This window comes from Nymphaea colorata, chromosome 3 (assembly GCF_008831285.2).
Source record: "Nymphaea colorata isolate Beijing-Zhang1983 chromosome 3, ASM883128v2, whole genome shotgun sequence".
Lineage (NCBI taxonomy): Eukaryota > Viridiplantae > Streptophyta > Magnoliopsida > Nymphaeales > Nymphaeaceae > Nymphaea > Nymphaea colorata.
This window is the reverse complement of record NC_045140.1, coordinates 9,602,314-9,674,402: the sequence shown is the minus strand read 5'-3', so window position 1 is coordinate 9,674,402 and position 72,089 is coordinate 9,602,314. Positions and strand designations below refer to the sequence as shown.

At 36.5% G+C, this 72,089-nt stretch overlaps 4 protein-coding genes across 16 annotated transcripts; all 4 read left to right on the top strand.

The window, feature by feature from the left end:
• Nucleotides 1-20,189: 20,189 nt before the first annotated feature.
• Nucleotides 20,190-24,064, top strand: LOC116251245 (uncharacterized). Of its 3 annotated transcripts, none has more exons than XM_031625401.2 (2): nucleotides 20,190-20,511; nucleotides 21,125-24,064. In XM_031625401.2, the coding sequence occupies exon 1, from the start codon at nucleotides 20,366-20,368 to the stop codon at nucleotides 20,507-20,509; it is 144 nt and encodes a 47-aa protein (XP_031481261.1). In that variant the 5' UTR covers nucleotides 20,190-20,365; the 3' UTR covers nucleotides 20,510-20,511; nucleotides 21,125-24,064. The 3 variants fall into 3 exon arrangements, with proteins under 3 accessions (XP_031481261.1, XP_031481260.1, XP_031481262.1); XM_031625400.2 differs by having other exon boundaries at nucleotides 20,191-20,511; nucleotides 21,122-24,064; XM_031625402.2 differs by having other exon boundaries at nucleotides 20,197-20,511; nucleotides 23,626-24,064.
• Nucleotides 24,065-29,803: 5,739 nt separating this feature from the next.
• On the top strand, nucleotides 29,804-35,320 carry LOC116249812 (disease resistance protein RPM1-like). 10 transcript variants are annotated; one of them, XR_007572772.1, is made up of 3 exons: nucleotides 29,805-33,396; nucleotides 33,954-34,049; nucleotides 34,281-34,664. XR_007572772.1 is itself a non-coding variant. In XM_031623093.2 (2 exons), the coding sequence occupies exons 1-2, from the start codon at nucleotides 30,589-30,591 to the stop codon at nucleotides 33,361-33,363; spliced, it is 2,640 nt and encodes an 879-aa protein (XP_031478953.1). In that variant the 5' UTR covers nucleotides 29,804-30,588; the 3' UTR covers nucleotides 33,364-34,664. The 10 variants fall into 10 exon arrangements, 7 of the variants coding, with proteins under 7 accessions (XP_031478953.1, XP_031478950.1, XP_031478949.1 ...); XR_004171256.2 differs by having other exon boundaries at nucleotides 33,939-34,049; XM_031623093.2 differs by having other exon boundaries at nucleotides 29,804-31,843; nucleotides 31,979-34,664.
• Nucleotides 35,321-36,469: 1,149 nt separating this feature from the next.
• LOC116249813 (ruBisCO large subunit-binding protein subunit beta, chloroplastic-like) lies at nucleotides 36,470-43,653 on the top strand. 2 transcript variants are annotated; one of them, XM_031623094.2, is made up of 14 exons: nucleotides 36,470-36,779; nucleotides 36,890-37,015; nucleotides 37,239-37,376; nucleotides 37,669-37,764; nucleotides 38,103-38,345; nucleotides 38,486-38,720; nucleotides 38,838-39,007; nucleotides 41,612-41,689; nucleotides 41,770-41,841; nucleotides 41,935-42,039; nucleotides 42,408-42,500; nucleotides 42,597-42,689; nucleotides 42,933-43,107; nucleotides 43,395-43,653. In XM_031623094.2, exons 1-14 carry the CDS (start codon nucleotides 36,606-36,608, stop codon nucleotides 43,406-43,408), a joined length of 1,812 nt encoding a protein of 603 aa, XP_031478954.1. In that variant the 5' UTR covers nucleotides 36,470-36,605; the 3' UTR covers nucleotides 43,409-43,653. The 2 variants fall into 2 exon arrangements, 1 of the variants encoding a protein (XP_031478954.1); XR_004171257.2 differs by lacking the exon at nucleotides 43,395-43,653 and having other exon boundaries at nucleotides 42,408-42,480; nucleotides 42,933-43,071.
• A 20,047-nt stretch (nucleotides 43,654-63,700) lies between these two features.
• On the top strand, nucleotides 63,701-66,782 carry LOC116250052 (pentatricopeptide repeat-containing protein At3g02330, mitochondrial). The gene has a single exon (XM_050076629.1). It carries the CDS (start codon nucleotides 63,975-63,977, stop codon nucleotides 66,576-66,578), a length of 2,604 nt encoding a protein of 867 aa, XP_049932586.1. The 5' UTR covers nucleotides 63,701-63,974; the 3' UTR covers nucleotides 66,579-66,782.
• The last annotated feature ends 5,307 nt before the right edge of the window (nucleotides 66,783-72,089 follow it).

Here is a 72,089-nt window from a genome sequence, read left to right as displayed (position 1 = left end):
AAACTATGATACAGAATACAAAAATATTCTCGTAATTAGCAGTACTGCTAATGAATATATATATATATATATATATATATATATATATATATATATATATATATATATATATATATATATATATATTTGTGTATGTGTGGGGGGGGGAGCCATAATTTTTTAGTGAGGAAGGCCAAATTGGTTTCAAAATTTTGACAGGAGCTAAAATATCATCTTTCAAAATTTTTATATAAGTTACATGCAATTTTTAAAAATTTACATACAAATTAAAAAAAAAAAATTGAGGGGAGACCAAGCGCCTTTGGCCTGCTGACCCTCCCTTGTGTTTGTGTGTGTCTTTGTGATTAAAATGTTTTACTGATAGTAGGAAATATTTTCTTAGAATAAAATGTTTTACTGATAGTAGGAAAGATTTTCTTAGAAACTATAAAGGAGAAACTCTCTCTCTCTTATTTATATATATATATGAGAGTGAAATTGAGAAATATATATGACTTTTTTTATGATTGGAAGCGAGGTTTGGGACCTTTGTTAAAATATTATGCCACAATTAAGAGTATCAATTGCTTGAACTCTCCAGGTTTAATAATTAGTCTAATCCGCTGTTATCTGGATTTTATTCATCATGACAACTAGCAAAGACATAACACATTAAAAAAACTATAAAACAATGTAAACACGTCATTAATAAAATACAACTTTTGAAACTAATTATATAAATGTTAGTGGTCACTTCGGCATAATCTGGTAAGCATCTGCCTAACCTCGGGTTGCCAATAAGGAACAGAAAAGTTTACACCTGCACTGAAATCTTGACATGCACATTGAAAATGGATCGACAAATTTTCTTTGGCCTAGATCTTCTAAAGGAAAGCACAAGAGAATAATAGCAATTTTAATTGGCAGTGCCAAACTGTGACAGAACCCTCACTGATAGTTTGTTGCTTTAGCACTATTGCAAATTTTGGTTTTGGATTTCATACGCCAGTGAAACATTTACGGATGCTTTGCTCATCTTTACTGATGTTCATTGTGCACGAAGGAACACCTGATCACTTGGTAGTGACTACAAAAGATGAACTTAATAAGTCGCTCAGTTTTGGGGTGCGAAGAGATCGTTTCATGCATTTTGTTCGATGTGGGCTTTGAATTCATTAGGTCACTCTTGGATGATGTAAAGCTGGTTCATTTTTTATATGAAAGTATTCACTCGATTACCCTACTAATACCGGCTCCCAAATCTAATATCTCTTATCTCGATGTTACAATAGATTAGATGTGAACTTTCCAAATTTGTCACATTAGAAAATGACCATTTTGCCCCTGAACTTTCCATTTTATTGCGTTTCTGGAAATGATTTTCAACCTGCTTTCACTCAGTTTGATCCTTAACATGAGAGTAGGGTCAAACTAGCCCATTTCACCTAGTTAGGATCTTCAACACTTCAAACCTAGAAAAGCCATAGTTCATTGACCCAATCCTAGGTCATTTTTAGCATTTTACCTCTATATAGCATGTTTTCCAGCCACTCTGACCTTTGACCTAGGACTAGTGTTAGACTATCTTATTTCACCCCTCAATAGGCTTTTATTATTTGAGAGAGCCCAGTTTACTAGGTCAACCACTAGTTCATTTTATTATTTTGCCAATGAACCTTAGGAAAACCCTAGAAACTAGGATCTTGAATCAATTTAATGCTGGCACCGCTAGCAATAGATTCCATTGGATCCCAAAGACATCATTTCTGGTTTGCAAGTGTGCAGTCAAATTTAACTTAGTTCATTTTAGCTAAACTAAGTCCGATGAGCCCCGTTCTTCTTGATACTCCATTCATTTATTTTAATTTTGGTGGCCCATAAAGTACAATTCAAGAATTTTAGTTCCATGAAGTTTGGAGCCAGTCACCTACTACCATTTTGACGGATTGAGCTCAATTTTAGGCAAACTAGGTGGAATCAACCAAGTCCGTATATATATATATATATTTGTCTCAGATTGAGTTTTCTTTAGTTCCCACAGTGTTTGACTGTCAATCCATCTTTAGAGTACAAGCCCCATTCGATCTCGCAGTGGCAGGTCCTGCCGAGTGGGGAATAGCTTCTTCACAAGTGGCTCTATCTTCCCCTAGCTCGATTTGACTAAAGTGTTCTCGATGAAGCACAATTTCAATTTTACATATTTGCTCATCATGTCCACTTCACTCAGTCACTTCATTCTTATTCATGTCTAGAGCTTGATTTTGTTTATTTTCATCAAAATTTCTTGATTTCTTGACCGGTAACAGTTCATGAGTCACTCAATTGGGCACCTCTATCTCCCAAAACTCCACCCAAAACATGTCAAACAAGCCTTTTTCCCCGGCTTATTCTTTTTTAAGAATGTTGCAATTTCTGGATAAACCGAGAACTTTTTTCTAGTTCCATCGGAACCACGACCTAGCTAGCCTAGAGTCCCATGGCCTAACTGGCTCACCCAAACCTGATAAATTTCTAAAACCTTCATCAAGGTTAACTTGGTCAACTTTTTTCTGCATATTTCTACATTTTTCTAAATTTGATACTACATACTTTTTTAGCATGAGGGTCCTCCCAGCCGCAGTAGGGCCCATGACAGGTTATGCCTGAGCCAATTTGTCTGGGAGGTATCAAACTCTAGACCTGATCAAGAGTCTGCATGATTTGCTAAAACTAAAATCAGTTTCAATGCACTTAGCCCAATTTCTTGAAACCTGGTCGACTTGGACCAATTAAACCTAGTCAAATATAGGTTCGAACCCATTTCACTCCAAGCACAATTCTGACTCATTCCTGATTCAACCTCAGGTCAGTAGGCTCGAGCCTGCAGGACCCACCTTTGCAAACCAGTCCCAATTTGATCATACTCCCTAGACTTAGTGAATTGGACCCAGCCCAAACTCACTTGGCTCAATGAGACCCAGTACGGATGCCCCTTCATATTTTAGATCAGTCATTTTAAATCCAATATATGGATCTATAAACTACAATCTGACATTAGTATAATCCAAATCTTCAATCCAGATCTTAATTTATATTTTCAATCCAATCTCTTTATTTGGAATTTAATCCAAATCCTAGTTTCAAACCTAGATTTTAATACAAATCTATGTTTAAATTCCATATTGCATGTTCGGAATCACCAGACCATGCCACATGCACCTGATCGATCCTTGATCATTCAAATTAGTGTTTATCACTTTTTTTTTTGCAAACGGAATTCATGCATAACTAGGAGACTTAGGACTTGCCGCCTCTTCACATTTTTCTTTCAAAAATGCTCCCGTGCAACATTATATATAGAAGTTCAGGATGGGGACATCCCCATGCCTTCTACTAAGTCAATTTTCTAGCGAGATTTCTCTTCTCTCTCTCTCTCTCTCTCTCTCTCTCTCTTTTGCTTATCTTTAAGATTCCTTCTAACTTAAGTCAATTTTCTAGAATTTTCTAGAATCTCACCAGCAGATAACATGTATATGCACATTCTTTTGGACAAAGGAAAAAAGTTAGAGTCTACAAGCATCAAGCAGAAGTCGACCCCCGTTTTCCTTGTTTAGTTTTGAACTAAAATTAAGCATGTTTCTGTTATTTGCATTAACTTGGATTCATGTTCATAGTAGTTCCGACTGTGCTATAAGGAACACTTGGCATGATGTTACCTTCTCTTTTGATCTTCCCATGGACCATCTCATTTCCTTGAACATGCAGTATTTGCAGAAAAATTTTATTTCGTTTGTTTCTTATGAATGGACTTCCTGGTCCTCGGCACCACTTTGGTGTCTGTTGTCAATTTCTGCTTGGCCTTGTATTCAATATGAAGTAACAAAGTTGGCCAAAGGAGAAATAGGCTCCCAAGGATCTGTGGGGTTTCAAATAGAACATGCAGCTAATGGAAGCCTCTTGGCTTTCTACGTCATTCGGATGATGGAAAAGACTGAAGTTCCCTTGCTACTGAGTATGTTACTGGTCAGGCTCCAAATTTCTAACAGTCAGGCCTAGTGGAGGTTTTATATCTTCCTGTCCTTACTCGTAAATGGCAACGTAAGAGCTCGTTTGAATGCAGCAAGACACCATCGAACAGACAGAACATGTTTCACTCTTAAACAGCCAACACGAACAACAGACACATCACATGCAGAACGGACAGGACACTGAACGGGTGGTATAAAAAGACAACCCGGTCCGCGACGTTCCATGGTTAACCACAGAACACAGCGCTGAACACTTCCCTCGATTCGAATCGAAACCCAGCAAAAAGAAAGTCGAAACCCTCGCCTCTCTCTCTCCTCCCAGTCTATCCCGCTCTCCCCGGTAGTCTTTTCTCCAGCACTCCTCCTTTTGCTGGCGCTCGGATTTTTCCATAGAACTTCTGCTCTTACAAGTGTCCCCGCTCACTCTCTCTGGCCGACGCTCTGTGTCAGCCATGGGCAACACATTTTTCACATTGTTAATCTCCTGGTGTCCCTGTTAGAGTGTGAGATAGTAAGAACTCTGGTTGTATTTAAAAACTGTTACAAGAAGTGCAACAGCGAACTCTGGTTGTATTTAAAAACTGGTACAAGAAGTGCAACAGCTCACCCTCCTAACAAATTATACACCTACAGTGTAACAGAATTGTGTATAAATAGTTTGATGTAAAGAAAAAACAAAAGGTGAATAAGAATAGAATTGAAAGTTTTCTCCAACTCTGTTACTCGGTTGTGCATCTACCCCTTGTCTTGTGCAGATTTCTGCAATTCCTCATAGCCTCATAGGTGCTCTAGTTTGACATGGTACCAGAGCCAACAAGATAGTGCTGAAGGAAACGGAGCCAACAATTGACAAGTAATGAATCAACACAAGACCATCGTTCAAGATCCTAACCTCTCCTTGAATATCACAATAATTCCCTTGAATGGGTCAAATTACATCACCTGGTCCAAGTCTGCTAGCTTATTCCTATGCGAAAAATCAAAGATGGGCTATGTCACAGGTAGAATTCCACAACCTGAAAAAACAGACCCTTTGTTTGTTGAATGGTAGGCTAACGACAGACTTGTCATGGCTTGGTTGCTTAAGTCTATGGAGCTAATCATAGCCAAGGGGTTAATATTTCTTGACTCCTCTGAAATTTGGGATGCGCTAAATGAGATTTATGGAGAAACACACAATGTAACTCATGTGTATCAACTACAACAAGAAGTTACCAAAGGAATCGAAGGTAACAAACCATTCCACTTGTATCTGAATGGCCTTCACGGTATGTGGGATGAACTTTCCCAATACTGACCAATAACAACAAATATAGATACTCTGTGGCGGTGCCTAAAGGAAGACAAAATCTTTAAAATTTTGGCTGGACTTGGCCAAGATTTTGACAACCTACGAAGCTAGGTGCTAATGAGTGACCCACTACATCTTTGAACATGGTATGTGCCATGATACAAAGATAGGAAACTCGTCAAAAAGTGATGAATTTTGAAGATTCAGGAGGCATGGAAGAAAGGCAAGAATCGGTGGCCTTGAGGACTCAAAGACAAGTTGCTGAGCCTTCTTCCTCAAACAAATTCCGATCAAGGTTCAAATGCACACATTGTAAGAAGAATGACCATACTAGAGATAGATGCTGGCACCTGCATGGGGAGCAACAAAAAGGCAAGAATCAGGGACAAGTTTCAAGAAATTTGAACTCTCAACAACATTTGTCAGAACTTTCTTGTCTGCTGCGTCATGTAGCTCAATCTAACATTCCCATGAATGCTACATCTTCCACACTTGGCGAACCCTCTGAAATATTAGGTGAGGCTCTTGCTCTCACTATTAAATTAAATTCTGATTCTTGGGTGGTGCTACTAAACATATTATGGGTGATCTCAACAAAATAATTGATGTTACATATGTTAGTAACACCAAATTACAGAAGGCTAAATAGTCTTTTATCTAGCAAGCTAACAAGAGATCTTAATTGGATATTATTTTTTCCAAGAAGACAGTAACTCTGCTGGACCCAACATCCTGAAGGAAGATTGGTGAAGGGTACGAGAATGATGGGATATACTTCATTGATTTGAATAAGAACAAAGCTCATTTTACAACAAAGAATAGTGAATCGTCCCACCTGTGGCATTGTAGATTGGGTCATCTGTCAAATGGAATACTTCGTCTTAGTTTTTGATTTTTCTATCTGTGAAGCATGCAAATTTGCTAAGATGTCAAGGCTACCTTTCCCTCAATATGAAACAAACAGTGAAGGGATTTTTTATTTGATTCATGACAATGTATGGGGATAAGCTCCCACACTCTCAAATCTTCAATTTAAATACTTTAATTGATGATAAGTCGCACATGAATTAGACAACATTTCCTGATCATCTATGTGAGTTTGGCACTACTTGCTTTGTATACATACAAGATCATAAAAGAAATAAAATTCAAAAAACATGTTGTCAAGTGTGTCTTTCTTGGTTACTCTCCCTCAAAAAGGGGATACAAGTACTTTGATTCAAACTCTCAAAAATTCTATATTTCAAGAGATGTCAAAGTGGTAGAAAATTTGCCATGTTTTACAAATGTGCATAGTTTGACTCAGGGGGAGTGGATGGAGAAATGGAATGCTCATCAACCGTCACTACCTACCTGTGTTATCAGTAATGGCAGAAACATAAGTTTACACAAAGACAGAGGTACCACTGGGCGGATCTATAGGTAGTAAGACTGGTGGTACTAACAACAACAGAGAGAGTGGCAACACTAGTTCTCATGAATCCCAATACCAAGCCAGAAGATCTACAAGAATAAGTAGGCTGCCAGCAAAGTTCGATGATTTTTATAGCTGCTACACGCAAGGACAAAATCGCTACTCTGTGTTAAATGACGTGAGGCTGGAAAATTACTCCGATTTGTACCAAAGTTATCTAACCACCCAAAAGGAGCCCACTAATTTTGCTGAAACTTGCCAATCTCCAAGTTGGTGTGCAACAATTCAAGAAGAGTTGAGTGTCTTAAAAAAAAAAAACATGGGATATAGTAACTTAATCAAATGGAAAAAAAGATAGTAGGATGTAAGTGGACATTTAAAATTAAGTACAAAAGCAGTGGATAAATATAAAGGTTTAAAGCCAAACATGTAGGAAAGGGTTACACTTAGAACGAAGGGGTCGACTTTCATGACCCTTGTGGCGAAAATGAACACCATAAGAGTGGTTTTATTAGTGGCTGCAGTAAAAAAAATGGAGTTTACATCAACTTGACATGAAAACTGCTTTTCTCAATGGTGATTTTGACGAGGAAATATATATGGATCTACCACAAGGTGTTAATGTAGCTCAGTTGTTAAGGTAGTGTGCAAAATGAGAAAATATCTTTGTGGACTGTAGCAGTCCCTCAGAGTGTGGGATGCCAAACTCAGTAAAAAATTAGAAGAACAGAACTATATACAAAGTGCTTCGAACCAAGGAAGAACCAGTGTGGTTACTCAGAGCATGGGATCACTCATTGTTCACTCACATTTCGAACCAAGGAAGAACCCGTGTGGTTATAGTGTATGTTGATGACATACTACTAGCAGGTGATGATGAAAGGTTTAAGGAATCCACAAAAATGCTATCAACAGTCAGTTTGAGATCAACAATTTAGGAAGCTTGTGTTATTTTCTAGGAATAGAAGTAGCTCAATCATCTAAGGGAATGTTTATGTGTCAACACAAATATCTACTTGACTTACTAAAAGAAAGAGGGATGTTAAGTGCAAAAAAAGTAGACACCAATGCAAATGAACATAAAACTAATGAAGGATGAAGGAGAGCTAGTTAAAGACGCAGAGAGTTTTCAGCGACTTATTGGAAAAGTCATCTATCTAATGGCCACAAGGCCTGATATTCTTTATGCTGTAAACACCTTGAGCCAGTTCATGCACTATAAAAAAAAAACAACATTTAGAGGCGCTACATAAAAAATTCTTATGAGAAGACATGGAGGTCTAAATGTTACAAGTTATTCAGATGCCGATTGGGCTAGAGACTCTAGTGACAGAAAATCAATCGCTGGATATTGCAGCTTCATAGGAAAAAACTTAGTAACCTTGAAAAGTAAGAAACAACAAGTTGTAGCTAGGTCAAGTGCAGTGGCCGAGTATAGGGCCATGTCATTAGCTACGTGTGAATGGTTGTAGATCAAATATGTCCTTACTGATCTTGGTGTCAAGGTGGATGAAGTAATGGAGCTCAAGTACAACAACAAAGCTGCCATGTACATATGTGTTAATCCAGCATTTCACGAAAGAACAAAATATATAGAAGTAGACTATCATTTCATCAGAGAGAAAGTCTAGAAAAGCAAATAAAACCTATGTTCATTAGAAGTGGAGAGCAACTAGCTGATGTATTTACAAAACCACTATGCAAGGACAACTTTAATAGAATTATAAACAAGTTGGCAATTTTAGAATTAGGATCCTCAACTTGAGGGGGAGTGTTAGAGTGTGATATAGTTAGAACTCTAGTTGTGTTTAAAGTCTGTTACAACAAGAGTAACAACTCACCCTCCTAACGAATCATATTGATGTAATGTAACAAAATTGTGTCATTTGTGTATAAATAGCTTGATGTAAGGAAAAAAAACAAAAGGTGAATAAGAATAAAATTGAAAGTTTTCTCTTAACTTTGTTACTCGATTGAGCATCTACCCCTTGTCTTCTACAGAATTATGCAATTCCTCACAGGTGCTCTGGTTTGACAGTTCCCTCCTTCTTTCTCTTTTCTGCAAGTAGGTTTCTCTAGTGGAAGGGATTCTCACATAGGTATTGGAGAGGGCTCTTGTATAGGTATGCTTCTCTCTTGGTTGTCTCACACTCTCTATTTCCTTAATCATAAGTTTTTTGGTTGTCTCACATAGGTACACTTGGCTCTATGCTAGGGTATTTTTTTTCTCATCCTTCCTCTCTTTGTCCCTCTATTAAGCTTCAAAGGGAAGGAGAGTCTCTTCCGAAGGTCCTATTTTTGGGTTTTGGGAAGAAACTTGCAACAGATTTTGAAGAAACAATAGAAAATATTGTAGGTTTTTGAGCATTCAACTTTTTTTAGTTATCTCTTTTGAAAATATTGTAGGTCTTTGCTGGTCCTACCCCAAAAAAGAAAGGTTTCTTCCAAGAGTTCCATCCCGAGGTTTAGAGAGAAGCTACAACTAAGCCTAGGCATCGGGCCAGCCTGACCCGGCCCGACATCTAAAACTTGGGCCCGGGCTCAGCCCGACTCGAAAAGCCTGAGCCCGGCCCAGGGTTGGCCTGATTACATTAAAAAAATATTTTTAATATAAAATAATACATAAAAATAATTAATTGTAATAAAATATTATTAATATATATAAAAATTAACAAAAAATTTAAAAAATTCATTATTGGGCCTGAACCAGGCTTATCAGGCCCACCCAGGCCGGCCCGATAACGAGTCAGGCCAGCCCGAGTCTCATTTTTTCGGGCCCGGGCCCGAGTCAGGCCAGGTACCGGTACCCGGCGGCTGCCCGGCCTGGTTCCCAGGCTTAGCTACAACTGCCCTTGAACAGAATGGGAAGTGGTGCAATTGTGGATATGCATGAAATTTTACAGTAAAATTTAATCCATGTTCACATATGTAAAATTAAACAACCTGTTGGAATACAAAGTGAAACTATGCACCAATTATACTTTTACTTGATTTCATAAGTGGTGAGTTTGAGTAGAACTTTGGGGACAACAATTAAATACCATGACTTGTATACTTAAGACATGCCAAATTTAAGAATCATCAAGATAGAACAAGTACAAAATTACCCAATTGAAGTACTTATATTATACAAAATTAAAAGTCCACAAGATAATTCAATGCTCAATGCCATTGCATGGACTCGTTCCAACTAGCACACAAATGTCCATAAAATACCAGAAAATTCTAATACAAGAAATTAAAATAAAAAATCTAAAAAAATGGTGGCTCTCTTGAAGATCTTCAATGGCGCCTCCAATCTCTAACAAGGACAGTTCTTCATCCTTCTTGATGTGTCTTGCGTTCCTTTTGACATAGTTGTAGGATGCAAGAAATAATATTCAACTGTATAATAAGTTAGAACACAAAATGACAGCAATACAAGACTACCAAAACATAAAAATAAGACATCTCATGTATATGCATGTAAGTGTGTGCTAACCGGTTGTTAACGCAAAATACAACTGGCTTTTAATGTCTTTTATGTCAAAAGCGTTAGACATAGGTAATGCTGGCTAACCCAAGTCTAGAATAGTTCGATAGCATTTTATAAGTAAACTCAAAATTGTGCAACCCTCTAACATAGTTTGCTAGAATACAAAAATAATCTTAAAGCTAACAACTAAAGACTATGAACTAGAATTTCAAAGCACACTTCTAAACTACCAAACTAGACCGAGAAATGCACCAAAATAACAGACATTTAAGCAAACACGCAATTTCTCTTTCTAGATAAAAACTAGGTGTATCTACTAATTAACAACTAATTTTCATTTAAAACTATTTTTTCACAAATACTAGGTGTATCTACTAATTAACAACTAATTTTCATTTAAAACTATTTTTTCACAAATATAACTATTTTTCCTACTAAACTACATTATAAACTACATAAAATACAGTCAAAATCAACACATAACACAAAATTAAGGACTTTCTCTTTGTAGAACGTAGAAAATAATGAAAAACAATCCACATCTTTAAATTAACTACAACTTGCTACTAACATATATGCACCTAAAAACGATTTTAAAGGCAAGATAGCTATCTACTACAACTATAAAATACAATTTTAAAATAAATGCCACAACTAACGGTTGCAAATTAAGACCCTACTAACCTACAGACCTCTAGACCACTGTAAATAGAAAAATGTCCAAATCTAAATGGCTACCTTAACTAAAATACAACTACATAATTGAAACAAATATAAATACTAACTTTAACATGAGACTACTGTACAAATCAGCAAATTTAGTAAGTTAATTATATCAACTATGAAACGACAACAAAAACTACCTTAGTCTTAATGAACAATGAAGGAGATTATACTGTGAATCTGAACTTGCAGTAAGGAATAGTCTACAAGCCAAAATTGAGCATTTCTAATGATTTACAACTAACTTTTTGCTTAAAAACTAATCTAAATAACAAATAATTATCTAATTTATGGACCTATAACAGAAATTGAAGTAAAATATTATAAGAAACATGATAAAATACACATGCACAATACTTAGTCCATAAAATACAAAACACAATAATTCAAGGTATTAGACTAGCTACAAATAATAATTAACAACTATATTGCCATCTAAAACTAACATAATTGAAAGATAGCTTTTTAACCTACCATTCTACAATAGAAATTGCAGTCAAAGTACAATAAGCAACAAACTGATATACATACACACTAATCTAAATTTAGAAAATGCAGTAAGTAATAACACACACAATTAAATTGAGCATACATCCTTACATCTAACTACGATACATCTAAAAATGAATCAAAATGCAAGATAACTAATTCATACAATTACAAAAGACAAAAGCTTGAAGTAAACATAACAGTAAACTATTAGAAATTAATTCTATACTAATTAGAATCTTATAAAAGTGACTAGTGAACAACTATTTAACATAAAGTAAATGCCATTAACACCTAAATTCTATCGACTTTAACTGGTTGAACAATTCTATAGCTATAGTTTGTACCTAAGACATGCTAAGAGACACTAAATTCATGTTTGAGAATTCGAAATTAAAAGAAACTATATCACAAGAGCTGCTATCCTTGACCAACAAGCTCCACCTAGCTAAAGAGGCTATCAGTGACTCCAAAAAACAACTCCTATGTCTAACAACCACTTTGTAGATAGAGACTCACTAATTCTTAACAAAACAAAGTATACATACATGTTTTATATCTACTGCAACAGAAAATAGCTAAAAACTAAAGTCTATTGGAAAACACAAAAAATGGGCAGTGCATGATGGAAAAACAACAACTACAATGTATAGTTCTAAGTAACTTGACCCCTTTGCTGAAAAATGCATATGAATCACTAAAATACCCCATGCATACACGATCTAGAAAATCCAAACATTGATTTAATAGAAAAATAACTAAGAACAAATATTCATTTGCTGCAAAAACTGAAATTCTAAAGCTCTATGGCTGAAAATCAAGAAAAATGGTCTAATCTATGATATATCAAACAAGAAATCATGAAGACCTACCTAAAACAAGTTTTGAGCTCCTTGAATCCTGGATTTGGCACACCATCCATCTTCTAGAATCCTTTGTTGGCATCAATCCTTCACCCCACTGAGCTTTCACATTTGCCCTTGTCACGACCACCCGTGCATGAAAAATCGCAACTCCTTCCTCCTCCCTATGCACAACCGACTTCTAGGCTTCAATTATGCAGCAACGAAGAGCAAATTCGCCTTCGTAGCAACGTCTTTCAAGAGCTTCTCCTCCATTGCAAGGACATGTATGACATTACTCTCCCTCTCTCTCTTGGTCGAATGGTCATATGGTGAATGTTTGAACTGAAGATTGGGCTTCCGGCACAAGGGTAGCATCCATCGGCAAGCCCATTATGTAGGAAAGGCGGTGGGTATCCTCCCCCTCTTTCCATGTCAGGGGGTAACCTTTTGATGGGCTGACTATGACATTGGATATTAAAATCTTCTACCATTGAAATCGATTACTACAATTGAAACTAACTACTACAAGGAGCCACTTGAATCCCCTACCCTCTGATGTCCCACATCCATCATCTTCATCTCCAGTCCCTCTGCCTGGCCTCGGGCTTGCGTTGTTTTCCTATTCATCTATTGCTTTTTTTTCTTATTTTTATTATTGGTGGTTCTGATTATGTTTCTCCATTGCTTCCCTCTTCATGCAGGCTTTTGTGTATTGAGAGTCATGCAAATCAAATTAGTACAAGTGATTGTCATCATTTTCCCCCTTCATACAACCTTCATTGCTCAAGCAATATAGACTCTATGTGCAAATATTTTTAAAGGTACATGTGTTGCCCTATCTTTCTGCCAGCTTACCTAATGTAAGAATGTTTGTTTGTCTAAATGACTCATCTATGAAGATGAGTAGTCTGCATGAACAAGGGCTATTCATATACGACCTTAATTCTGCTCCATTGCCCTTGATTGCTGCATTTTTATTCCTAATTGTTTGTATCACCCTTTGATATTCATTTCATTTTTCTTTGCAACTTTACTTGAACTGCAATCCCATGCATGCATTTACTATAATTTGGATTTAAGTTAATGTCCACTTGTGCTGGACCTTTTTTTGATAAGCAAGTTGTGGGGATGTAAACTGAAGCCAGTTCCTCATGTTTAGAAAGTTACCCAAGTCTATAGTGTAGCCAAATTTTACTTCAACTATATCCTAGTTTGATCTATAGTTTAAAAGACTATATCAGGACAAATGTTATTCATAGTTTCAATTGATTGTCATCTTTTGTTTTTCTATATATATTGATGCTGCTAAATCAAGAACACAAGTCTTGGCATGGTGCAGTTTCCTATAATATTGTTGTTAGTAACTCTTGTATAAGAGCCCTACCTAGAAAGTAGCCATTATAAAAAGTTTAATTAGGATTAATACATAATATATGACATAAAAGTAGATATAAATAAAAGGTGATGTAGCTATTTTAAATTTCCCATTAAATGAAAAAGTAAACTGCCCATTAAATAAATCATGCTTAAGAAGTAGCTATTTTAACTTTCTTTTGTTTATTTTTTCTTTCTATCATTGTTAATTTTTGCTTGTGTCATTTTTGTTTGATTACCAAGTACTAGTTAATCGTTTAAAATAATGTAATGCTACCAATGGTAGGTGTCATTGTATAATATTATTTTAATTCTTCAATAGAAAACATGAGACATCTCAACAAAAGAGCTCTAACAACATGGATGACATTTGAAGATGAATTGAGAGCTCATGCACAGGCTGCAACCCTAATTTTAGGTTATATTGTTTATTATTTCATTTGTCGAAGGCATCAACAGAGAACACATGTGCACCAATCGATTCAAATATCATATGAAGAGAGACAAAAGATTATAGATCCAATCATATATAACCTAAAAAAAGATATACAATAATATGATAACATGACACGTTGGGAACAACAACTTTCGAAGAATTATGTAACATTCTTCAAAGTGATGGTGGACAACACAATACCTCATACTACAAAGTTGAAGAGCAAGTTGTATTCTTTTTTATGATGTTATCACATGCTTAAAAATATTGTTCAATTTAATTTTGGTCTCGCCGGTCTACAGAGACAATATCTCGGCATTTCCAAAAGAGTTTTGAGATCTATAATTTCACTAGAAGAAAAGTTCATAGAACAATACGATGGATCAAGTGTGCTAAATGAAATTTTATGCAATAATCCATACTTTCAGGTAAAAAAATTTAAGTTTTTATATTTGTTAATCTTGTAAACATGTCATTTATATTCATATGTGATTTAGAATTGTATTGGTGCAATTGATGGAACACATATTCATGTTAAAGTATCTTTCAATGATGCACCAAGATATCATGGTAGGAAAGACCGACCAACTCAAAATGTATTAGTTGCATGTTCTTTCAATATAAAGTTTACCAATATATTAGCTGGATGGAAAGGAATGGCTTCTGATTCATGAATAATAAAATTGCATTGATAAGCATGATAAATTAAGAATTCCTGAAGGTAAATTATCATTTCAAAGTTATATATAATAGTATTGTTGTGAATATTGACTCAACAATGTCACTTCTTTTGAATTTTTTAGGTAATTGTCTTGTTGATGTTGGCTTTCTCTTAAAGAGTGGACTTATTATTCCTTTCAGAGGTATAAAATATCATTTAAAAGAATATTCCAAAAGAGGCCCACATAATGTAAAGGCGTTGTTTAATTATCGACATGCTGTATACACAATGTCATAGAAAGATCTTTTGGCATTTTAAAAAAGACATTTTTTATTACAACTAGTTCAACCGAGCCGTTATACTCCGACGAATAGACATATCATTTATCATGTTGTATTTTATATAATTATCTCATGGGTGTATAGAATTATTGATGAAGTTGATGCGAAACTTTTAAATCAGCCTAATGACGATTACTCTTCTCAAGTAAATAAAGATAAAGACCACGAAACTGGAAAAATTACACAATAGATCATATTCTCATCTATGTGGGAAGACTATCAACTGCAAGCTCCAACAAACTGACTCGCTATATGAATATGACATGTTCATATATTCATTTTTTTTAATGCTTGTCTGGTATATGTTTTTTGGTTATATGCGAATCTAAAAACATGAATTTTGCTTATTGATATGTGCCCTATTTGTTCAATCATTTTTTTTGCTTAGTTTGAAATATTTTGTTTTGTATCGATTTAGATAATATTGATCAATGAGGGCAAAGAATGTCAACATACAATAGAGTTCATTTATGGATGAAACACTTATCGATGCTCTATTGCTCCAACATGTGATCGGTAATAGAGTAAATGACATTTTTACAACTACTGCATATAATAATATTGTGGCGAAGGTAAATGACAAACTTGGCAAGTCGCTAACAAAGGATCACATCAAGAATCTTATGAAGACATTGAAATGTAACTTCAGCAAGTGCCATAATATTTTCAAAAATGGCTTAAGTGGATTCTTCATTGATCCAATGTAAAATATGTGAATTGCTGAGCTTGAAGTGTGGAAAGCATTAATAGAGGTAATGGATTTTGTGTCAACTATTTAATGGAATCATGTTTGTGTAAATTCTTTGTACTATGTATTATTGAGTTTTTTTTTCATTTTATTATAGGCAAATCCACAGGTGGAGAAATAAAGATCTACACATTTACCAGGTAATTATGACAAACTAGTAACTTTATTTGGGCAAGATAAAGAATGGGAAAAGGATCTATGACTGCAAAAGAAAGGTTGCATCGAAAGTCTTCAACAAATTCAAGTAATGGAACTTATGGAGATGCTATCCGACATACTGATGAGATGATTTCTCATAATTAAGTAATGCTAGAACCTTTTGATGATTGTGAAGTGCATGAATTTGATCTTACTCCAAGTTCATCATCAAAACATACAAAGGAGAGAGCTAGAAATGGAAGAGAACTTTAAAAAAGTGGAGTTATCAAAGATGTGATTGAATCAGTTGCTGCTGCAATTAGAGAAAGTAGTACAACATCTAAAGAAAATATTATCAATCAAGTTCAAATTGAGTATGCAGTTTCATAACAGAATTTAAATTTGAGTCTGACATTTAGTTAGAATAAGAAAAAACTGAAAGCCCTCATGATGCTTGAACATGAGATATAATGCTGATCAGAATGAGATTCAGTTTTATACATCAGCTGTTGCACGCTTATGCCATGGACAAACTATAAAGCCTGTCGGTCTGAAACAATTTTCACCAAAGAAGAATTCAAAAAAAAAAAATCTTTTTCAAGAAGTTGATCAGCATTTGAAGGTCTTTGCCATTAGGAGAAAAATAAGGCAGTGATGGTTTGTTGATGAGATCCTTTAAACAAAAGAAATCTTAAACGCAAGAGAATTCATAAATATTTTTAAATGAATGAAGACGTGATTAAAATTTTCTGCTTTATGCGGTATACATATTGACCACAAAAACTAGGAAAATGTTATCTAAGGCAATCAACATCTGCATGACATCGATAGACCTACTCAACCCTCAACATTTAGTAAGCTTTCCTCTCATATGGAGCTTTTTGTGGGCTAGTCGAGATAAAAAGAAGAAAGGGAGAGAAAAAGCAAATGAGAGAGAGAGAACTACTACAATTACAGTGGAAGGAGTGTTAAGGGTATTCTTGTCAAGTTAAATGATTTCCTTTCCTTTCCTTTACACAACTAAAAAAACATGATTTCTTTTATTTTTTTCAAACTAGCATCACCCTCATTCACCCGAAGAGAAGAACCAACAACTACTGTAAGTCTTAATAAGGGGATAAGAGCTCCCAAGATTCTTGTTTCTAAAGCCAAACCTTTTAGACGAAAAGAAGTTCGATGTGCTTGGTTGAATTTCTGCCACTTTTGTTTGCACATGCAGATTTACAAAAACGGATCTCTCTGTCTTTATAACGATTATCACTTTCTGTCTTAGAGATTTTCTACTTGGACATCAGACAAAAATTATGACTGACAGCAGACTGGATCAGGAGGATATTAGCCTCATTTTCATGCATCCTTAAAGAAGATTGTGCTCAATCATCTTTTGGTTGTTGCAGAGTGGTTCTGATATTGTCGAAACGGCATTGGCCTATCCTACAAAATTTATCTTAAAAAATACAAGCATAAATGGTAATGTTGTTATAGAGAAGGTTTATGAAAAAATTTGCGCCTCTCCCTTGTTTCCTTCATGCAGTCGGTTGTTATGTTGACAATCGTCCCACATTCCTAAACTGTTGTCGCTGCAGTTCTAGCAGTTGATGACATTAGGTATTGGCTACAATGCTACAAAAGACCAATTTGAGGATTTGATGTTGGACGTTTTCTGGGATTATTTATCCATCAATGATACAGTTGTCCATCATGTAGTAGCTACACCAGAATATCATTATTTGGAAAAGATGTTGCTAGAAAACTTGCAACTATACGTTGAATGGTAAAGGTTGCTATTCTGTTCATATTGTTTTGCCATGGCCATCAGCTTGAGAGAATAAGAGGAGAGTGTAGCTGCAGTATCTTGACTACGGGTGTTGATTCATTGAGAGAGAGAGAGAGAGAGAGAGAGAGAGAGAGAGAGAGAGAGAGAAAGAGAGAGAGAGAGAGAGAAGAGAGAGCATGTTTTGGTAACTTATAACGATGGTTGTTGATTTTTCATGTATTGTAGGTTGTGTGGTTCTGTTTGAACTTTGGAGTATGCCGCTTCTGTTGCAAAGGTCATTCTATTCTTACCTCTGATGTATGTTGCTGCTGAAAGCAAAGATATATAGCTGATTCCTATGAGAAGATTGATGCCAAAAAGGCCATCAAAACTGGTGCTGCCATTTCCCATGAAATAGCCAATGAAAGTTTCAGGTAGAGGACAATGCAAATTATTTTAACCCTAGAATCATGTTCTTAAATTTTTATGGATTACTCTGAAATCTTAGATTTTCTTTGGTGGAGTGGTCCTTTTCGTAATTTCCACGTGCGTGGATGCACAGTGTATCCATATACATATACACACACGCATGCGTTTATGAACCATTTCTGTCATGCTTGAGAAAAATCAATTTCTTGTCCTTTCGGTGTTCCAAAAACAGGCAGATGCCTGAATAAGTATCTTGAATTGGAACTTTATGAAGTTTATTATTCCCTTGGCAAGAATTTTAATTAGCATTGGAACATACCAGATACAATATTGTGGTGGTACGGAATGAATTCAGTATTTTGAAGAGGAAGCATAAAGGGTAAGTTCTATAGTTTGACGAGCAAATTTTGAGGGCAATAATTGAAGACGCTCTTTGAGTGCACTTCGGCTATTCCAAAGACTTGAAAATCTCACGTTGGTATTCCTCCTGAGACCACTCAGATGGTTAGGCCTGCGCATATATAGGAGAACATACGCCACATATGGAACACAGTTGTTGCACGTACGAGTTTGAATCTGTATGACATATATTCCATTACTTTCATGGAAAAATTAATGAATAAGTGTAAGGTGTTTGGAGTTGGCATTTCAGACGTTACAACAAAAAAGTACATCTTAAAAAGGGAAGTTTAGGACACATTATATTTATGCATACTACAAGCATTTTAAAATTTTAAGGAAAATTTCACGAAAACACGCTAAACATCAGCACACAACACAAACAAGCTAGAATTTCCATGCTAAGGCCTGTTTTAGTGGCTTAGTAGCTTAACATAATTACAATCAGTGCCGTGTAACAGTAGGTAGCAAAGAACAGTTTAATTCCATATGAAGGTACCACTTTTCTCAGAAAAGTAGTAAATGTTAATGTTAAAGACACCATTCAGTAAAAAAAAAAAAAAAAAAAAAATCAAAGCTAGAGTTCTAATTGTTTTTCCCATCGGGAGGAAGGCTTCCCTTCTAATGATCAGATTGAAATGCCGAACCCTTGCTTACTAAAGGTTACCCATACCACTATCAAAGAATGAATTAGCACTTTGATTTCGAACCAATGCTTCACAAAAGAAAAAAATAACTGCAGACGTCAAACATGATGATCAATGGCAATTTCGGAGTCTGTGTATGTCAGATCGCCATTGTCTACAATAGTCTCACAGCTGGTTTTGCAAGAAGGCATCCTCTAAACCTAAACCTCCATCACTGTCACAGAAGACGGACAGCCAGAAGGCCAAAATCCTACGCAACATTGGGCCTCAAAATTGTAGTTCCATCCATATGTTCTCCTAATTCTCGAGTAAAACAGAGAAACAACCAGAGGAGGGATTAGAGAAACTAATTCGACGCTAATATCTCTGGAACGACGCAGAAAGAAGGCTTCGATCGGCAGGGATAAGTTAGGACTAACAGTAGGGTTCTTTGTTGGGCAGCAGGTTGGACGGAAGCTAGGTTGTTTTGGATGCTGTTAGGGGAGAATGCGGGAGCTTGGGCTTCTTGTGGTCGCTTGGAGTCTTGCACTGGAAAGGAATCTCAATTCATTTGTACTGCAATAAAATAAGGTTCTGAATCCGTTGGTGGTAACAGAGGGACGGAGCCATGCACAAACAAGGTATATGACCAAAATATTATTTTTAATTTTTTTTTATAAAATAAGTAAAATTTTTTAAAATTTATATATAAATTAAAAAAAAAATTTGAGATGAGGCCTACCCCTTCATGCAACCAACACCACTAATAATAGTAATGTAATTATAGGAGTTCCAAAAAACTTTAGCATGCGAATTTTTTCATAAAAAGAAGGTGTCATTGTGCTGTTTTTTTATCATTGAGCACCTGAGGCACTTATCCGCTAAAAGATGCTTTGATTTAGGAACAGGATATGAAGAGCATTTTGGCCATTTTATTTTATTTAAAGTGATAACTTTATTTAAGGGTGGTAACCAAAAGAGGCTGTTCGAAACGTAGTTTAAAACGTTAACCAGTTACTTGGAATAGTAATTTCCTTGCGGGTACTTGTGAAATTCTTAAGGCGGACGTGTTGTTTCAGCTGTTCGTCTCGTTCCATTTTTTTCTGACAAATCTCAATATTAAGCTGCTCAACATGACACCTCACGAGCTCCTTAGGGCATGACACCTTTAGGGCCAAACACGGATCGAAGATCACCGCACGAACTCAGCTCTCTTCCTGTGTGAAGGGTAAAGATGTTGGGTGGGTCTGCTTTGCAATCTGCAGCCGACATCATGGTCGCCGGCATTTCCTTGTTCGTTTGTTTGTGGGTATTCGTGCTGGTCGCTGCCGTCCTCTGCTCCGCAGCCTTTCTGCAGAACGCCAAGAGCGTTTCCTGAAGGTAGGTCCTCCTATGCTTCCTCTTTCGTGCCCTTCGCTAATCGAGTGCCTCCATTCATCACTTGGTTTCTGTTTGTTTGGTGGCTGCGTTCACTCCGAGATGGAAGGGTGAACAGCCTGATGGTATCAGGAATATATGAAAGACGAATTGGAAATTGGCCGTGTCCGATTTCCTTAACAGCTTCTGGCATGAGGCATAGAACTGTCTCTGCATAAGAAATTCTTGTGAAGCGTAAAAGGGTCATCATTTACTCTGTAAGAATAGCGATTCGTCCATGAACAAGCGATAGCCATTCACTCAAAAGGGTAATTACATTATTCGTGCCACAGTGATATCCTTGCATAGGCGTGGTAATTTACTCTTTTAACAGACCAAAGTTTGCTCTGAAACTTACCAATCTCTCTGTGCAAACCAACATGGGAAAGCCACATATTCAGCTTTAAAAATTAGTCGATATGAAGACCAGATCATTGTGCGGCTCTATAAATCATTGATCTAACTTTAGTTACTTGGACAAACATCTGTTCCGCGACTGTTTGCATTATTTCTTTTGGCAAGATAGAAATGCATCATTCATCTGGATGAACATGTCCGTTTTATCCTTCTCTAGCAGAAGGATGTCATTTGCAAATCCTGGTTATTTGATTGCGGGGAAACAGGGAAGGGGTACAAAAAATGTCTTCCTGCTCAAGTGCCGCGTTCTAGATCAGTAAAGCTCGGTGTCCGAAGAACAGGTATTCCCCTTTTGTCAAAGAAGGGTGTTGACTCTGCTTCAGGCAAACACAGATTGAGATTGAGATTCGCATGTGGTATGCACCTTCCTGAAATGCCAAGCACCTTTCCTAACGTATTCACAAACTCGTAACAACCTTGCGAGCGAGATACAAACGATCAGCAAAAGGATCAATGACATCTCAAGAAGAAGAAATGTACCATTTCCATAGGACCGTTGAAGCCACAAGTTCTAGTACACTATTGCAGCAAGGCAGCATGATGGTCAACAGGCACGAGAAGTGCCTTTTACAGAAGAAGTTGATACCATGGGTTTTGATGAAGAAATAAAAATTGTAATGAAACAACCGACAAAAGACAAGAAGCGGAGAGGTCAGTCCTAGTGGTAGGCATTGGTGGTTCATGTGAAAAAACACTTCGATTGTTTTGCGCGGGTTTTTTTTTCCTTATCTTTCGTCCAATTGATATTCTAAGACGTATGTCAAAAAGGTTTCTTTAAAGAGAGAAAGGAGATTGGGGGTAGACCATGTGAGAGAGTTTGACAAACGAGCTTGGAGAAAAACTTTTCAACTACCTACGAAAGAAATGGTTCATAATCGTGCTGGATGACGTTTGGAGAAGAAATGCATGGGACACATTGCTGCCTAGGAATCTTAAAGGAATCATAATCGTGATAACAACTCGAATTCAAGGCATATCTTTCCCACTGGAAGCAGATGGGCTCACATGCTTTCTGCGCCAAGTGAATCCTTTACCTGCAAAAGCTGCAATTGAACACTATTATGTAGAAATGCATTCAGATGGATACGTGATCACAAAGCTTGTCCTCACGAGCTGACAGAACTGTGCAAAAATCTAGTTGACAAAACAGGTGTCACCACTTGCAATTGTATCTCTAGGAAAACTAATGTCTACCAAGCAAAGGACGAAGCTGGTGTGGAAAAAGACTTTAGATAATCTGAGCTGCAAGGAATTGTCTCCTTATCTTAAACCATACTTCCTCTATTGTAGTGTCTTTACTGAAGTTTATCAAATTGAAAAGGAAAGGCTGATCAGTCTATGGATCGCAGAGGGGCTTACAAAAGTAAGGGTCTCCCTATTCAAGAACTAATTAGCGGGGACATGTTACCAGTTGTGAAGACCAACCATGATGGCGGAGTAAGTAGATGTTCACTTCATGATCCGGTAAGGGAACTTGCAATCAATCAGCCAGAGGGTTAAGATTTTTGCACGATTTTAGAAAGAGAAACCACAAATACCAGGGGAAGATCTCAACATTTGTCTATTCTAAGCAAGCAGAAGCTCCACCAAGTACAGTAGATTTGCAACGCTTGCATTCACTCTTTGTTTCTTATGACACTATCGCATAACCTTGTCTGGTGAGGATGCTGTCAAGTTTAAAATTAGTGAGAGTTCTAGTTATACAAGGGGCTAAAACTCAAGAGCTTACACGCAATATTGGTGATCTGCTGTATTTGAAGTACTTGAATTTAAGAGGAACCATGGTCCGGAAACTCCCGAAGACATTTTCGAAGCTAATCTACCTGCAGTCTCTTGGCATACGGCTTGCATTCACTCTTTGTTTTTTTTGGCACTATCATACAACCTTGTCTGGTGAGGATGCTGACCAGTTTAAAACTAGTGAGAGTTCTAGATATGCAAGGAGCTAAAATTCAGGAGCTTCCAAGCAGGGTTGGGAAGCTGCTGCATTTAAGGTACCTGAATTGAAGAGGAACCATGGTCCGGAGACTGTCAAAGACCTTTTACAAGCTCGTCGCCTGTAGACTTTTGACATACGGCGGACTCCAGTTGAAGTATTAACCAACGGGATTCAAAAGATGATGAATTTGCGCCGTTTGTATGACTGAATAACTTACAAGGAGCACATGTCAAAACAACTATCTAGTGGGTTGGGGAACTTAAGCTACCTCCAAACGCTGTTTGCCTTGACAGGTAACAAGAGAGAAACGCTCACAGATTTGGAGAACTTGACCGGCCTCAAATGGCTAGCGATATATCAAATTTGCAAGGACGACGTCTGTGAACTTCGTGCGTCTATCCAAGAGAAGAACGACCTCTACAGTCTATTGATTCATTGTCTGAGACGCTTGAGTTCATCCGCTATTCTTACTCCTCTACCTCAATTGAGACTCCTGTGCTTGTACAGTCAATTGGAAAGGATGCAACCTCTCCGTGGATCCCTCAACAACCTCTCATTGTTAACTTTATTCAAGTCTAGTTGCGAGATGATCCATTCCCATTTCTTTCGTTGTTGCCTAATATGCAATTTCTTAACCTTTCTGCCTCTTACGAAGGACGTCAATTAGGATGTGAAGCCAAGGGGGTTTCCTAAGCTGGTCTTCTTGTTCCTCTTGAGTTTAGGATCTCTTGAAACGGTGATATTTGAGGAAGGCTCGATGCAAAACATCAAGACGCTTGGGATCCATGGATGCTTGAAGCTGGAACCAGTGCCTCAAGGCATTCATCAGTTGATGAACCTCTTCACTGAGATGACTCCTGAGTTCATTAGGAGGCTGAAGAAGGATGGAGTGAGGATTGCCCACTTGTTCAACGTGTTCCCAAACTTTCAATGTGTTCCCAAACTCTTGCTTCTGCGGTACGATGATAGAGAAGGATACCAAAGTCTAGTTTTTGTCCATTGCACGACAAAGACAAGATGCAGTAAGTCCCTTCCCTTCTTCTTCCCTTTACATTAAATTTCAATCTGTAGTCACAACAGCAGGTTGCGAATCCTCTTTGTTTTTTCTAAATTATTTTCAGATGCGCTGCTCTACTAAGTACGCATTTTTCTTTCTGTGAATCAGCCTTGCATGCTTGGTCAATTGTGTAAGATGTCAACAGCTATTAAAGATCATGAACAATTAGCTAACTAAATGAAAGCACAAGTTTTTTTTTCCCAAAGAGAAATTTTCATTTTCCACTTGTCATTCTTTCAATATTTCAGAAGGAAGACTACTTTCTTGTTTAAAAAGCCGCACTTTTTTTTTATATAAAAATCGGCAAATAAGATCATGGAGGAAATTTCTTTTTCTTTTAACTTAAAAGGAAAATAAGCGTCAGAATGTCAGTGAAGATAGAGCGAACATTCGTGATGCAAGGCAAACGCCACTGAAAACCTAAACTTTTTGCTCACACGGGATTTTGTCATCAGATAACAAAGCTTTACGCCTTTGCACCAATAGAGAAAAGCCTTACTGACATCCATTTTGCGTACGGATGACTTTCTCCATCGTTGTATCATCGATCAGTAACAAAGAAAATTGAAATCACTAACATGGTGACTTTGCCATCGCAATATTGTTGATTGTTTCAACAAAAGTAAAGCAAAATTACGGAAAACTTTACATGTCAAAACTGCATATCAAACTTCGAAATTGATACAATTTAATTTATCAAACATAAACGTACTTAACTTTTAAAGAACTAAGCTAATAGAATTAATACAAAAAATAATGTGCAAACATAAAAGTGATCACCAACTTATTTGTTACGTTGTTTCTTCAATTTTTCAAATTTATCGAGCTGCACATAAATAATTATATGTGCATCATTATGGATAGGATAACCTTGGTTAGATGACCGAGTGATTTTGAGATAGCTAGTCATCATTTAATTTTCCTCTTTTTTTTTTGTCTCTCTCTCTATATATAACAAGCATTTCTTTGTCAAATTGGCAGCTGATTTGAGCCATCCGATCTTTAGATTGGATGGTTCAGATGTGTATTTTTTTTTTTATTATTTTTCATAATCTCTCTCCCTGATCCTCTTTCTCGCTCGACTCTTCCCTCTCCTTTTGGTGAGTTCCCCTTCCCTCACCCTCCCTCCCATCCGCTAGCACCAGCGGTTGCCGGGGCGCCTTTCCCCGATGCTGGCAGCCACCTCCCTCTCTTCTCTAAATCCCTCTTTCTTTCGTGTGACTTTAGATGGGTGGATTATTCCATGCATCTTCTCCCTCCCTCTCATCACTATCCCAAACAAAAGGATGCTGCCGACGGCATCCCCCGATCGATGCCAGCGGCCCGCCGGTGGTGGGGATGCTCCAAGAGGGAAGGACGGAGGCTAGGTAAGGGAGAGAGAAAAATCTAAAAAATAATAAAAGTAACCAAAAAAATACAGCATCTAGAGATGGAATAGATCAATCAGCTGTCAATTTGACTTGACAAAAAAAATGTTGGAGTTTTGTTTTTAAATAAACAAATATTATATATGTATATATATAAGAGGAAGGGAGAAAGAGATGGTAGAGAGAAAAGGAGAGGTTTCTCTTCTCAAAAAACAAGATGACACCTTTACTGGCACAAAGAAAGAGTCAGTAATGTCGAAAATATGGATGGGAAGGGAAGAGAGAGTGGGAAATTGAAAAGTTCAACCTTTACCAATGAGAAAGTTCCAATCACTAATGACTATTTTTAAAATTCAAAGAAAAATAAAAAGTAAAATGTTCCACCTTCACTAACATTTTTTAGGGAAAACGTCAACCAAAAGAAGTGGCATTTTTATTTCCAGGTTAATGAAATTAATTGCAAGCTCTTATTTGTTATTTTCATAAAAATTTGGTTTTTATTGATAAAAAGGGTGGTTTTTTTTTCCCAAAAGTATGAGCAAAAGTTAAATCCAAATATATATATGAATCGTTTGAATTAGATAAATAGAACCCAACCCACCAAATCCTTATTGAAAGACTAGCAGACCTTAGCACGAATTTTATTTCTTACACATTTCAATTTCTTATCCTGAAAATTAGTAATTCAAAAAGAAGAATCAGCTATGGATTAGATTTAAAATGTAGTTATTCTCATCATGCCATATTTAGATACATAAATTTAATTCGAAATTTCTATCAACTTGTACCCTATCCATTTTGCCCACGCGAGCTACTTTATAATTATTTTCTCCAGTGCAATGTTGTAAATTTAGGACTCCACTTTGATTGGAAACCTTGAAAACTTATGTAAATTGTGCATTGACCTGTATTTCCTTCGAAACATAAAATTTAAATTTTGAAAAGTAATTTTTATTAAAACAAGCTAACACAAGTTATCTAGGCTAATGTGAGTCGATCCAGCCTCATCCTGACTGTTTTTTTGAAGGAAGCTGTTTCCACCCTGGGTATTTTTTATTATAAGAAGAAGATCGTGTTTTTTGAACAAAAAAAAGGGGCATGTGTTTCAAGGTTTTTTTTTTTTTTTTGATTCATAAAATATGCTATGCTTATGTTGATTTTTGGATTTATGGTCATCATCTATAAATAATGAAACCCTGTTTCCTGAAAAAAAAAACAGTATTCTTGAAACATAAGTTCTAAAAATATTTGTTTTAAGAAAAAAAAATTATCCGATTATAAGATAAAAAAAACATATATTACCAGTAGTCACCGAGAGTAATCCTTGCCTTGTTTCTGAATTCATTGATTCTGTCAGTAATTAAGGAAAATCCAGAAAAACACTTTTAATCCTACATTAAAAAGTTTTAAATTTGTAATAAAAACAGAATTTAAAAATTATCAAGTTTTTTTTACAATGTTATGTACTAATCAAAATATAGATACACATAACAAAAAGGTCAGTGAAAGACATTCAAGCTTAAATGTGCTTCAGTCGCCCATTCAAATGTTAAATGCATTTGTAGTAGTTTTTTCACTCGTGTACGAAACCGCTTTTTTTTTTTTTTTTTTTTAAGGAAATCAGAATTTTTTAATAACACCATTTTCGGTCAACCTAACCTAAATCTTTTAAAAATGACATGTCCAATTCCATGCATCAATTCTTTGTGCTGCCAAAAAGGAAACCACCGGCAAACGTGTTCAGCCTATCGGCTCTTTTTCAAGCGGCGAATTCGAATTGTAAACCTCTTGCTCAACCAGATTAAGTCACAATTTATCTGCTTCCTAACACGCACGCCATCATCAGCAGGACGTCCAAAACGATATGACTCTGATGCATCTTGGCGGGTGTTTCACCTTGACAAGGGCAAACCCACTTCAGAGTTGGAGTTTTTCCATTGTAGACAGGTCCATCAAGCAAAGAATGATTTTTTTTTTTTTAAAAAAAAAGAAAAAAGCAAAAGCCAATCATATAATACAAGCATATAGGAAGTTGTCCATCGATTTCTTTTTAATAATATTTTGGTGTATGGTTGCCTTGAAGGTTCTGATGCATTTCGCAAAGGAGAGAATGAAAAAATAAAAAGAGCAAAGGAGGAAAACTCAGGAATCCAAGGTGATTGTTTTTTTTTTTTTGTTATTATCATTATATATATATATATATATATATTCCTTTTATTTTTCTTTCATTATTATTTTCTCAACACCCGCCACCACCAGCTCCCATTGCATTTGTAATTATCATTATTGGTATTGTTTATTATGATTATTATTATTATATGTATAGTTTGTTCTATTTCCTAAGGTGTCACTGTTCGCTTGAACCCATGGCTGTCCAAAGAGACTAACGTGTCTCTCTTCATATTTATTTTATTATTTTTAAGCTCTTCAGTCTTTTTCCACCATTACACAATGATAACCTCAAGATTCAAACACAAATTACTTATAAGAGAAATAAAATTACAGAAATACAATAAAACTACTCATACACTTAGACAGCCATGACATTTAAGGGTTCACTCACCCAATGTTCTAGATAGGCATATGTAATCAAATGAGATCGAACACATACATATGTTGAACATGTATGATATATCAGCTACATAGCATGCGTATTGTAAACGGCATATGTCACATACCCATAGTCATTTTCATTTTAAATCACACTAAGATGACGGTGAACCTACTATTTGTAATTGTTAACGTAACATAATAGCCTACACACATGCAGGCTGCCACGTTTTCATGGGATCATACATATGGAATGATAAAATTAAGGGAAATAACATATAGGAATCATTATAAGTCATGCACTGATCTACCATCCATGCATACCAAATAAACATAAGGAAACGCCGCACATTCTCATGATGTCATGTGCTCAAGGAAACAGAGATATAAATTACACCATACCAATCTCATGGATAATCATTTAACTAAATCATGCATACCTGCTGTGAAACTCATAAAAGGAGGAGGGCATGTACCGGGCAATGTTGTAAAAGGCGTAAGCTTCATGGACAAATTTGTAAATTATATAATATTTATAAAAATAACAACAGAACTACACAGCAACCCACAGAGAAGGTGGCCGGTCAAGGGCAGAGAGCCAGAAGGTGGCTGTGGCCAGTGCCATGGAAGAGAGACATAGAGAAATATGGCTACTTGGTGTCAGTCTTGAAGAATATGGTTACTTGGTGTCAGTCATGAAGCAAAAGATACTCAAACAAAGAGACATACAATTCTGACCTTCTTCCAGCCTCTAGCAATTTCTGATGGTTGAAATTTTCAACTTAACAGGTAATTCACTAATTTGGAATTAAGAAAAGGGGAATTAAAGATACAAACAAGGTTTAGTTAGGGCTAAGTGTGAAGCCTTCTTTACCAGTTTTCTTGAATTTTTAATTTTTTTAATTAAAAAAACTAAATAGACTATGTTCCTGAAACGTATGGAGCAAGCCACAAATGGAGGCATACCCCTCACCAAATGAGGCACATGCTTCAGGGATGTGTGCGCCTCACTGCCCTGCTTCAAGGCATTTTTTTTTAAAAAACGTTTTGAGTCACTTTTTTTTTTTTGTATGAAGCGTACCCTTCTTACAACATTAGTATTCGGTACTCGATCTCCTAGGGTTCGGGCTCAAGCCCAAAACCTGTTTTGAGCCTGAGCCTGAGCTCGATTGGGCTGGCCCAGGTCAGAGGGGATAATATTTTTCATTATTAATAATATATATTTTATCATTAAAATATATATTTTTTATTTTATAATTTTAAAAATATTTCCAGGTTTTGAACATCGAATATTAACCCGAACTCAAAATTCGAACATCAAGCCGGCCTAAACCCGGTTCTTACCGAGCTGGGTCCGATGCCCTACTTATGATGTTATCCTATCCATACACGTGAAATAAACAAAAGGTAACACCGTACGTATTGATGCTGCTAAGTCCCTCCATGTAAGAGTGGAAGAAAAGAAATAAAAAAAAAAAATGAAACGTGTCCACCTTAATAAGCGAAAACGATAACAACTCTTGAGGAATCAATCAAATTGATAATTTGTTAAAAACGAATGTTTCTTTTCCAGACGCTTACTTTTTTTTTTTCATTTTCATTAGCTAAATGCATTTTAATCATTAACTACCAAAAAGTTTATGTACCAATATGACACATATAATCAAGTTTGGAGGAATCAATACAATCTTAAAAGAAGAGTTGCAACCTTTGAAAAAAATAATATATTTTATTTTATTACCAAACTTAATATCATCATTTCATCATTATTATTATTATTATTATTATTATTATACTTATATTGTAAAATGGCATAAAAAGTATGCAGACTGTCCATATGAACAGAGAAGTGTAATTATGCAACAATTCAATAGATGAATTGCCGGTCTGGATAAGAATGAAGAAGACGGCAAAAAGGTCGGCTGAATGTCATTCTGGGCCTCGTGGCTTCAACTTTTGACTTGGCATAAAACAATCAGCCGATACATATTGTGGGCGATCCTTCGAATATAAAAAAGCAAGTTAAATTTGACTTAACATCATTAGTTAAAAAGTATAATTGCGGCAAAAAGGACGGCTGAACGTCATTCGGGGCCTCGTGGCTTCAACTTGGCATAAAACAATCAGCCAATACATATTGTGGGCGATCCTTTGAATATGAAAAAGCAAGTTAATTTGACTTCACATCTAAGAAGACAAGAAAGAAAATATTTTGGTGTATTGTTGTCAAGCGATCTTAACTTCACGGGAAGTTATCCAAGCGATCAAACTTGCCTTCTATTGCAGTAGGAAGGTCCCCAACTCCCAATGACTTTCACAAAGGAGAGAAGGGAGACTTAGGAATGCTGATCCTCCTAATCAGAAGCTTAGAAGTAGCGCACAAGAAGGGGAAGAGCAGGTGTGGTTGAGAAGATACTTGATTGCAGAACATATATTAATCATTGGTTGCCATTGAGCGAGAAAGCACCAAGCTTATAGGAAGCACAACTGGCTGTCAACGGGATACCTGTTAGGGAAGGAGCAGAGCAAATTACTGAAGGTAAGCCGTTCCTGGAAACCTTCAATATCGTTTATGAGAAGAGTGTTGTTTTGATAGTTAAGGAAGGAAGAAATTGTGTTTTCTCCATTTTCTTCTCCTGCTTTTTAGAAGTGCCTTCTGTTGACAGAGAAGAAAAGAAACATGGATAACTGAAAATCACGAAAAAGGAGGAATGGCTGAGAGCATTGTGAGCTTCCTTCTTGAGAAGTTGAATGGCTTGGTGTTGTCTCAAGTGCTTTTGCTTGCTGGTGTTAGCCAAGAAATAGAAGACATCAGGGAAGAACTAGCAAGCATGCAAGCCTTCTTAAAAGACGCAGATCGAAGGAAAGATAAGGAGGAAGGAGTAAAAGAGTGGGTGAAACAAGTGAGGCACACAACGTGCGATCTGGAGGATATCATCGACAGGTTCATGCTTCGATTTGGGAGGCAATCAGAACGTGGATTCAGAGCCTTCCTTTGGAACGTCTCCAATTCTATCAAACACTTACAAAGTCGTCACAATCTTGCAAACGAGATACAAACAATCAGGAAAAGGATCAGCGACATCTCAAGAAGAAGAGACATGTACCTATTCGATAGGACGGCTGAAGCCACAATTTCAAGCATTGTTGCTGCAAGGCATCATGATGATCCACAAACAAGAGAAGTGCCTTTTACAGATGATGTAGATGTCATGGGATTTGATAATGAAATAGAAAGTTTAGTCAAAGAACTAACAAAAGAAAATGAATCGGAAGCTGAATTTCCGAAGCTGAAGTCAATGTTAGTGGTAGGGATGGGTGGTTCTGGAAAGACCACGCTAGCCAGAAAGGTTTACAATGATGCAGAAGTGAAAAAACACTTTGATTCTTTTGCATGGGTGTCTGTTTCCCAATCTTTTCATTCTGATGATCTTTTGAGACGCTTGCTAAAATGTTTCTTTAAAGAGAGAAAGGAGATGGGGGAAGATCGGGTTGGGGAGATGGATGCAGAAGAGCTTGGAGAAAAACTTTTCAACTACCTACAAGGGAGACGGTACATCATTGTGTTAGATGATGTTTGGAGCAGGACTGTATGGGATGCCATCAAATTTGCGCTGCCCAAGAATTCTAAAGGAAGCACGATCATGATAACAACTCGCATTCGAGACATAACATTTGCACTGGAAGCAGACGGGCTCACATGCTTTCTGCATCAGTTGAATCCTTTACCTGCAGAAACTGCCATGGAATTATTTTGCCGAAAGGCATTCAAATGGACGCGTGATGACAAAGCTTGTCCCCATGAGCTGAGAAAATTATGCAAGAATCTAGTTGAAAAAAGTGAAGGGTTACCACTTGCAATAGTATCTCTGGGAAGCCTAATGTCTACCAAGCAGAGGACGGAGCCGGTGTGGAGAAAGGCTTGTGATGATCTCCGATATCAATTGAGCAGTAATCCTTCCCTTGGTAGGGTGAAAAACATCTTGACTTTGAGTTACATAGAATTGCCTCCTCATCTCAAACCGTGCTTCCTCTATTGTAGCGTTTTCCCTGAAGATTATCAAATTCAAAAGGAAAGGCTGATTAATCTTTGGATCGCAGAGGGGCTTGTGAAGGGAAGGGCCTCCTTAAGTGCTGAGGAGGTTGGAGCGGATTGGCTTCAAGAACTCATCAACAGGAACCTGCTGCAAGTTGTGGCAACCAACCATGATGGTAAAGTAGGTAAATGTTCTCTTCACGATCTGGTAAGGGAACTTGCAATCAGCCAGGCAGAAAGTGAAGACTTGTGTGCAATTCTAGAAAGAGCAGCCTCAACTCCCAACAGAAGATGTCGACATTTATCTATCCAAAGCATCGGAGAGGATATCTTACCAAGTAAGGTGGATTCAAGATGCTTGCATTCTTTGTTTGTTTTTGATGATACTATCAAGCAGCCTTGTCTGTTGAGGATGCTATCGGGTTTACAACTGGTTAGAGCTTTAGATCTGCAAGGGACTAAAATTCAAGAGCTGCCAAGCAAGGTTGGGGAGCTGTTTCATTTGAGGTACCTGAATTTAAGTGGAACCATGGTCCAAAGATTACCAAAGTCGTTTTCCAACCTTGTAAATCTGCAGGTTCTTGACATACGAGGGACACCTATTGAAGCCTTAACTAAAGAGATCGTGAAAATGACAAATCTGCGCCATTTGTATATGACTGAAAGATACAACGAGCACATGTCGAAGCAAGTATCTCACGGCTTGGGGAACTTGAGCTGCCTGCAAACGCTGGTTGGCTTGGCAGGTAACAAGAGAAAGACGATAAGAGATTTGACGAGCCTAACAAACCTCAGAAAATTAGAGATATACCAAGTCGGTAAGGAGGACATGGATGAATTGTGTGCATCTATCAGAAAGATGAACCACCTTTTCAGTCTATTAATTCATTCGCCCAAGTCCCTTGAGTTAGATCCACTATTATTGACTCCTCCGCCTCAGCTGAGACTCTTACGCTTGTGTGGTCAACTGGAAAGGATGCCAAGCGTAACTGCATCCCTTGTCAATATCTCGTTATTGACATTGGTTAAGTGCAGACTGAGAGATGATCCATTCCCGTGCCTTTGGTCGCTGCCAAATCTGCAATGGCTTAACCTCTCGGGCGCCTATGAAGGACGGGAATTACGATGCAGAGCCCAGGCGTTTCCTAAGTTGGTCTTTCTGTTCCTTTCGAGATTGGGATCTCTTGAAACAGTGATATTGGAGGAAGGCTCGATGCCAAACCTTAAGACGCTTGGGATCCATGGCTGCTTGAAGCTGGAACGAGTGCCTCAAGGCATTCATCAACTGAGGAACCTGCAAGAGTTGGACATCACTGAGATGCCTCCAAAGTTCCTCGAGAGGCTGAAGAAGGATGGAGGTGAAGATCGCCCACTTGTTGAACATGTTCCCAAACTCTTGCTTCTGCGCTACAACGATAAAGAAGGGTACCAACGATTGGGGTTCTTCTAGTTTTTGTTCATTCCACGACAAGTACAAGATTCGGTGAGTCCATCCCCTTGTTTCTTCCCTTGATTTACTAGTTTCCATCTATTAGTATAAGACAAGTAGGTTATGAAAACTAGTTTCCATAGCAGAGAAAAATTAGTTGCATTTTGCTTATCAGATTATAATTTTTTCATGTATAATTTTGGTTTTTCAAGTTAGTGAAAATGAATTTGTAGCTCTTATTTGATCATTTTTCATAAAAATTTGGCTCTTACTGGAAAAATTACAAAAGGTGAGTTTTTTTTTTTTCTTTGCAAAAGAAGGGTAAACGTAAGTCCAAAACTATACATAATTTCATAAAATTTGAGAAATCGAATCCAATCCTAAATCCTCATGGGAATAGTGGTGGCACGAATTTAGTTCCTACTTATACCTTTCACTTTCTGATCCCGAAAACTAGTAATTCAAAAATAATACCCAGCATGTATATAGCTTATACAGAGATTTTCACATGCAGTAGTTATTCGCCTATTTTTTTTTTCATAGGCCTTATAAAGTACGCCTCTGTATATATTGACAACAGTCCATCTGTATACAAGCAATGGCTTGTGCAGGGTCTTCTGTCATCTCCTATCTTTGGCACGGGATAGGTGAGGTGAACTACAATTAAATGTGAGTGGAGCGCTTAATGAACTGTAATCTTTCACTAGGTAATCCTCTTACTGCAGTTCTGACTTAGGGACCAATTGTTATTGGCCCAAGAGTTAGTAATTACTGTGTCTCTTCCTTTGCCTCTCAAGTTACGCCCTCTCTCAAAAAAAAAAAAGAAAAAAAAAAGGAAAATCTTTTGCATTTGTTCAAAGAGCTAAGCATATGTTGGGTATGTTAACACACTTGCCCATTCCATCCTCCTCATAACTTGGTTGAGTTAATGCACGCAGGGGTTCTGATTTGATGGAGCACTTTAACCGTTGGCAGATGTGGAAAAGCAGCTTTTGTCAAATAAAAGTTTCACATTCTGCCCTTACGATTTCCTTCATTAATTTTTCGTTTATTTGGAGGTCAGAGTATTCCTGGTTGGTGCAGAGTCTTTATCTTTGACCAATGGGAAAGTGTCCTTTACTTCCTAAATACATGTACTTCGTTCTTCCTTGCTTTATTTTCCAATTCTGTTGTGTTGGTTTCACTCCGTTTTCTTGATTCAGTGTTTCTAGTCAAATTAGGCTCCCATTCTCCTGTGGGGATCAATAGGGACAATAATATAATGACAAGTTGTTGGGTTTAACCCATAGCAATTGAATGATGTGCCCGAAGTATTCTTTTCACTCGGTGTTCACAGTCCTGAAGTTAAAGAAGCGACATAAGGAGTTTGGAGTTGACAAGTCGCGATTGTTAGAAAGCTTTTTTAAAGAAATGGCAGCTATTGGCACAAGTACCTACAATCCAATGAACAATGAAATGCCCGCAACCAAGATTATCTGCTGCATACAGATTGCAAGGCAGACACGCCCAGCAACGTCTTTTCCCTTCCACACGCACCTAGAAAAAGAGAGAGAGCTACCATTTTAAAGTAAACATGATCTTTAATCCAGCTCAGACAAATGGTCGTCAGTTGTAGATGGCTTGCAGTTTAAATCTTAATAGCGAAAGATTTTCCCCAGAGTTAGATTTTTCACTTCTGCCGCCTTGTTGCAGAAGGTCAAGGGCGTTTCCTGAGGAAGGGTACTCCCTTTTGCTCTTGGTTTCCAGGGGTTCGGTTGTCCATGCATCTGCACTTGGAGTCAAAGGAGACAGACATCCATTGTAGGAGGAATCTACAATGGGCAAATTTGAAATTGGCGTGTTTTCCATTCCTTCAGTCCTCTTCCACTCTGCGTACGGCGATCTTCTGTAGAAAAAAATTCGTAGAATTAGCATTCTGTGTACGCTGCCTCCAATGCCTCTAATGTTTTCTGCAGCTTCCTGGGCTTTTACATCACTCATTGTGCTCTTGATACAATTTAAATCTAACAAGCACATGACTGCGTTCTGCTTACTTTCAGGGATGCAACTTATTATGTATGAAATATTGCAATGTGCAACTCGATCTAAAGTAAAGATGTATTAACATTTGAAATATGTTCTTCGGCTTGGATGACAAACTGTGAATTCTGAGACTCTGTTCTGCAGCTGTGCTTTCTTTAGGATCTATAGTGGGATTTGGATGTCTGAAAATGAAACCGAGTCCAACTATCAGAATTCCAAAATCCTTACATACTAAAATTTTGGACTCTGGTCGGCTGTCAAGATCCTTTTGTTGCTTTTGTTTTGCCTTCGGATTAACTAGTTCTTTGAGGCAAAGAGGATTCACAAGTTATAAACATGCCCAAAAGGTTAGCTGATCCTGCAGTATGAGTATATTCTGAATCAAAACCCTCACTTATCTTCTATTGGACAAAATTAAGAGCTTTCACATTGAATGTTATGTTGCATCTAGATTTCATTCTCCTTTTCAGACCAGCATAAAAGAAATGTACGTTGGTGTACTTCATCCAATATTAAGCAAGGCAAACCTCTCAGGTTTGGCCATGAACAGGTTGGTTCAATCATTCTGGATCAAAGCTATGAAATCCGATCAGATACGACTCAATATTATTGAGTTTCATAATAAGACCTTCAGTTATGCAAATTTTACTGCGAAAGAATACAAAACACATCTTGCTGGGTGGTAAGGTGGAGCAGGTTAATTATATGTTAGGGCCATAACAAGGGACTAAGTGTTGTGAGGCAAAAATGACATGAATGCCCCTACTAGCTAAATGGAAGAGCTCCCGTAAGGGCAAAAGTGGTATGAGAAAAAAAAAAGCCCTTAGAAAATGATAGAAATATTCCTCAGATTAAACCATAAACATGGTTTTGCGGCATAATATGTAAATTATTCCCATGGTAAGGTGGGGTTGTGTTGTTCTAAGTACCTCTCCTACGGCAGGACAAGTTAGGACCTCATATGAGTCCATGTAGTATCCTTTGTATATGTATCCGGATTCATCAGCACAAATCTAATCGATATCAACCGATGGACCCGTATCGTTCCGATCAGCACTCAACCCAACCCGACCCAATTCCCACAGTTCGAGCACCACATTCTGGAGAGATTTTTTTTCTCAAGCCTTATCCCCGTAGCCTGACCGTCTCCTTGTCAGCTGAGCATGTAACGCAGTTTGTTTCGGCCCCTGTTATGCTGTCAGACTCCTGCTCCTCGCTGCCCCAAAATTCAAATTCCGAGAATGTCAACTGCTTCAGCGGCTCTCTCGCTAACTTCTTCTAGTGTTTTTGCAATACCCGGTTTGAGAGGAAGGCAGCTTATCTCAGTGAGAGGAGTCTTTGCAGATCCAAACCCAAGGCCTGTGACCAAAGAGCTCCACTTCAACCATGACGGCTCTGCTATAAAGAAACTTCAGGTCCTTGAGAAGCAATTCTTCGGCTCTTAATGTACATCTTGTTTTGTTGAGTTTAGCTGAGTTTGTTGTGTGTTCCTGTTTGTTGCTCTTGGTTCTTGTGCTTCTTGCAGGCAGGGGTAGACTTGCTTGCTAACCTTGTGGGAGTAACTCTGGGTCCCAAGGGAAGGAATGTCGTGCTGCAGAACAAGTATGGGCCACCAAAGATTGTCAATGATGGTGTTACTGTATGTAAAGAGGTACGGGCGTCCCTTTTCTTTCATTTCTTTGATGGGCAGTTATTTTTCGTCGTAAACTCGATTCTTTTCAGCCAAAAGAAGCCCTTACATCTTTTTTTTTTTAATTAGTGAAGAATTTTCTTTTATTTAGGTTGGATATGAGTCTTTCCCATTCATTTTTACATTTTTCTGTTTTTTATGATTTTTTTTGGTTGGTTTTATATTTTGATGGGTATAAATGAAGATTGAATTGGAGGATCCATTGGAGAATATTGGTGCCAAACTGGTGAGGCAGGCAGCTGCAAAGACGAATGATATTGCTGGAGATGGAAGCACGACGTCTATTGTTCTCGCGCAAGGCCTCATCACGGAGGGCCTCAAGGTATGCTTCTTTCAGTTTATGTTCTCCAGTGGTTCTTGCTACTATGTTCATCAAGTTGGCGTCCTGTTCTTCATGTACGAAACCTTGGTATCTGACATATCAAATGCTTTAGGGGTATGAACTTGATGAGAACTACTCATAAATCTTGACGGAAAATTAGAGTGTTTTTGTTTGTTTGTTTCTTTCCATATGTTCTGTTATTCTAATTAAGCCACAGATGGTAGGATTCTATTGCTTGCTGTGTTGTCGGTAGCTGCAGTACATGTCTCTGATGATTTAATAGTATCTATAGATTATTGCTGCAGGTGCTAATCCAATTCAAATTGCACGGGGGATTGAGAAGACAGCAAAACTACTCGTTCACGAGCTCAAGTTAATGACGAAGGAGGTATGCAATGTAATAATATTTTATTATTATTATAGATTTCCATTATGCGTTCTCTTGATACGCTCATGTTGCAAGGTCTGTTTCTGCATGTATTTTAGACATTCATCCCTTCAAGCATGATCACATTTGCTTCAACTGAATTTTCTTGTACAAGAATCCAACCAAGTATCTGGCATTTGCTTTTCTGCTATCAAGTCCATCGATTGGACAAATTATTTTCATAGCGGTAAATCATAACTATAGCATTTTTCTTTTTTTCTAATGCTAAGTTCGATCTCCTCTTTCCTGATTGTACATTTATTGAGCGTGTCAAAACAGATGAGTACCCAAATATGCAGGTTGAAGAACACGAATTAGCAGATGTTGCTGCAGTGAGTGCTGGGAATGATTATGCAGTAGGGAATCTGATACTGGATGCTCTCAGAAAAGTTGGCTGGAGGGGTGTGGTTATGATTGAGAAAGGGAAATGTACTGATCACCTAGTGGAATTTGTGGAGGGGATGCATTTTGATCGTGGTTATTTGTCTCCTTATTTTGTCACAGACCGTGAGAAGATGTCTTGTGAGTTCCACAACTGCAAGGTATGCACAAATGGTGCTCACAGCTGCCTTCTTTGAGGATGCACTTGTACTACTATAATCTTGAAAAATGAGTATGTTCTCCATAAACTTTATGTCTTACTAAGTCCTCAAGGTAATTAGACAGACACTTCCCACTGCAGTTACTCCTTGTCGACAAAAAAATTACCAATGCAAAGGATGTGTTTAATGTTCTGGAAGGGGCAGTTAAAGACAAGTTTCCGATTGTAATAGTTGCAGAAGGAATTGAGCAGGAGGCAATGGCTCCAATAATTAAGAACAAACTAAGAGGAGTTCTAAAAGTAGCTGCTGTCAAAGCCCCTGCTTTTGGGCAGCGTAAAAGCCATTACTTGGATGACATTGCCATTTTGACAGGAGGTAGAGGACCTGTTACAAATTTACTTCATTGATCTTTTCCTTTTACATGTTACCCTTTTCAATCGATATTGTCCTGTGTTGGTTTTCCAAGTGCTTTCTGACTCCACCATTCTGTAGGTACGGTGATCAGAGATGATATAGGTTTGAACCTTGCCACAGCTGGGAGAGAAGTTTTAGGGTCTGCATCAAAGGTTGTCATAACAAAGGACTCTACATTGATAGTTACTGATGGGAGAACTCGAGATGCTGTGAATCAACGAGTGGCTCAAATTCATGCACTTATTAAGGTGCATCTTTGAGTTGACTTGAAAGTCCTAGCATAAAACCTATGGGCACCTTTTATGACCAGTCAATATTCAACATGTTATTTTATTTTTCTTTGCAGACTATTTGCTTTCACAGTTAGAGGATTATATTTCACATTTAATTTTTTTTTCTTTAAGTGAATTTCTTCCGAAGTTGTGAAAGAAATTTCTTTTGATGCTTTATAGCATATATGAACTTTCAATGAATATTTCAATGCATTCTCAACATTACCATGATGCAGTAGATGTTTCCCAGTCTCTCTCTCCATTTGAGAACAGAAATTTTACTCCCAGACTTATTCAGAAACCAGCCAATAGCAAATGATACCAAAGATGAATTAGAATTAAGCTTCAAGCTTCTTCTCTCGCTTCCATCTTACTCATTTCCCTAGAGCATCATAGGTTCTTGATGCTTTTGTCTAGAAGAATAATAATTTTTAATATAAAATAATGTAGAAATGAATAGTTAACACACTAGGATCTTTCAGCACGTAAATCTTGTAGTTATATTGCTAAACTAAGAAATGCAAATAGGAATTTCAGAATGAAAATCAGACAACATCTTTGAGTTGACTTGAAAGTCCTAGCATAAAACCTATGGGCACCTTTTTTCGTAAGACTAAATGACCAGTCAATATTCAACATTTTATTTTATTTTTCTTTGCAGACTATTTGCTTTCACAGTTAGAGGATTATATTTCACATTTAATTTTTTTTTTTCTTTAAGTGAATTTCTTCCGAAGTTGTGTAAGAACTTTCTTTTGATGCTTTATAGCATATATGAACTTTCAATGAATATTTCAATGCATTCTCAACGTTATTTTTACCATGATGCAGTAGATGTTTCCCAGTCTCTCTCTCCATTTGAGAACAGAAATTTTACTCCTGGACTTGTTCAGAAACCAGCCAATAGCAAATGATACCAAAGATGAATTAGAATTAAGCTTCAAGCTTCTTCTCTGGCTTCCATGTTACTCATTTCCCTAGAGCATCATAGGTTCTTGATGCTTTTGTCTAGAAGAATAATAATTTTTAATATAAAATAATGTAGAAATGAATAGTTAACACAGTAGGATCTTTCAGCACGTAAAATCTTGTAGTTATATTGCTAAACTAAGAAATGCAAATAGGAATTTCAGAATGAAAATCAGATAACATGTATTAAAGGTTGATGCACATTCTCAATGATAAGAGGAAAAGTTAGAGTGTACAAGTATCCAGCAGAAGCTGACCTTTCCCTCTTTTCCTTACTTAATTTTGAACTAAAAGTTTGCATGTCTCTGCTAATTGGATTGATTCGGATTCACATCCCTATAATGCAAGGTTCACGGAACATTCAGCATGATTTTATCTTCTCTTTTGATCTTCCCTTGGACCATCATGTTTCCTTGAAGATGGAGAGTCCCAAGACTGCTGAACTTATGAAGAAAGTTTAATCTTTGTATCTTATGAACTGGTCTCCTGGCCCCAATTGGCTGTCTGTTGTCAATTTTTGCTGTGGCCATGTCACAGTAATGTGCAGTTTGAAGTTAAAAAGGTTAGAGCAAGAAAAATAGGTTCTCAATGCTTTGTTGGGGTCCAAAAAGAATAATGCAGCTAAAGAAGACTCTTGGCTTTGTAATGCATTTGGACGAGGGAAAGGACTCTAGTTTCCTTGCTACTGAGCATGTTACAGGTCAGGTTCCAATCTTCTAAAGTTCTAATAGACATGCCCAGTAGAAGTTTGTGTCTTTCCGTCCTTACTCCTAAATGTGACTATTGCTTACTGTCCTTTTGTCCAAGCATTAAAGCCAGAGCAACCTAGGGGTCCTTCCTAGGCTGCTTTTCTTCTTGGTCATGCACTATGGTGATGTTATAAATCAAAGATCATTTTGGTGAAAATCAGGAGGAGTTGTATACTATTGAATTAGAGGTGGTTTCTGAGGTTAATGTACTGGACGTGATGGATTGAAGTCTTACAGTTTATGTGCACTGAGGATCGGTGGATTATGGTATAGGGAAGAGGTAGAAAAGCTCTGAACAAGTCTGGATGACAACCAGAGCAATGATAAACTCATAATTCTCTTCGGTGCTATATATGATTTGGTTCTGTCAAATTGTGATCAATAAAATGGATGTCACTCATGAAATAAAGGATATGTAATTAGTTTGCAATGTGGAAAGCTATATATTTCTCTTTCAGTAGTTTTTTTTTTTCCTTTGGTTGCCCGATCTGTTTCGTTGCATCCATGTGGTCCATAGCTCCACCCTCGTTAATTTTCTCTATCTGTTTAGTGCTGACACGGAAGTTCGTTAACATTGCTGTGTGATGTTCGATGATGATTATATTATTAAAAGGGCCAGACTTGTTCTACTTTCTGTACCTCTTGAAATATTTACAACTTTTCTACTCAATACCATGATTTTTATGGATTCACAGTTTTTCTCTTCTAAAATTCTATACCTCTAGATTCATTATGCTAGAGATAGCAGTCTTGAAATAAAACTCCTTTGTGTTATTGGTCCCACTGAAATTTAGACAAGAACCTGCTTTTAAAATTTCTTTATTTTGATATTTTTTACTTGTTTGATTTTGTTGTTCTCCAGAATTCGGAAGAAAATTTTGATAAGAAAATATTGAATGAAAGAGTTGCAAGATTATCTAGGGGAATTGTGACTATTCAGGTAATCAGAGCTATTTCTCTTAGTCTTTCTTTCATTGCTATACAAAACAAATTTTTAATTTCTTGCAATAAAAATCATAGATTGGAGCATTTACAGAACCAGAGCTGAAAGATAAAAAGTTAAGAGTTGAAGATGCTCTGAATGCAGCAAAGGTATTATTGCTTTCATTTGATATAATATGGCTGAGATTTTATCCGATTGTTTGCTGTGGTTTCAGTAATATCTTTGTCTAATACATCAAACAGGCAGCCATTGATGAAGGCATTGTAGTTGGTGGTGGTTGCAGTCTGTTGAGGCTCTCTTTGAAAATTGACAAAGTGAAGGAAACTCTAGGAACTGAAGAAGAGAAGGTATCAAAGTACATGTGCTTTACTTTGAAGTAGGTTTTGGGCAAAAGAGAGCCCAAGGAAAGAACCAACAACTAGCTATGTCATTCTAAAGGGATGAGAGCTTCCAATTTTCATTTTTCTAAAGCCAAACTGTTTAGATCAAAGGAGTCGGATATGCTTGAATCCCTGCAAAAATTTGCTTGCACATGCAGATTTGCAAAGTGGATCTCCCTATCTTGATGAGCACTATCATTTTTATGTTAAATATTTCCTAGAGTGATGTTGGAAGAAAATGATAACTAACAACATACTAGAACCAAGGAATATTAGCTGCATTTGCATGCATCCTTAAAGAAGATTGTGTTCAATGATGTTTTGGTTTTTTGCAGATTGGTGCAGATATTTTCAAAAGAGCACTGGCTTATCCAATCAAATTGATTGCAAAAAACGCAGGTCAAAATGGTAATGTTGTTATAGAGAAGGTCTGTGAAAGGATTTGTCTTGCCTTTGTTTCCTTCATGCAGTTGGTTGTTGTGTTGACATTGTCTCAAGACATTCTTCAACTGTTGTTGCTGCAGGTTCTAGCAATTGATGACGTTCGGTATGGTTATAATGCTGCAAAAGACCAGTTTGAGGATTTGATGTCTGCTGGAATTATCGATCCATCAAAGGTACTGCTATGCATCGTGTAGTAGCTACACCCGAATATCATTATTTCTGTTTCAGAAAGATGTTGCTACAAAAATCCCACATACATGTTGCATGTAAGGTTTCTACTTGTGTTTAACCTTGATGTAGGATGTTGATTCATCAACATATGGGAGAGGGAGAAAGAAAGAGAGAGAGAGCAGAGAGAGAGAGAGAAAGCATGTTTTTTTAACGGATGGCAATGGTTGACTTTTCATGTCTCATAGGTTGTTCGGTGCTGTTTGGAGCATGCTGCTTCTGTTGCAAAGGTCTTTCTTACCTCCGATGTTGTTGTTTCTGAAAGCAAAGATATGCAGCTGATTCCCATGAGAAGGTTGATGCCAAGAAGGCGGCCAAAATTGGAGCTGCCATTTCGCATGAAAAAGCCAATGAAAGTTTCAGGTAGAGTACGATACGGAGCATGTTGAGCCCTAGAGTCATGTTCTCAGATTTTATTGCTAACCATGAAATCCTAGAGTTTTGGTCGGTGGGCTGGTCTTTTTGGTACATAAGATGTGTGGATGCATTGGCATTCTACAAGGAATCCATACCCACACGCACACACATGTGCACACGATTCTGTGCATGAAATTTTCATGTATGAAACCATTTGTCGCATGCTTGAGAAAATCAACTACCTGTACTTTGGTTTTCCACAGCAATACCTAACAACGGTCTATGTGGTGCAGGTATTGGGTTTTAATCTGAACCATTGTGATTCTTCCTGGAGGCTGTAGATGTTAGACGTTTTGATATATCAAAATTTAACTTAATCCTAGTGAAAGGCGTGAATCTGCATAATTCTTTTTTGCGTTGGCAAGAATTTTACTCAGCACTGTAGTGTATCAGACACAATATTATGGTTTACAGGATGAATTGTGTATTTTGAAGCGGAAGCAGAAAGGATGGCAAAATTTGAGGGCCGAACAACTGGAGGCACTCTTCTAATGCACCTTGGCTATTCTGAACACTTGAAAATTTCATGTTGGTATTCCTCATGAGACCACCTCAGATGGTTAGGCCTTTGCAATACAGGGGGACACGTGCCACAGATAGAACACAGTTGGTTAAACGAATTTGAATCTGTGACAAATAATCCAATATGTTTTATGAAGAAATAAAAGAAGCGGTGTCCGGAGTTTGAAGCTGGCATTCCAGACGCTACAACAAAAAGTACATCATAAAAGATCGATGCAACACGGAAGGGTGAACACCCCGATTCAACCAGGAATGTGTGAAGGACGAACTAGAAATTTTCTCTTGTTATTTTGAGGCATAAAAGGGTGATTGGCTCACGGAAAAAATATCACCTATTGATAGTGATTTCCTCTATGAATGAACAAGCGACGGCTATTGACCCAAAAGAGTAATTACATTTCTCATGCCATAGTGATTTACTTGCAACGCGATTGTGATTTGCTTCTGACAGAGTCATGTTTGATTTGAAACTTGCCTATCGATTCTATTGCCGACCAAAAGATTGGAAAGTCACAGATTCAGCACTACAACTTCGTCGATGTAGAAATACAATCTCTGCGGATTTAGAAATCAGTGATCTAACGTTTACTTTGAACAAGATTTAGAACCATGGCTAAAGGGGGGTTCACAACAATGCCGTGGCAATAGATTTCCTAAATCACTGCTCTACTGATCGTCGGAAACTTGTAGACACGGTGAGGTCATGGCCATCGAACGGAGAGGCCACCTGAGATTGTCCAATCTGCAAGACCATATAGCTATGGAATGGAGAGGCCGTTTGAGAGAGGGAACCAAGGACTACTACAAAAGAACAATAAGAGAAGCAGACTCATTCTCGCTAAGGACATGTTTTCTTGTTCCTCCCTATCTCTCTTTTTTCCTCCCTCCCACCTTCAGCAACAATGCTGGTTTCAAGTTCGATGCCCTTGCGGGAGGCGTGCATCCATATGATGCTCACAGACCACGTCCATTTTGGCACCAAGAATTAAGACTTTCAGATAGAGCGGCACATATTCAAAAGGAGAAGCAACAAATATTGGTCATAAACCACATAAAGACATTGGAGATACTCCAGTTGGCTGCGGAGTTTTCTTGCTATTAAGAACTCTCACGACATTATTGCCTCATCTGCTCTCATGTACACGAAAACTCAATCATGCAAAATCTTTTAAGTAAACAAGAAGACAAAAGACCGAAAACTGTGTGTTTAGCCAATTAATTTTTCCACCCCAAGCTGCTTAATCGGTTGAGCTAAGTGTAGTAGCATTGAATGCTTGTTAAATGCATATTGGACAGAATTTTTGCACAAGTTCTTTGATCAATTTGAGAGGATATACAGTGGCCGATGATTAGGTACTGGATTGAATTACTTGGGAGATCGAATAGTTCAACTAGCGTAATTTTGGAATTTAACATTCACAATAATGTTTTCCATCTGTTTCTGTAGAAGAAGAGGCTTTTCCATTACAATTTGATTCAAAGGTTGAGTGGTGGTTTGTGGAAAGTGATAAGCTGGCTGGTGGCTTGTTGATGGCCCAAACCTATATTGCTTCCACTGTCACAGTTTATTCCAAGTTTTTTTTTAGAATAATTACCAATATGTGCGACTTAGTTGGTATTCTTCTTCATATGATGCATTTCTCACATCTGTGTTTTTCACCTGGCAACGGCAAGTTTTTTATCCATGGTTTTTTTTTTCGGCGCTCATCAAACCTGGTATTCTATATGAGGAAATTAATCTCTCATCAGACACAGCATACTCATCTTTGAAAATATTTGCCTTATACTTCTTCTGATAAGCACCTCCTCCTTTTTTATCTGTTAGTGTAGTTTTGCAAGTCGTCTATCTATTTCTAGAGCTTGGTATTTATATATATCTATTTGTTTGGCTTGAAATCAGAAAGCTATAAAAGTGTTAGTCCAGCACCTGAGGAGGTAATGGCTTGTTTAGAGAGTCGAAATTTTAGAAACACAGGAATAACGTTATAAGTTAGAGGCGAAAGCTGTTGGCATTGCATCCAACAGCTTTCAGATTCCAACTGAAAAAGGCGTTGGTTCACTTGCAAGATGCTTGAAGCGAGGAGGAGGAATAGAGAGAAAGAGAAAGTGAAAGGAACGAAGGAGTTAGGGTGGAGACTGAGAGGAGATGGTCAAAGAGGATGTGATGCTTCCTCAGGTGTGGTACTAAGGCTTTTATAGCTTTCCAACTTCAAACCAAGCTACAATTTGGAAAAGGAATATGATTCTTTTCTGACAAGATGAAAAGCAAAGTTGCATAATTACAAAATACAAAAGGGAATCACTTCCTTGATAAAGTAAAAGTAGCATTATCACATTATTACAAGGCAACAAAGTTTTCTACGAATATGATTGACAAATGTTGTGTGTTTGGTTAAAGTTATAGGTGTGTGGATCATATCATCTTTTTCTACCATTATCTACAACAATGCTAATAGTAGTGGAATCTCTTTGTGATATTGTGGTGAAAGCATATTCCTTTTGTTTGTTGGTGCCTTTATTCTTCTTCTAGAGGTCCCTTGAATTATTTGCCTTAGTATATTAATCCAAATTTTATCTTGTGAAGTTATCACATGGTGAATTTTTCTACAAAAAAAAATTACAAACGTAGAACTCATATTTTACTTAGAATGTTTTTATAGGATGGATTTTCATACAATAATCTACAATGTAAAACCATATTTGTCTTGATGGATTTTACCAAAGAGAAGTTTATCACGCACTTCCTCAAATGAATGATACTTGATTATATATGGGGAGTACCTTACCTATAAAGTTTTACCAATAACTTACAATGGTCAAAATTTTTGAAAATTGACAAACAGTAGGCTACAAGTTTAAACACTTTGTAGCTTCTTTCTTGTCTGAGCTTGTTATTCCATTATGCTGTTTGTGTTTGTCTTGGCTATTTTGTTGAAGTTGTACTCATCATCTTCATTTCCTCCATAGCCTAAATTAGTACTAAGTACAGTCTTGTTACTTTCTATGTCTCCCAATTCTACTATTTTCCAAGATTTGGCAAAAATGTTCATGCAAACTTGGATCAATGCAAATTCTTGAAAAGGAATGCATAGGTTTGCCATTTACCTTGGTTACATTCCGTGACGTAAATTCTAGTCATGATGTATTTTGAAATAAGAAGATAGAATTTATTCCAGCTTGCCTTCCATTCTCGTGACATTGTGTATGTCCTTCATCTTTTTATTCTTCATTACACTGTCTCGAAAAGGTTCTCCCAAGACTTCTATAGAAATTCTTGTTTGAACCAGGAGGGAATAATTAAATATCCTAATTAATATTTCCAGTTTAGCATCACAAAGATATTGTATGAAGGTGGCACTGCTTCTATTTCAACATTTACAAACCCATTTTCTTTTGCCCAATTTCAGGCAAACATGTCTGTAAGATGTATGCTAACTGCCAGTTGAATGTTACTTGTTTATTCTTCTCTTTTTCTGTCATTATAATTCTTTTGAGGAATCCCCAATTCATTAGCTGATGAGGAGTGAGTTTGATACCTTGGAGTTCTTGGTTTTGCAATGTCTTGAAATTTAGGCTAGCTTGAAATGTACAGAAACCTTGATTACACTTGCAGAAAGAGTTGTCTATGTGATGGTCTTCTTGATATCTTATAATACAAAACCCCAATCTAGTTTTCTCATTAGGGAACTCTTAACCATCATTAGGAGCAAGTCTTGCATATTACCTTGATCTTTTCTCCTTTTTTTTAGAACAATATTATATATCTGGTCTTTGACTGCTGGGATGTTAAGAGAAAAACTCTCATTTTTGTGTTCCCACTAATACTTTCCTTTGGCCATTGTTCTTTCAAAAAGTTTTTTCTCGGTTTCTGCTTTATCCATCTTCCCTAATAATTCTTTTTAATGGCATTCTACTTCAGTTTGTGATTCTTTGAACTTTTTTCTAGGTCCAGATAGGCATCAAGACTTTTGGGTCAGAATGGCATATGTTCTAGGCAGATTTCTGGTAGGGTTCTAGTTTATAAGGTTCATTTTTTCCATGTTTAAATGAATTGCTAGAAGAATAAGGACTTTTGAAAAAGAATGAACTTTTTTTTTTGTTTTGCCATAGATTTTCAAGCAATATTTGGAATTTCAGGTCTAGGATAAGGCCATGGAGTGTTCTAAATGCTAGGTTTGATCTAGAGGGGAAGATAGGTAAGTTCAGATCTAGATTTACTTGGACGAAGTGAGTCAATTTGATGGGTCATCTTTCTCTGCACAAAAGGGTTTTGTTAGGTAAAAATGCATTTTATCTTTGCTACTGTGGCTAATGGCTACTTACAAGAAATTTAAATCTACCATTTATGATGTTTATCCTTTCCTTAAAAGAAAGTCTTTGTATTGTTGCTCCCACAAATAATGAGGCCACACTTCCTATTATTTTATCTTACTCCAGTGATGGATCTAAATCTGATGGCATATGAGCTCCAATCCTTTTCATAGCAGTAATCATTTCATGGATGTTTAATGTAATATAATAGTTGGTCACTTAATTGCCTTATCTTCATGGAAAGGTTAAAATCTATAGCTTGTATTCTTCTTCAAAATTGTTCTAAATATCTTATTATCTTGTTCAATCTTCTTATCTCGAATTCATACATCTCTATATATCTACTCATCTTTTAGATATCTGCTAAGTATGTCAACTACCTTATTTTCTTCTCCTCTTATGTATTTGAATTTTTTACCTTACAATTTTGATTTAATAGGGTGTCCATGAATACCACCCACTACCTCTGGCTAACCTTTGAGTTTTTATTTTCATAGAAGTTTACTATGGTGTCATAATCTATTCTCACAAAAATTTCCTTTTTGTTTAATAGAAACTGTCTAAAACTATTTAGTCTGTAAGTCGTTGCTAAAATTTTTTGATCTATGCTTAGGAGTGAACAAAGAGTCGAACTACAACTCAATAAAGCTTGGCTCATGAACGAGTTCGAGCCTAGTTATTTGCTTAATGAGTTGAACTCAAGTTCATGAGTCATCTTGTTCAAATAATCAAGTTGAATTCGAGCCTAACTTCAGTGTTTTCATTTTGCCTTTGCCCTTTTGTTCTCTCTCTCATTTCGAAAAGTCTTACCCCCAAACAAAACCCTCATAACTCCGCTTCAAGGTTTTAGGTGAAGCGATGTCTGATGCCTCAAGCCACTGCCTTCTCCCGATCTCCCCTTGTTGTCGGCCCACCAACACCACGTTGAGACGTTGAGTTGAAGACCATCAGGTTCCGCCATTTTGATGACCCTGGTAGAACTTTGAGTCAGTAAGTACCTGTTTGTTCTAAATCATAAGAAAAGGAAAAGACAAACATCAATTAATGGGTTATGTCCCTTTTTCTCTTTCCTCTTGTAGCTGTTAATTCTCACGATTTCCTTTCAGTGTAAGTAAATCGTGATCTTCTTCCTGTAGCATTATTTCTTTTTTAATCTAAGATTTTACGGGGCTTGTAAAGCCTTTAACTCGATTCCATCATATTATCTTCTTTAGCAAATGGAAGAAAACCCAAGAAATTTCTTGGGAGTAATTAGTTGGGAAGATGGCAATTGGCTTGTTGCTTCTTTTTGTTATTTGGGTGATTTGTTTTTGGGATGGAGGTTGCAGGTGGTAGAGATAATTACGCAGTTAAGGTGAAGGAACTGGACATCAACCTAGATCCGATCGAGAGTGGGGAACCTGCCACTTTCAGCATCTTGGCCACCACAAGTATTGAGTTCCCTCCCTAAGCCATTTTTTTTAGATTGATTTTCTCTGTGACTAGTGTCTGGATGTTGTCTTCTTTCTAAATGGTTTCTTGTTGGAGTTGATGCTTACTCGACAGATGAAAATGTTCTTGTGTTCCTACAGACTCCCAATTCCAATTACCTTCTCAATATTCTGATATTGGTTGTTTAGGGCGCATGCATCTCTTTCTATGACTATGGGTGTTTGATCTTCTTGCTTACTCTTTTATCTTGAGATTGAGACAATCATTATTATTCTATTTCATATCCTATTTATTTTGCATGTTCTTATCCTTTTCTTTTTCATCTATTGTCAGGATGTAATACAAGTTTTGCATGTACATAAATGACAACCTTCATTCTTTAATCTCCAGCCTACTTTTACAGACTTATTTCTTTTGCATGCTCTTATCAAGATAACTTCTATATAAAATTAAAATCACTCATACTCTATGTATAATTTTGGCCAGTCATGTTACATAATAGCTTTCTACTTCATGTTAAAAGTTGGTTCGATTTGAAACCATATGTTTCTTTTTCATCTATTTTTTGCTTAGTTTAACACAAATTTCATGTTCAAGGAGAATAGCTTGAGCTAAAGAAAGACAACCTAATTGTTTAAAGAATGACAAATTTAGAAAGAAATATCATTCAAAAGGGCAAGCAAGTATGTGATTCGAGACAAAGCTCAAGCAATGTCCCAATTAGAATACATTTCTATAATGAAACTCTTATGGATTCGCAAGACACTGAAAATGAAAGAGTTTCAATAGATGCTCATGAAGCACTTGTAAGTAGTGCAAAAAGATCAAAAGCAAAGACTTCTACATTATGAAATGATTTTAATGAAGTAATTATAAATTATGTGAAAAAAGAGAAATGTAAGTATTATAGTACATTATTTATGATAAGTATAAGTGGATCTACATTATCAATGAGAAGACACAAATGATTGACACATTTTGCTAAACAAAAGCAATCAGTTTTAAGTTTTAAATCAGGAGAGACTTCAGATGTCATGAAAAAAATTATAGAAATGAGTTCTAATTTTGATGCTCAATCAATAAGAGAGATAATCGCAAAATTAGTGGCAACCGAATAACACACCTTTTCTATAGTGGATAATTGTTGGTTTAGATTCCTTCTTAGGTTTAATTTTCCTAAGTAGGTGTCAGTTTCAAGAATGACAGTTAGGAGAGATGTAATAAATTTGTATGAAGATAAAAAGAAGAAATTGAAAGAAGTTTTGAACAGTGTTGATAAGATTGCTTTGACTATAGATATGTGGACATTGAATCAACAACTTAGGTATATGACATTAACAGTGCATTTCATTGATAAAGAGTAGAATATAACAACGTATCATCAACTTTACTAAAGTTGAGCCACCTCATACTAACCCTAAACCCTAAACCCTAAACCCTAAACCCTGCAAATGTAATTGCTAAGCATCTTACAGATTGAGAGATTAAAAAGAAAATAATATCTATTACAGTTAACAATGCTTCATCAAATGATGTTCTTGTTAGAAAATTAAAATAAAACATGGAAAAAAGTGACATTAACTTGTATTATGGAGGTAAATTTTTTCATATGCGATGTTATGCACATATTTTAGATCTAATGGTATAAGACGGGTCGAGTGTCATTAAAGATGAAATCATTAGCATTAGAGATGCAGTAAAGTATACCAGAGTTTCATCTTCAAGACTTCATGGGTTTGCAACTACAGCTAGAGAGTTGAAAATTTCAACAACAAAAAAGTTAGGGTTAGATGTATCCACTCGATGGAATTCAACATATTTTATGCTGGAAACAACCCTCACATATAAAGATGCTTTTTCAAGATATAACATGGAAGACCCATGCTTGATATGGTTGTTTGGACCTGAGGATTGAAAAAAAATAGCAGTGATATGTGATTTTCTTCAAGCTGTCCATGATGTCTCCACCTTATTTTTTAGGTCATCTTATGCAACAACAAACTTGTTTTTTCTTGAAATTTAGAGACTTCAAGAAATATTACAGGAAAAAGTTGAAAATAAAGACAAATTTATGAAGGCAATGACAATGAAAATGAAAGAAATATTTGATAAATATGGGAAATCCTTTAATTTGTTAATGACTATTGCATGCACATTGGATCCACACACAAAACTCTCATTATTAGAATATGTCTTTTCAAAATTTTGCCAATCAAGAGAAGAAAAGGAAGAACAAATACAAATGGTAAAACAATCTTTGTAAGATGTTTATGAAACTTATGTTCAAAGAAATAAAGTGGATGCCAACACTTCTACCAAATCAAATAATTCCTCCACGAGTCTAGGTCGAGACACACCACACTATGGAAGAAAGCTATTTTTTAAGTTCTTAGGTAAAGTTAAGAATGTTGCTTTTCAGGTCACCAAATCTGAAATAGACATATATTTAGATGATGGATTGATTAAGCATGATGATAGTGATGATGATGATTCTTTTAATATTTTGCATTGATGGAAGGACGAGGAATACAAGTATCAAATTCTTTCACAAATGGCACGTGATCTGTTGTCAATTCCAATAACTTTTGTTGCTCTAGAAAAAACTTTTAGTACAGGAGGTCAAATTCTTAATGATAGTCATAGTCCATTGAAACAAAAAACAGTTGAAGCTTTGGTTTGTTTGGATGATTGGGTAAAGAATGATGGTGATTCAATGCATGAAGTGTCAAGAATAGGAGTATATTTTGAAGAAATTGTATTCATTAAATATTTTATGAATCATTCATTAATTGACTACATGTATTTCTTTTAAGTTGAGGATGAAACAAGCGAATATATATCATTAAAATGGTTCAAGTTGATCTTCTAATTCAGTTTTCGTATGTCTATTGTGCTATTTACATTTTTGAAATAATATGGTATAATTATTAGTTATTATGATTGTGATTTGTTACATTGTTTTGTAGGTCTCATGAAGACATAACATGTAAGAGTAATGAACATTAAAATTTTGGCAACCACATTGTTTTATAGGTCTCATACTTGTTGCACTATGATTTGTTTGTGGAAGAGATCTTTAATTTCTAAACTTGTTATCATGTTTTCACAAGATAGAAATATCCAAATGGGTTCATTTTGTTAATGGGAACCAATGTCTTGCATGCTCGGAGCTACTCTCCTTTCCATTGCTTTCATATATATATGAGAAAAATTGTAGCCAACAAAGTTAGATTATTCATCTTTAGTCCATTCATCATTATCTGGTTTAGCCTTTTCATTTTTCTTGTACATGCTTTATATGATAGTAACTCCTAGTTTCATCAGCTATTGTGATTATGATTTGTTATATTGTTTTGTAAGTCTCAATAAAACATAACGTGTGTGTTAACACCCCAAATTTTTCCACATCAAAATTGAAGCAATGCGAAAATTTCACAAAAGAATTGTGAAAATTTACAATTTCAAAGCCAATTTCGAATCTAAAGAACAATTAGATTCAAATCGTGAATTTAACCCGATACACGAATCCCAATGCAGGATTACGAGTCCAAATTCAATTGCAAATGTCATTTGAAATCCAAATCCAATTGCAAAATACAAATTTTGACTTAGATCCAAGAATTGGATCTAATTCAGTCTAAAATGCTACGTGGGACCCACGTGTGGTCAAGAGCCCCCCAGGGGCCATGCCCCCTCCATGTCAAAAAAATAATAAATAAATATTTTCTCTTAAATTAATTGAAGAAAAGTCATTTTCAAGAAGAAATAAAGGAGAAACCTAGGAAAAAAGAGACATTTATGTCTCTCTCTCTTCTTTAAGCAGGTCCTCCTTAAAGAAAAAAATCATTTCAAGGAAGCAATTACTAGACTGGTCAAACTCACATAACCTACTTAATCCAAGTAGGTTTGACCCGGGTGCACTCAAATGTGGTGCCAATTCTAGCTAGGTTCGGTCACCATGGACTCAACACAGTCAAAACGTAAGTTTGTCTTATGATCCAATTAATGGACGAAAATAGACTTTGACCGAACCAAACCCACTTTGACTAAACTCAGTCAAAGTACAATTTAACTCAATTAAGAGCTTTCTTGAGCCAAATTTATCAAATTACCTCAAATAAAGTCAAACTACTTGCAAATGAGCTTTGACTTTGGTCAATTGGTCGAAATTGATCAATTTGGACAATTTTGCCCTTCTGCGGTCAACTTAAGATTAAAAAGCCTAAAATGGTTTATGAAAGGCAAATAAACATTTGAATTTGTCAAATGCATGAATCAAATACCAAATTTAAATTGAATTTCTCAAGTGAAAGTTTGATTCAGTTGAAATCCATTTTCAATCAAGTTTTGGACGAAAATACCCTTTTCGAACCAAATTTGATAAAATTTTTAAATTTTATTAAAATTTAAATTTAATTATCATAATTCAATGGCATTTGGAGCTTAGTAACTAAGTTTTAACCTTATAAGCTCGATTTCAAACAAAAAATAAATAAATAGTACAAAATAAGGGCAAAACCCTGTGTAAGGGCATTTTCGTCTAAAATTTTGGTCAAAATGGTCACCTAGGTCTGAACCCATGTTGACCAAACCTAGCCCAGCCCACCTAGCTCGTGGAAATAGGCTGAGAAATGGTCAATTAGAGCCTTTAAAGTCTATTTAACTCATTTTATAAGTCCCCAAGGTCTTAAGCAAGTTCCCAATGTGAGTTAAGAAGGTGGTTGAACCCACCTCCTCCTCTATATAAACCTCCCCTTGGCCACCAAGGGGGGAGGACAAAATTTTGGAGCATTCTATCAAATTGCTGCAGCCAATGACCTAGGAGGGAGAAGCCAAGGAAGAGAGAAGAGGTTCATCCAAGCCCCCTTCCCCTTTTTCTCCCATTCTCTTCTTCACTTTCTTCTATTCTCCCCATTGATTTTGCTAAGTTAGGGTGCTTAAGTGAACCATTACTTAGGATTTTCGTGGTGAGAAGCCCTCTTTACCACTCCAAATTCCAGCAAACAAGCTATTTCTTATTCTAGCTTTGCTAAGCTTGAATAAGAAATAGCTTGTTTGCTGGAATTTGGAGTGGTAAAGAGGGAATCCACGGTTGGATTCTTGCTTAGGATTGCTTGAGTAAGAAAACAAGTGAAGACGAAGGACAAACATCAAGACTAACCGCAAGGTAGGTGATCTTAACTCACTTCTCTTCTACTTTAGCTTATTGTTGATTTATTTTAATTCCAGCAATTCGTGGGAGGGTTTATTTTCATTTGCTTACGGCTGGGAATGATGTCCAGCTAAGGGAAACCTACGCTTCAATGTACATGTTAATGCATAATGCATGCATATGTCGGTTTTTCTTAAATATGAACCCAAGTATCAAATTTTGAAATGGGCCCCAAGGCCACGTCTCTTTCAAAGGAATCAACTTAATACCATTTTGAACTCCCTACTATGAGAGAATCCCACGGTGAGAGAGTGATTTTGCTACATCACGTATGATGAAAATGCCTATAAGGGATGGATACGTTTTTATGAATGTGATCCACCATTGCATGGCGAAATGATGACGAATAAGCTTGAGTATTGTTTTATTTTCTTTCTTATTCACAGTCATTTTGATTCACGTCTTTCAATTTAATTAATCAAGGGTAGTAGGGAAGATTTGAAACAAGTTTTCAATCTTCCTACATAAAAGAACCCAGCCATGAATCATCATGATTCATGAGTCATGCGGTCCCTTGATAAAATTTCATTTTGAAAAGTAAGGTACGTATATGTATACATTGTTATATATGTACATATATGTATTCGATTTCTTGTCAAAAATTACATTCCTCCCTTAAAATCAGGTTGGAACATGTTTTCAAATCGGTTTTTAAGGAAATGAGCCATTTTTATTGATTTTCCTAGTGCAAGACTATGAATAATTTTCATTTCATTTTTACTTAATTTCAGCAAATCCATACGTAAGATGTATGTATGTTGTTGAAATCAGATCATGTTTCATAGGAATTGGTTTAAGAATGCCAAAGTTTACATATTTGAAATACCAACTATCCTAGAATCATCCAAAAGAGTTGACGATCTCATTACTATCAAATCTGGAATTTGAATCTATTTGAAAGACTTGTCATTTCCATCTAAGAAACAACATATTTATTGGAATCAATGTCGACAATTTTCAGCTATTTAAATAAACACAATGTCTGATTTTTAGCTATTTTGAGACAAAAGTGTATGTCCTCCACGTCTCCCATCCATTTCAAAGATTTAACTTGACATCATTTATATATTTTCACCATTTTGATAATTTTATGTCAAGCCTCAAGCTTATGGACTACATCTCTAATTCATGTGCTTAATCATATAATGAGCACATATAGAGAAAGTCCTACATTTTAATCAATCTTCATGCATAGATGGTATGACGTGCAATGCAGACTTTGAGAGATTATGAGGGAGTGAAGAATGTATGTTTCATATGAATGAACCTTGAGGGATTATAAGAGAGAGAAGAATGAATGTTCCATATAGTTTCCATTCTCGTTTCATGCATTCACTTTCACTCAAAATCAATGGCACCACATGCACATTCTCAAGAAATTAAGTGATTCAAATTTAAGTTGCAAAAAGTGACCAAGTCATATTGCAATGAGAATTTGTAAACCTCACTTAACTTCAAAAGAAAACACAAGCAATGCATTCATAATCTTTTGGTCAAAGTGCATTTGAAAAACAACATGTTTTCTAACAATTTGGAACCTATGTTCTTTCAAAAGAATGAATTCTACAAATCACATGATTTGACAAAAGAAGAGTTCAAAATCAATTTTTATCATAAGATGATCATCATCATCTAGAGTTCACAACAAAGAACTCAATTGCAAATCTTCAAAAATCCTCAAGAATTATGTGTTTCAAATAACACCAAAACAAAGGTTTTTAAACCAACTTGAAAACCCCCAATATTCAAATTCATTTATTCAAAAAAATGAATTTCGGTTCTTGAATCCAAAACCTCAATGCATAAGCATATAGGACTTACATCAATAACTCATATATGATCCAAATGATCCTTAGTCCTTGGTCTAATTACCCCTGTTAAAGGCGGCAGGAACGGTTGGACCTCGTACCGACGAGCGGATCCCTTTCTCTTGAAAATTTTTTCAAAACCCCAATTTTAAAAGAATTTTGCTGACTCGCATTTCGACCTCCTTGAAAAAGGAGTGGGGTGCGAACAGTGTGAGAGCAATGGACATCAAAATTTTGGCAACCACATTGTTTTGTAGGTCTAATACTTGTTGCACCATGCTTTGTTTGTGGAAGAGATCTTTAATTTGAAAACTTGTTATCATGTTTTCACAAGTTAGAGATATCCAATTGGGTTCATTTTGTTAATGGGAACCATAATTTGTAGGCTTGCGGGCTCAACACAAAGATGCAGGCTTGATAGCATCAACCGTTGTTCTTATTGGAGATTGTTTGAATGATGCACATGTTGATCCCGTGTTGTTATGATGTTATCTGCCGTGATGGAAATAGTATTGATCAATGTTGCACATAATGCATTATTTTGAAGTTTGGTTTTGTGAATGGTAACAAAGACTAAATCAATGGAAGTCTTTGATCTTAATTGTTTGAATTGCTAATGGCAATGGTGGTAATTGCAAATTCATATTCAATAACTATATCGTATGCACAAAAAATATTGATTTGCTATATTAAGGACCATTTTATTGATTAGTTCTTATGTTATATATTGTTAGAATAATAACTGCAATAATTTTTGGTTTTTTTATTTGACACTAACTTTGCCACACTAGTACCTATATGCTACTTTCTTTTCTCACTCAATTCATATTATTCTACAGATGGTTTGTTTCACTGAGCCAAGTTATAGAGCTCTATTTTGATAGTGGTTGAGATTGTTATATGCTAACTTAATGATTGCACTATAAATTCATGCAAGTCAAACCTCAAATTTTGTAATAGAATGATCCAAAAAAGAAGGTCGGCCAGTGACTATCACTTCAATTGATTCCACTATTTTTTCACTGTTAAGTTGTCCTATTACTAATGATATATCATATATATCAAATTGCACAATCCAGCAAAAAAAAAGTGCACATATTTTTATAAAGGCTTGATCAAAGCAATATGTCAACTACAGTAGTCTATTGACAATAATTAATTATGTAAGCTTTTATAAAAAAATCAATCAAGTTTATCGAGCCTTAATCTATTCAAGCTTAATTTATGGCAAAGTAATAGTCCATATATTCAAACGAGTTTGTCGAGCCTTAGTTGAGTCGAGTTCGAACTAAACACGTAATTGCTGAGCTTGAGCTCAACACGTAATTGCAGAGTGGAGCTTGAGTTTCTTCCGTTGAGCTATTCTCGAGCTTGAGCTGGCTGAACTTGGGCTCAACTCAGCTCGTGTTCACCCCTATCTATGCTACTGGTTATTCTTTTTTCTCTGTACTAGCCACTATTATATCTGCATACTGTTTCAGTTGTTTTTGCTATGTATTTATCATGTTTTCCTTTTAGTACGGCTCACTATCCATTTATACAACCATTTGTTTCCACTGTGAAAATAATCTATGTCTAATGGGAGATACATTTTTTGTAAATTTTTAATAGCGCTGTTAGTTTTTCCTATTTGTTTATAGTCTTTGCCAAGTTTGCTATGCAATGGCCCAACTAATTTACCTAAGTCTTCTATAAATGGTCTGACATAATTGACTAACCCCAGGAATCTTTGCATTTTATATTATCCACCTCAAATTTTCTAGGCTTTTGTTGCTATATGGGTTGTAGTTTAATTCTTCCATCTCCAATTTCTAATCTTCGATCTTTTATATTGTTTCTTAAAAACTATGCTCTTTTACTACTTATTATCATTCCGTTTTATATGAATTCTCCTCAAACCATTTTTAGATGCCCACGTGTTCTTCTTTAGTTTTACTGTGTACTAAAATATCATTTATGTAAAGACATGCAAAATTTCTATATTTGCCATCCATTATTGTTGGGACATTTTTTAGTCCAAAAGACATGACTAACCATTCAAAACATTCCAAGGGAGATGTGAATGCAGTACATTCTATACTATCTTTGTGCATTCAATTTGCCAAAATATTGATTTAAAGATTTTACTATGTTGTATACTCTTTATTAATTTTGTTTTATCAAGAATATCAAAAGCATCATTCCCAATGTTGTCATCTAACCTTTGGCAGTCTATAACAATTTTAGATTTTCCTCTAGCTTGTTCACGGTGCTTATTTACTATGAAAGTTGGACTCCTAAGAGGACCTGTACTTCTTCTGATGATTCCTAATTTTAACAGGTCGCCAATATGCATTTCAAATTGTTTTATATTTTTTTTGGTGGATTCAATCTTTTTATTAGAAATAATAAATCCTAGATCTTTTATTTTTAATTTACATTCTACTGTATTTTTGTCTCAATTTTTCGTTGGCAATTCTCCCATAACTTTTTATTTTTCTAGTATCTTAATCAGATCATCTGTCTCTATACATTTTGTCTCTAATTTATTGCATATTTTTATACACTTACCAATTTGTCTTCTAGATTTATTCCTTCTTCCTATATTATTTTTGTGTTTTCCTTGCAATCTCTTAGAAAACTACCCTGACCATTCTCTGGTGTGTTTCTAATCTTTTTGCATTCTTTTGCTATTGGCATCTTTGCAAAATTGTTCTGGATCTATTTCTGTAGCTTGGTATTTATATGGTCCTATTTGTTTGGTTTTAAAATTTAGGGTGTCATTGCTTGTTTAAAATAAAAATTATTTTTAAATATAAAAGAAAAAATTTAATATAAAATATTTTTTAATAGTAAAATATATATTTTTATTAAAATAAAAATATTATTTAAAAGATATCGGGTCGAATCGGGCCTCATCAGGCTGACTTGGGCCAGCTCGATAAGTTATCGAGCCTGCCCAAGCAGGTTTTTTCGGGCCCGATCAGGCCGGGTACCGGGTATCCATCGGGTACCCGGCCCGGTGCCCAGGTCTACTTCTACTTTCACCATACTTTCTAGCGACTCTAATGTCCAGGGTAGTTGGACATTGTTCAAGAAATGTAGGCCTAAATTTGTAACGATGCATCCATATGTACTTTTAAGAATAAAGTTTAGTCCTATGACAAATCTAATGTTTTGGGGTCCCATATATGAGATATATTTTGAGATTTGGCTTGTAGCTAGTATGTTTTACTTCTAAGGTTCTAAAATGCTATCTTATGTTTACATATTTTTTTATTCTATTTAAATAATATTTTGTCCATTTGTTCGGCTATCAAATGGTGGTTGGTATCTATTTGTTTGTGATATTTTGAGGGTACTAGTGTTTTATCTAAAATGGTATTACTACAACTTGTGTCTATTAATCCATCTATTTCAATTGTTCAATCATCTATTTTCAATGTACGTTTTATTTTTATAGAGTTGTTTTTTTATTTTTCTTTCATTTTTATTTATATATTCTATTCTAGGAGGATTAAATTCGTTTATCATTATTTCACCTTTTTCAGTTGGCTTTTTTCCTTTTATCACGAAGTCTTAAATTTCTTAATTCTATCACGATCATTCTTTTTCTCAAGTCGTCTATTCTGTTTTCAATTGCAAAAATTCTTTTTTTTACTATTATTTTTTCCATCTATTTTATGTTCTATAGGCTGGTTTATTTGTTTTTCTTCTAGGCAATAATTACAAGCTTCTATCATGCATAGTTTGCACTGACATCGTAATTCTATACTGCCTGAACAGTATATATGTGGGTGGTCACTGCTACCTGCTATATGTTTCCACTCATGTTCACATTCTATTTCTACCAGATTTACTAATTTCTTCTCTAGGTTCTTCTATAGAAATTATACTGTATAGACTTTCTGTATCACTAGTGCACTCGTCTACTGCTAGCACGATAACTTGTGTATTAGATTTCCTAACATGTTTATTTCTGTCAAGATATGGTTTTCTAGAATTAGAATCTCTAAGATAATATTTCTTTTTATATGCCTTCTTATATTTGTCTTTCTTATATGGTTTATTTTTCTTATATTTCTTTGGACTATCGTCATACCCTTGTGTATAAATTTGTTTACAAAACCTACAGTGCCCTTTCAACTGTCTAGCTTTGCTATTTCCATACACTTCTTTACCATCTCTGCTATTATAAATTGGATTCTCATACTTATATTATCTAACTGGGGAACTTTTTGCTTTTCATTATATTTTTTATGTATTTCTGTACCTATGAGGTCAGATCAACTAAAAAAAAAAATCACCTATTTCCTTATTAAAGAAACATCCTGCTAATGTACCTTAGTAATAGAAGTCTTGCAAAAAATGGTTTCATATACCTCCAGTCTTTAATTTGGAGTTGTTCTAGTTTCCTAATCGAATATTGTTGTTTATACCATCCCATGTTATGTTGATATCCTAAGAAGAGTAACTACATTTACTTATAAAATTGTAAATATTTTCTCCTAATGCTAAATCTCTTTGTAAGTCTATTGAGTGTTCTTTTTTATATGCTTCTCATGCAGCTCTAGCGATTTCTCCTAAAAATTTCTTTGCCCAACTTTACATTTTTTCTATTGTCCAGGCTCATTTTTCCATTTTGTCTCATTTCCTACCGACTTGTTGAGACCAAATTTCTATGACTAAGGGTAACAATTGGGGGTCATGAGCACTAAAATTTAATATTCTCCTATCTTCTATGAATTTTTCTTGTCTATGGTTTCTAATGGCATACATTTTCCTTTATGTTTATACTTATTTCTTTCTCCGTCATAGTCCATAAATGCAGTCTTGGGAGGTTGTCCTGGTCCATATGTACTCGTGGAAGGGTTTAGTGGTGTACTGGTGGTGGTGGATGATTCTGCTTCCAGAAAGTTTATAGGAATGCTAAACGTATTAATTGATTCATCTTCATTTGTGTTGCCTTCTAAATCACTTTGTTCTAATTATTTACTTCTAATATTCACTCTTATGTTTCATATGGCATCTGTGTATAAATATTCATCTTCAGCAATCCTGCCTACTTCTACTAACTTTGTCCCTACCTTAAGATTTCTTTTTCTGTTAAACCTAATCCTACTGGTATTAAAATACAATCATGTTCTAATTTTTCTTCTAAATTTTCTGCTAAAGTTATACTAAGGTATGCCAAATATTAAGTTGTTTGTGCATGTTTTCACTATTTTCTCTATGTAGTAGATGCTTACCATTCTTAAAATATAAGTCATAATTAAATTAATTTTTTTTATTATATCTTTTGACTTTGATATAGCTCTAAGTAGTCTAATTTATGTTGCATAAGTTAAATCTTTTGTGAACTATATGAAGAATGTATACTAAGTGTACTAGACGTTCTAAATTTCAAATGAACTAATATCAATGTATTGAGCCTACTTGATACTTGTCCCTCGCCCATAGTTACATGCATTTAACCATACAATCATACATTCAGCATGCAGTCTTTGCCTTAAACTGAAAACTTCTTTTCACAAGAACAAGTATTCGTGAACCGAAGACACATAGGTTATGAGAGTGGATAACTTAAAACATAAACCTGGTTATAGTGTTATTTTCCTGAATTTAAACATTCTTTTTAAGGCACATTTTCATCGAGCACTATGCAGATGTTGGATAATTTTTGAAGCCTCACCGTTTGTGTACTTTCTTTCCCCTTAATGGTTTCCTTGCCTCTGCGGGTACTCCATTCCATAATAGCCTTTTGGTTTCGTCGTTATCCAGAGAGTTGAGATTTAAAAAACACAGGAATAACGTTATAAACAGACTATGTTATACGGGGTTCTCAAGCATAACCCATAGTTCCAACGCACAAACCCTGGCTAGGGCCAGAATCTTTTCAAAATAAGACTTAGATTCATGATAACAGGTTGTATAGGTGTATGAAGGCATGCATGCTCCTGGGAAAAGAGACTTTCCATTTTTCACTTGTAAACTATAAGCAAAAAGAACAATTTAAACAAACATAACTTTCATTAATAAGCAATCATACTCACAAACTCAGAATCGTACTTGGGTTCTGATACCACCTGAAAAAGGCCTCGGTTCGCTTTTATGAATAGAGTATACTATTTATATTAATGAGCACCTTTTGTCTAATAGTATATTAAGAAGACTAAGTTTATCCTCTGTTGACTCCTAATTTTAACAATAAGAAAGCTGGTCTTTCAATCCTTTCACTTTCTCTTTCTCTCTCTGCCTCCTCTTCTCTTGAAGCATTCTGTCTGGTTCAGTTAGGGTGGAAACCAGGAGGAGATGCTCAAATAGGATGCGACGCCTTCTCAGGTGCAGGACCAAGTATTTTATTTTATAGCCTTGGACTTCAAACCAAACAAATAGATCTATGTAAATACTAAGCTCCAGATGGAGATGCTCATCAGAAAAAGTACAAGTCTAGATACCAAGATCCAGAAAAAATTCGTTTAAACCCGCTAAAGCAAGGAGGCCCGCTGCCAAACTGGAAAAGGGGCACAACAAAAGAAGGTAGAGGAAAATATAGGTCTTAACACTGAAAAGCTTCTGGGAGGAGATGCTAAGTCCTGCAATGACGACTTTCTGATGATAACTATGAAATCGAAAGGCTATTGTGGACCGGAGTACTGCTGAGGCAAGGAGGCCGTTAAGGCCAAGGGGAGAAAGAGAGTACAGAAATGGTGAGGTTTCAAAAATTGTCCAACATGAGATAGTCCTGCATAGTGTTCTACGATAAGGTGCCTTCAAAATGTTTATATCTAGAGGAATAACAGTATGATCTGGGTATTGGTCTGGATCTGATGCTGCCTCCTCACTTTCCCTTTCTCTCTTTATAAAATATTTTCAGAGATAAAAGGAGACTTCAAGAGATGACAAGGCTCTAGATCTTTTTTACGTTCTTTTAGCTGATGATATCTTTACAGTAGGGGCGAAGCGAAATTTTTTATGAGGGGGCTAAATTTAAGTTTTTAAATTTAACTATGGTGGAAATCTCATTTTTTAAAATTTTTATATAAAAAAAATAAAATTTTCTAAAATTTACATGTAATTTTTTGAATAGAACCAAGACTTTATGTGGGCCCCACCTTAGCTCCAGCCCTGCTTTGCAGAATTATACTACATATATTTGTGGACGTGTGTTTCTTTTTAATATCAGGGCCCGATAAACATTTTAAAATTTTTTTATTGTATATATTTCTGTATAAACTTGGCTTGGGCTGGCTGAACCGGGCCGGGCTAAACCGAGCCGGGCCCGCCCTGCTCGGGCCCAAGCCCAACTTGGCCGGGCCTGGGCCGTGAAAATGGGTCCCGCTCCGGCCCGATGTATCATGTCTAGGATTCTTATTGTCGAGATCCATGTCCCCGATGAAGATAGGAGATCCAAACCGGGTGCATATCAAAGTCGAAGGACCGTGAAACAAGGCCGATAGGATCTGTTCGTCATCGACGGTTGCTCGTAAACTTTCGTGGCAGTATTTTCTTTTTGGAAAGGAAAGATATATACCCTGGTGCCATGAATAATGGTAATTACAATGTTCCTCTACTCTACGATTCTTCGTCGTCTTCCATTCCGACGACTCCCAGTTTCCTTCTTCTCTGCATCTCTTCCTTATCTCTCAGTTCGCCAGAAGACGTACTCTCACTTGCTTCAAGAAATCACAAGCCAACAGGCAGCGGAAGCAGGGAAGCAGGCACACGCGCACATGATCACGTCAGGTTTCAATCCCACCATCTTCGTCTACAATTGCTTGATTAGTATGTATATTAAAACATCAAACTTGGCATATGCGTGCCAAGTATTCGACAGAATGCCTGAACGTGACCTCATTTCGTGGAACACTCTCCTTGCCGGCTATGCGCAGTCTGGCTTGATGGACGTTGCAAATGCGGTCTTTCAATCGATGTTCGATAGAGACATCATCTCGTGGAACTCTATGATCGCTGGATATCTGCACAATGGGGACTGTTGGGTGTCGATAGATCTCTTCAGTCAGATGAGGCAAGCAGGTATTGAGCCAGACCGTATATCATTTGCAATTATTCTTAAAGCATGTGCAAGTTTGGATGGGATTGTGTCGGGAATTTGTGTTCATTGTCTTTCCTTGAAGATGGGTTTTGGTTCAGATGTGTTCACTGGTAGTGCTCTTGTTGATATGTATGCAAAATGCAGGGAACTGGGAGCTGCATATCAGGTATTTCATGAGATGCCGGAAAAGAATTGGGTTTCGTGGAGTGCTATGATTGCTGGTTATGCTCAAAATGATCAATCGTGGCATGGTTTGGAACTGTTTATAGAGATGCAGCGAGCTGGAGTTGGAGTAAGCCAATCTACTTATGCAAGCATTTTTAGGTGTTGTGCTTGTGCGAGAGCTCTGGAATCGGGCTATGCAGCTCATGGGCATGCATTGAAAGCTAATTTTGACTTGGATGTAGTTGTAGGAACTGCTATCATTGATATGTATGCAAAATGTGGTAGGTTGGATTATGCTAGACAAGTATTTGTTTTGTTGCCCGAACATACTTTACAGTCCTGGAATTCTATTATTATTGGTCATGTGAGAAACAGTCAAGCGTTTGAAGCATTAATATTGTTTTCTAAAATGCAGAGTTCAATAATTGGTGTGGATGAAATCACCTTATCGGGTGTTTTAAGTGCATGTGCGGGAGCTCGATGCCTTTCTCAGGGACTACAAGTTCATGCCCTTGTAGTTAAAACAAGATACGAGTCAGATATCTGTGTGGCCAATGCCCTCCTCGATATGTATGCAAAATGTGGATTTATAAATGCAGCCTGTGATGTTTTTAACAGAATGGAGAGAAAAGATTCTGTTTCATGGAATGCAATAGTTTCAGCACATGAGCAGAATGGGCTTCATTACAAGACACTGTTGTACTTCAATGAGATGCGAAGGTGGTCAATGGAACCGGATGAGTTTACATATGGCAGTGTTATGAAGTCTTGTGCTACTTTGAGTTCTTTGAATCTGGGAATGGAGATACACAGCTGCATTGTCAAATCTGCACTGGGTTCTGACTTATTTGTCTGTGGCGCACTCATTGACATGTACTGCAAATGCGGTTCTGTTAAGGATGCACATATAATTCATGAACGAATTGGTAAGCAGTCGTTGGTGTCCTGGAATGCAATAGTATCTGGATTTTCACAGCAGAAACAGAGCGAAGAAGCTCTTACGTTCTTCTATAAAATGTTGGAAGCAGGATTGAAGCCAGATCATTTTACATATGCGACAGTCCTTGATGCTTGTGCAAACTTAGCTAGCATAAGTCTAGGAAGGCAAATCCATTGTCAGATTATAAAGGAAGACTTACGGGGAGACCTCTTTATATCTAGCACTCTTGTGGACATGTATTCGAAGTGTGGCTGCATGCATGATTCCTTGCAGATGTTCAGGAAAATGTCAAACAAGGATCATGTTTCTTGGAATGCCATGATAAATGGATATGCTCAGCATGGTCTTGGAGCAGAGGCATTGGCTATCTTTAAACTTATGCAACAAGAGAAGGTGCAGCCAAACCATGCAACCTTTGTTGCAGTTCTTCGGGCTTGTGCATATGTGGGTTTATTTGATGAGGGGGCACATTATTTCCAATTGATGAGCAATCAATATGGACTAAACCCACAGATTGAGCACTATGCTTGCATGGTTGATATATATGGTAGATCTGGGAAAATTTGTGATGCCATGGCACTTATCAAAAAGATGCCATTTGAAGCTGATGCTGTCATATGGAGAACTCTGCTCTGTGCATGCAGAGATTGTGCCAATGTGGAGGTTGCAGAAATAGCTGCCAAATCCATACTGAAACTGGACCCATATGACTCAGCTATCTACATTTTGTTATCAAATGTTTATGCAGAAGCAGGCATGTGGATGGAGGTCTCCAATATGAGACAGATGATGAAGCAGAAGAGGCTTAAGAAGGAGCCTGGATGTAGCTGGATAGAAGTGAGAAACCAGTTACATGCATTTCTTGTTGGTGACCATGCTCACCCAAGATCTGAGGACATATATAAGATGCTTAATTGCCTGATCAGCGATATGAAATTTGTTGGTTATATTCCTTGTGACATTGATACATACGATGAGGAAGAAAACCTGTAATGAGGAGATGAATCATTGGAGGGCAGGTCTATCTTGCCTTTTTCTTGAGAACAATTTCTCTTGCTGTTGTGCACATCTACCAATCATAGGTTGAGGCATCTCTAGTGGCAGGATTTCTTAGGAACTCATCCTCTTAACAAGAACTTGGTGGATCATGCATGGAATTTCTTTCCTAATAGTAACGGTCAACAAATTATTTCCTAATTTGAATTTAACTTTCAAATCTGCCATCTCATTTATTCCTGCTTTTGTATCTAAAAAAGCAAAGTCACTCCCATAAAAATAACAGAGAATTGCCGTGAAGCTTTCATATGGTGTCTAGTTTTCACTTGCTAATGTCAATCCTTACATATAATAATATAGTTTCACCTGGTAATGGCATGGTACCCAATTTCACGTGTGGCTTTGTGTGGCTTTGGTCTGTGCATTATATGCGTCCTTCTTGTAATCTGTCTCGTGTATGCAGTGCTGGTTGCTTTATGTTAATGCTTGATTTTCTGAAAAATACTAAAGCTAGATGTCACATGTGATCTGATTTGCATGAGCCCATGAGTAACATGATGAAATGTCGCTAGGTGAATTTCACTTTAGATCTTCAAATTCAGTAATCATATCTGTGTATTGTTTCTTGTTCTTCATCGGTTATAGTCCATGAATTATATGTTCTAACCAAAGAATCTATAAACTTTCAGATAACGTTAGTGGTTGACTATATGATTCTCTAATTTACATTATGCCATGAATCTGGCATAATTGCTCAAGGCATCTTAGTTTGCTCCTTTTCTAAACCTTTTTCCTGTTCTATTATCGAACTAAACAAACCATTGATTTCATGATCTACCAAATTGCAAAGTACAATATCTACCACTAGAAGTCATTTTCTCTAACTAGTTGCAGATTAATCCCTCTATTGATCATTTTTGAAGTTATGATATTACACCACAATTATCCTGTTTTGGACTATTGTAACAAATTTTCAAATCCCATTAACAATTGCAGGAGATGTCTGCAAAATCAAACTATGGGATTTTTTTGTTGTCTTTGAGCTTAACAAAGGAATATAATAACATTGCGAGCACCGTCCCTACGATTGCTGTCAAGGGTGGTGGAGGTGGGTGGAACGGTGACATTTTCCAGTGGTGGGTGGAGGTTACATTGGGTACTTGGCGATTTCTGATGGCTGGTAGAGCTGCTATGGCAACAACGATAGACTAGGAACCATCCGGTAGTGGTCTGATGAAATATGTAGGGAAAATCTGACAAATCAACCGTAGATTCTAGGCATTACGAAAGTTGATGCGGCAACATGGCCTCTGATACCAATCTAATGATTAGAGCTCCTCACTCTCATCACTGCAAGAAAAACAGCAGAAAGCAAAGAATGAAAATGAACAGCATGGAAAAAGCGAGGGAATTCAATAACAAAAGAAATTAGAGTTTTTCTGATCATCAATTAACCTAAACAGAAGAAAAGAGACCTTTTTTAGAGGCCTAACCTTACATCCGAATTAGATCTGGGGTCCACTAAATATAATGGTCCAAACACAAAATAACATCAATCCCCAAATAAAACCAAATCTAAAGCTTAACTGGATTTGATCTATCCCTAAACCACACTGCATCAAATATCAATCAGAGTTTTGAGTTTTGACTTTAAGATTTTAAAAGTACCAAAAGTTAGATGCATTCCTAAACTAAATTTAAATTTATCTATTTCTCAAATTGCAGATCATGGGTCTGACATAGTTTTCTCACAAGAAAAGTGTTTTATATAGGACCGTGCTTCCAAGAAGATGATTGTGGAAGACTCTAGAAGAGGTGACCCCTATTATGTGGAGTTTTTGGATCTCTCCAAACCTTCTTGTGATATTGTCAAGAAATTGATGGATATCTTTAGCACCAAAGAGTATGACACTCAAGTATTGGAAAAATATCATGTATTATTCTTTTAATGTAGTTTTATAACGAAAGATTGGCTTGTGAATGATTGTATTAGAGTGAACATGAAATGTGTACCTTTTGATAATATAAATTTTATTTTGCAAAATCCATTGGATTTGGTGCATTCAGATATATAGGTATTGACTCCTATAATGTCCAAGGAGGACTTTCATATTATGTGATATTTGTTGGTGATTTTTCTCGTTATGTTTGGATATACTTTCTTGACCATAAGTTCTTCTCTATTTCAAGAACTTTTATAATATGGTTGAGACCCAATTTGTCACTGTTAGAATATTGTGTATTCCCACTTATTGCTGTTTTGTTGATTAAGTAAGTAATAATATTCTCTCTCCTAGGGTTGCGGTTTTGCCCCTAGGTTAGAGCCTCTCCGTGGTTTTTCACCTCTTCTTGAGGTTTTTCACGTATATCGTGTGTTTTCTCTCTGTTTCTCTTGTCCATTGCGTGTTTCTACAGTCACAAAAGGAGAGATCTTTAGGAATGACTCTGTATGAGAATTTGTTTCAAATGAATTCAAGGATTTTTAAATAAAAAAGGTATTGTACACCAATGATCTTTTTCAAACAAAATGGTATTGCCAAAAGGAAACACCGTTACATAATTGAAACCACAAAAAGAATTTTGTTTCTAACAATGTTTCCAAAAACTTTTGGGCTGAAGCCGCTCTTCCTCCGAGTATTTGATAAATAGATTGCCTTCTAAACTTTTAGACAACATCTCTCCTAGAACCCAACTTATAATGGATTAAAAGTTTTTGGTTGAAAATGTTAAATTTGAATAATAATGATGACAAACTATTTCTAAAAATCAAATGTGCTTTCATTGAGTATTCTGAAACCCAAAAAGGATATAGGCATTAGGATTTGGGAAGGATAAAGTTTATGTTTCTAAAAAAATGTAGTCTTTCTTGAAAGTGAACATGACTTTGAGAAAAATGAAACCAAAATGAAAACTATCTTTGGTGAGTCCGTCGGTCCCCCTTGGCCTCTTCCTTCTTCCTTCTTTTTCTCCTCCTCCCTCCTGCGTAACCCTCTCCCCCTGTCAGCGCCCTTCTTCTGCCGCGTGCTCTCTCTCTCTCCCCCCATCTCTTCTGTCTCCTCCTCTCCATCTCCCCCATTTCCTCTGCTCAATTTCCTCCCTTTTTACCACCAGCCCTCTCAACAGAGCACTCTCACCCCTCTGCCCATGCCCTTTCCCTCTCGCATAGCCCCATTTTACAACTACCGTGGGCCTCTTCTAATGGCAGACTCCTCTCTTAAACCTCCTTTTCGCCGATTTTGATTCTCTTGTGGTTGTTGGATTGGATTGCAGTTTGGGGATGCGTTCTTCCCTCATAACAACGACTAAAAGACATTGGTGGTGGCAGCATTGAAGGATTTTAGCTGCTTGAGGATCACTTGAACTCGTGAAGTGGTTGTCGGGAGGACTGCAACAGCTAAGACTCTAAATTTGGGGTGAGCAAGGCCTAATCGAGCCTAGATTGTTGAATATTTTTTGTTGGAACACGTATAATTATTGATTGAGTATGCTAGAATTAAGTTTTGATGATTTTATGATATATGTTAGCGACTTTACTTTTTGGGAAGAGTCTATGATTGTTTTGGAGAGGCGATGATCCATGCTTATAATGACCTTTTCAGCATGATAAGTTGATTCTCGAAGCTATTTGAAAACATGGTAGAGATTTGACAGGGTTAAGAAGATTTAGAATCATTTTAGTGAACTCGTGGCACATACTATTGTCGATGGGCGTACTGCGTTGTTGGTTGAGAGAGAGTAGGTAAGTTGGGTGTAATTATTGGGAAGACGCCTCAACTATGAAAGCAAGGGAGAAAAATATTAGTGATTGGTTCAATCGAAAGCGTGGAGCTTAAATCATTTGGTGACAACCTCAAGGAGTTGAGAAGAAGCCTATTGGAGGGCTTTGTGGGTCGACACTACCTGTCGACACATTCTTGAGACAATGACATGCCTCAATGAGTATATTTTACACTCGTATAGGTTGTAAAGCGAAATAAGTAGAAATCTTATCACTTGCTTATGTTTGCAGGTACACCGGGCATGTCCAGTAGACCTTGAGCAACAAGACGTGAAGCTCGAGGCATCTTGAAGTGTTTTGTGAACGCGCGACAGGTATGGCGCATTCCAAGCAAATATTTGCCTGGGGCCAACATGTGAATGTGTGTTTTGGGGATCATGGGATCATACGATTGTGATGTGATTGAACGATTGTTTTGTGAGTGAATGTATGTATGCATGCAAATGATTTGTTATGTAATAAGTTTTGTTTTAGAAAGCTATTAGAAGCTTGTTTTGAAAAATAATGCATTTGTATGTGCATACTAGAATTGATAACTGCTTAGGACAGATGAGGTGGGGTATCGAGTCGAAAATCTCCTCGACCACGATTATGCATTAGAGAGCATCATAGAATTATAATTGTATCATAGAATTATAATTGTATAGGACAGCTACGAGTCAATCAGGGATCGAAACTATTCTTCGAGATTTGACTAAGTTTTGAAAGATGTGATCGATGTATTTGATAAATGTGAATTTTGATAAATATGAATGTTGTGATTTGTTGCATATGCATTGCCGTAGGCAATAATGCAAGTGAATGAGATTGAAGGGTAGTTGTACATGTATTGTTATGACGGCTAGCTAAGAATGTTAATGTTATGTGTAGCCATCGTGTGGAGGCATTTGGAGGTATGGGTGCACTCGTGGAGTGAACCAACCTCATGAGCTAGCTGGTCATTTTGTGAATATGTGCCCCTAATGATAAGAAAGAATAAGAGATGAGAGGTGAGTGGATTGTGGCAATGTGTTTGGGAGTTGTCCCACCTTCACTACTGGTCTTGCCTGTTCGAAGCGCAGGCGGTGTAAGGCCCCAGGATATTGTTGTGTGATGTGCTTGGAATGTTGGGCTCCCGCCTTCCCAAACTGGGTGTCCTATGGAAGGCTAAGTATCTATCTCTCATTGGAATTCACACACCCATGGACGAGTACTCTATCGCTGCAACGGGAATGGATCCATACTGTTTCTGACCACCACGGGGGTTGACTCCTAGCTGTAGGCCGCGCGCAGTGTGCACGTGCCTGGTATAACATCTATAAGAGATAGCAAAGTTCGAAGCATCCCTGCTGGCATGAGAAATTAATCATGGCTGCAATACTCATGGTATGTCATGCTTCATGATTAGCAACCTAAATCAGACTGTTCCCTTCTATGAAAGGAAAATGAATACTTAAAATGGAATTCATCACCTTAGACAACAATTTTATTTTAACAAAAAACAGCTGCCTTGAAAACAGAAAAGCATGACAAACAATAGGAAATCTTCAGCATAGTCACAAATATAGTTCTCAAATTTTATTGGACGCATATTCACAGTGTGCGTCTGAATGAGAAACCCAGCTTCATGGCTGCAAAAAAAAATTGGTGCCTCAAGAGTCACAGCCACAATATTCCCACAATAAACCAGAAGGAGAATTAATCAATCTAAATCAAGAGATAGAGCCCATTATTGCCAACATATGATACAT

What these genes read in the sequence shown, in the direction of transcription:
- LOC116251245 (XM_031625401.2), top strand. Translation starts at nt 20,366, where the DNA reads ATGTTGGGTGGGTCTGCTTTGCAATCTGCAGCCGACATCATGGTCGCC.
- LOC116249812 (XM_031623090.2), top strand. Translation starts at nt 30,589, where the DNA reads ATGGCTGAGAGCATTGTGAGCTTCCTTCTTGAGAAGTTGAATGGCTTG.
- LOC116249813 (XM_031623094.2), top strand. Translation starts at nt 36,606, where the DNA reads ATGTCAACTGCTTCAGCGGCTCTCTCGCTAACTTCTTCTAGTGTTTTT. An exon ending in TCATCACGGAGGGCCTCAAG is followed by an intron (nt 37,377 to 37,668) that starts GTATGCTTCTTT and finishes TAGTATCTATAG; the next exon opens with ATTATTGCTGCAGGTGCTAA. An exon ending in GTGAGTTCCACAACTGCAAG is followed by an intron (nt 38,346 to 38,485) that starts GTATGCACAAAT and finishes TTCCCACTGCAG; the next exon opens with TTACTCCTTGTCGACAAAAA.
- LOC116250052 (XM_050076629.1), top strand. Translation starts at nt 63,975, where the DNA reads ATGGTAATTACAATGTTCCTCTACTCTACGATTCTTCGTCGTCTTCCA.